The sequence below is a fragment of the Hemibagrus wyckioides genome, linkage group LG16, assembly GCF_019097595.1.
Source record: "Hemibagrus wyckioides isolate EC202008001 linkage group LG16, SWU_Hwy_1.0, whole genome shotgun sequence".
NCBI lineage: Eukaryota > Metazoa > Chordata > Actinopteri > Siluriformes > Bagridae > Hemibagrus > Hemibagrus wyckioides.
Window position 1 is genome coordinate 6,255,184 of NC_080725.1, and position 72,089 is coordinate 6,327,272.

General features: G+C 36.1%; 2 protein-coding genes across 2 annotated transcripts; both read right to left on the reverse strand.

Annotated features, from left to right (window-relative positions):
- Window positions 1-7,792: 7,792 nt before the first annotated feature.
- On the reverse strand, window positions 7,793-39,743 carry postna (periostin, osteoblast specific factor a). The gene is made up of 23 exons (XM_058411873.1): window positions 39,564-39,743; window positions 39,021-39,119; window positions 30,336-30,400; window positions 28,503-28,660; window positions 28,189-28,353; window positions 27,362-27,508; window positions 25,850-25,994; window positions 23,425-23,637; window positions 23,026-23,160; window positions 22,238-22,386; window positions 21,798-21,934; window positions 20,628-20,758; window positions 20,401-20,531; window positions 17,382-17,484; window positions 16,193-16,260; window positions 16,005-16,050; window positions 15,670-15,702; window positions 13,417-13,668; window positions 11,964-12,014; window positions 10,405-10,461; window positions 10,203-10,289; window positions 10,057-10,098; window positions 7,793-8,713 (listed from the first exon to the last, which is right to left on the reverse strand). Exons 1-23 carry the CDS (start codon window positions 39,701-39,703, stop codon window positions 8,658-8,660), a joined length of 2,610 nt encoding a protein of 869 aa, XP_058267856.1. The 5' UTR covers window positions 39,704-39,743; the 3' UTR covers window positions 7,793-8,657.
- A 5,281-nt stretch (window positions 39,744-45,024) lies between these two features.
- trpc4a (transient receptor potential cation channel, subfamily C, member 4a) lies at window positions 45,025-64,152 on the reverse strand. The gene is made up of 11 exons (XM_058412795.1): window positions 63,691-64,152; window positions 60,161-60,564; window positions 58,377-58,898; window positions 53,496-53,832; window positions 53,159-53,298; window positions 52,745-53,067; window positions 52,465-52,660; window positions 49,077-49,271; window positions 48,805-48,846; window positions 48,442-48,531; window positions 45,025-48,370 (listed from the first exon to the last, which is right to left on the reverse strand). Exons 2-11 carry the CDS (start codon window positions 60,536-60,538, stop codon window positions 47,753-47,755), a joined length of 2,841 nt encoding a protein of 946 aa, XP_058268778.1. The 5' UTR covers window positions 60,539-60,564; window positions 63,691-64,152; the 3' UTR covers window positions 45,025-47,752.
- Between the last annotated feature and the right edge of the window lie 7,937 nt (window positions 64,153-72,089).

A 72,089-nucleotide genomic window follows, 5' to 3' on the forward strand; every position in this document is an offset into this window, starting at 1 on the left:
CTTGACTACATGTTAATTGAAGCAAAGCTTATCTTCAGCTTTTAAGTTTTTACAACTTCATGCCACCATTAAGGCAGCATGTGAAGTTTTGTTTCTATGTTTAACTTGAAATGTTTTACAGCAGGGGTCCTCGCGAGCTACCAGTAGCTAGTGAACCACTTCTGCATAGCTCACCTAAACTACAACACACACACACTGCTCAGACATATCATACAGTTTAATCCAGCAGATCTTCTGGTGTTCCAAACAATCAGACATATCATACAGTTTAATCCAGCAGATCTTCTGGTGTTCCAAACAATCAAACAAAAAACCCTCTGAAAAAAACAACCAATACATGATACTCTAATTTTCATTTAAATTGGTTAATATTTTTTATTAGACACAAATCTTCTGTTGCTCAATTGAACTGGATGTATGATTAATAATAATTTTATATTAGTCTGCTAAACAATAGAGAATTGTTTTCAAACACAAAACCAGTTGCTTGTGAACAAGAAGCCGACACAATATCCACTGTCCCTATGCTGAAAATGATTACTTTTATCAAAGCGATAAAACCTACAAAAGATAAATAAGCTCATACTACTACTGGCCAAAAATGTGTCATATTACCTCTATCAAGTTCGGGTATAAACAGAGATTATTGTTCCTAGTATTTAAAAAGTATTTACACATTCATTTACACAATCATGCACATTTTTGGACATCTTTTAGTCACGTGTTCAACACAGTGGTGTGAACTCTACAATCAGGCCATGTTATCTTTGTAGCAACATGGCCAATTGAACAGTTGAAAAACATTTTAATCTAGCTTTCACACTACACTCCAGAGCAGTTCATCAGGTAAACAGGCAGCATGTCTTGAAGCATAAGACACATGAGACTATTGTTCTTGGAACATTAAGTGCTCAAGAAACAAGCCCTATGTGCAGCCATTAATATCAATATCATCTCAAATGTGTTGAACAAGTTCCATTTCATGTCTTGAGCAATGAACAAAATGAATTGCAATAAGCTTTCTCATGAAACAACTGTATATTCCATTTAATATCAAGTGGATGAAAGTAGAACTCCTGAAGCCTCCTAAAATGTACATTTGATATGAGATAATAAAATGAATTGAAGCACTAGCTACAGTGCAAAAGCTGTAGTTGTTTAGACATGCAGAAGTTCTTCAAGTGGAAAGTTGTTTAACTGTCTGCATAAAGAAAACATAACCACAGTGGTGCTTTATGGATGATGATGCTATGTCTTGTTTCTGTTGTATTGCATATGTAAATGTTTTTCAAAGAAGGTGTATTGGCAAGGGTTTGAATGGAGACAGGGGACTGAAAAGAGTGAATGTGTTCCCACACTGGCTAAATCTTTTGGAAATAACTAGCATCGCTTACAGCAGCATGAAATCAGCTGCTTTTTATTAACATGTATAAAGCTGAATTGGTTAACTGAAGCTGGAATTCCTGTCACATTTAATTATTTTCTTTCTGAAAGAGCCAAAAAGCATACAACATGTAAGGAAACAAGGAAAGAATTGTTATTAAAAGATACTTATACAGAATTTCATAGTGCTTAATATTGTGTTTTTATTTGTTTGTCTGTTCAAAAAAAAAAAAAATTTTTATTCTCATGCCTAGATGGCATGGTATAAGTGCTTAGCATAAGTAGTTAGCACGTTCGCCTCACACCTCCAGCGTCCTGGGGTCGAGTCTTGCTCCCGCTCACTGTGTGTGGAGTTTGCGTGTTCTCCCCGTGCTTGGTGGGTTTCCTCCAGGTGCTCCGGTTTCCTCCCACAGTCCAAAGACATGCTACTAGGCTGATTGGAGTCTCTAAATTGTTTGTAGTGTGTTATTGCATGAGTGTGTGTGTGCCCTGCGATGGGTTGGCACTCCATCCAGGGTGTATCCTGCCTTGATGCCTGATGACGCCTGAGATAGAGCGGATAAGCGGTACAGACAATGAAATAACATGAAATGAAATGAATACTCATGCCTGTCTTTTATTTGTTATATATTATTATTTTTTATTTGTATATTATTATTATTATTATTATTATTATTATTATTATTATTATTATCATTTTATTTGTTGTTTGTTTTGTATTGTTTTTTGGTTGTTGTTTGTTTTGACAGTAACTACATGCATATGTGAAGACATCTTGGCAGAATCATCTTCCTGTGTGATTCTGTTCTTTCCTATGCTTTTAACACATGTTCCAGCTCAGAGCATGCCATACACGATATTAAGGGAAGCAGCGTCACATATTCCTACACTGAAAGACATAAGCAGTTTGCAGTGTAACAAACATAGCTTAATGGCCAATTGCACTGACAAAATGATTTTTGGTAAATGCTTTGAAAAGATTTGCATCACTTGATCCAGCCAGGTTCAACATTTTTGAGTGCACGTACCAGATGCTGTGCTTTGTTTGAAATGGCAACCTACTCACTAGTTTCCCCACATTGGAAAGCCAGGAGCATTATTTAGAACACAGTTATTGGGACAAAGGTCACATAATGTTGCATAAACACACACACATACACACACACACACACAGAGAGAGAGAGAGAGAGAGAGAGAGAGAGACAATTAGCTAAATTACTACCTTAACTAAACCCTAGAAACACTAAAGTAACTGGGCTAACAATAAGCCAAACATATGTGACTATAAAATTGCTTAAATAAATGAGTCTAAACCCTTAAATAAAGTTGAAGGTGCATGTGAATCAAACCAAACAAAACAGTGCACTGATGGCCTCTTGGGTACATGTTTATGCACAACTTATTGTGGTGCCTTGATGGATTAAAACTAAGAAAAACATTTTTCAGCTGTTTTGATGAAATATTTTCAGGTAATATTTTCTCCAGCTGCATTTCAATGAAATTGCAAAAGTAAGCACTTTTTTTTTCTGCTGCAATGAATGCCAAATTACATGTACTGATAAAAGTCTTTAGAGTCCACTATGATGGACTTCAATACACTATGCATTGCCAATACTACACATTTCAAAATAAAAGCAAATTCATTTATTTATATATTTGGCTTCTGTAACTGCTTTATATTCTGGTCAGGGCTAATGTTGATCCCAAGCCCTTTCTGTGATCACTGGGCATAAGGAATATGTACACCAGGATAGGCCAGGACCCAGTCCATCACTATTCCACCCACACATTCTCATGCTTAATTACTCTGGGGGCATTTTAGAGTATCCAGTCAGCCTATCAACATTTCTTTGGTTGGAAGGACACCAGAGAACATAGAGGAAAGTCATATTGACATAGGGAGAACATATGAAAGTTCATGCAGACCATAAACCAAATCAGGACCGAACTGAGATACTGTTTTGAGGACTGATGGTATTATGGTGGTTAAAGTGTTGGCCTATTGATTGGAAGGTTGTGAGTTCAAATCCCAGGTCCACTAAACTGCCATTGCTGGGCCCCTGAGCAATGCCCTTAACCCTTAGTTGCTTAGCTGTATATAAAGGAAATGAAATAAAAATGTAAGGCGCTCTGGATAAGGGTGACTGCCAAATGCTAGAAATGTAAATGCTTTGCTCTAACACTCACTTATATTCAGGGCTTAGAAAGTATAATCATTCACATTTTCAGATGTTTTTTTCGAGGATGAGTTTTTATACTTATTAAATTTGCTTTCCAACATCTCTCAGTAAGCTAATTGTATTATATCACACATATATTCATATATTCAATATAGCTATGTATGTTATTGCTGGGAAATAGATATATAATGAATAGATAACTTGTGTGTAAACATTAGTGATTAGTACAAGAATGACTGCTTGCCATAAACAGTCCTGACTTCTAGCACTTTAAATATTTGCCTCCATCACTCCATTACAGACTGCACACAATGGAACAGACATCAGCGTGTGCATTTTGAGTCATTCAATGACATGATTTATTTGCTGTGTGATTGTAAGTTTAGATTCGCTTATAACCCAGCAAATAAGCTAATGTTTTGCCAAGACTGTCAAGCTCTGATTAATTAAGATCTCAAATACAATGCAAGCAGATAAATTGTGTGTGCTGAGATTGTTTGTATTGCAGGTGATTTATAAAAGAAAATTTGTGTGAATATGTCCATAGTTGTTACAGAAAACTATGTATGTAAATGAGTTTTTTGATAAATGTTCTTGCTTGCTGTGGCATGTTCAGTATTCAGAGAGACTCCCAGAATAGTCACGCTGGAAGTCATGTATTAAAGGTGGTGAAACACAGCTGTTTAAATTACAATATGATTGTAAAATTAAACAACATATATGTAGGAAAAATAAAAAAATTATTTATATATAATACAAGTAGGCTATTCTTTAAGAGAATGGGTGGTTTAGATCATTTTTCCCTTGAATTTCCTGCTTATGCAGACTTCTTTACCCAAACACTCTTTTTTAAAGCCAGGTTTTCTTGGGCAATTTCTTAGAGAAATATTTTTACATTAAATCATGTGACAAAACATCATGCAAACCTTCAGCTGTCTAGTTTCAGTACTTCTGTACCCATTCAAGCCTCAGATTACTGTTCTTGGCTGATCGGAGTGGAACCCAATGTGCTGGTCTTCTGCCATTGTAGCCTATCCACTGCAAGGTTCGATATAGTGTGTTCTGAGATGTGGTTCTGCTCACCATGGGTGAAAAGAGTGGTTATTTGATTTATGTAGTCTTTCTGTGACCTCAAACCAGTGTAGCCATTCTCCCCTGACCACTTGCATAAACAAGGTGTTTAACTGCTACTGGAGTTTTTGGATTTTGCACCACTCTTTGTAAAATTAAAAGACAGTAGGGTGTGAAATTCCCAGCTTCTAAAATACACAATATACAAAATATGCCCAAATCAGTAAACTCAGTATATAAAGTCAATATACTCAACAAACATGCCATGGTCAAAGTCCCCTATATCAGGATATGTTTTGTGCTGCTGGCACATGATTGGCTGATAATTGCGTAGATATGTTTGTAAAGGTGAGTCAAAAGAAAACCTTAAAAGTATGACAAATTAGCAACTGGGAGAATTTTTTTCCAGACTCTCAGAAGCTGGGAAGCTGAAACGCTTGCACTGAATGAAATGAATATAAACAAAATATGGCCAAAGGTTTGTCTGGTTTACATGACAAATAAATTACAAATGTAATGGCTGATGGCACGAAAGAGCCTCCCAGATGTCTTGAGTCATGTGGCTGGGCTTGATGAATCTGTGGCTGAACATGCTCCAAGACTCTAATCAGCATGGAAAGGGTGAGAAGGATTATCTGTTATAGTTTTTAGCTTCCCTCTTATCCTCTCTGTCACAGCTTCCCCACTATTTCACCACAGTTCCCTTTGGTGAATCCAGTGTGTTCTGTGTATAAATGACGATGAGACAGTTTTTGTAATTTTCATAAACTCCACAAAGGACTTGAAATGAAGCTATCATGAAATGATTGATTTGTAGACTTTCATTTTTAATTCAACTTTAAAACTAACACACTGCCCGATTAAGTATTCACACCCTAATTATTATTTTACTCTTTGTCATATTGCAACTGCATAATTAATAAATATCCACCCTCCTTTCTTTCAGCAGCTGAAATTACGATGAAATAGGGGTACATCTGTGTTAAATTCAAACCAAACTGTTTATTGAATCCCACTGATTTTGGAAGGTGTCATGGTTAAAACTGCTGTCATGAAGACCTGGGACCTCCCTCTGAGATGAAGCTTGAGGGAAGAAAAGCTGGAGAAGGTTATTAAAACATATGCAAAGCTTTGAACAGTCCTTACAGCACTGTGCAATCCATTATATTAAATTTGAAAAAAATGGCACAGACCAGACACTACCAAGACTGAGTGCCTGGGAAAGAAGGACAATTATTAGAGAAGTGTCCAAGAATCTAACTACAATGCAAGCATTTCAGAGCTCACTGGCTGAAATAGGAAAACCTGTTTAGTCCTCTGTAGTATCAGCTCTTTGGGAGAATGGCCAGAAGGAACCCACTTCTGAGAAATGCTAACAAGACTAGGAGTTTGCTAGAAAGTATGTGACAAAATCTTAGACCTTTTGAAAAAAGATTTTGAGCCATTTGATCTAAAGGCACAACACAAACATAATACCATTAATGTTATCAGAGACAGTTATCAGGGACAGTTAAATACAATAATTTGCTTGTATTTGTTTCCATCAATCTCTGTGGTTGCTTTTCAGGAGGAGGAGCTGAAAATCATGTTGCAATCAAGGGAAAAATTGATGGAAACAAATACAAGCAAATTATTGAGGTGAACCTTTTTTAGTCAGCCAGATATCTTTATCTAAAGTGAAACTTTCATCCTAACAGAGACAATGACCAATAATGCAGGGTAAAAACTATAAATAGAAGTTTTTTGCTGAGTCAAAGACCAGACTTAAATCCTAATGGAAATCTTTAACCTTTTTGCCTATCCCAGCTCATTTTGGGGTTAGAGTGCAGATTCAGTGCCCCTAGAGCAGAAAGGGTTAAGGGCCTTGCTGAATTGCTCAGCAGTGGCAGCTTGGCAGTGCCGGGGCTTCAACCCTGATCTTCCAAACAACAACCCAGAGCCTTAACCACTTGAGCTACCACTGCCCTTGCAAACAATTAAATTATGTAAATAATTAATTTACGTTTATATATGCAGAGAAACAGGAGCAGAAATCCCATTCTGATATGCTTAAATATACATAATATCTACAACAGCAAAAAGAGAAAAAAGGTGAATATTTTATAGTGGTACTGTACTGTATATACTATATATGTACTTTACTGAGGGTAGGTTGCGAAAGGGAAATCTGCTGTTAATAATATACCATGCTTTTTCCACACTGTCATTATTAATGTGTGTATTTTATTTTTATTATCAAACCAAAAATATGAATAATAGTCACTTTCCTGGACGTAGTTTCAGAGATGATCAGTGTAATTTATGAAACATATTGCTCATTCTTGCTAAGCAGCAGCTTTTTCCAACACAGTGTAACTCATGTTGGGACAGAGGAGGAATAGACATCTCAGATGGCTACTCAAACACAGAAAACATGTTCCGTTCAAACAAAAGCCAAAACTTTCCGGAAAAATAAGTCTGGAAGAAGTTGCTGCATATGGGACATAATTAGAAATCTGCACTTATTTACTGAAATCTGAAACTTTCAAGACATTTAAGAACTAAATTCCTTTGACCACGCCTGAGATTTACTGAGAGATGGAGAGATGACACTGGATCGCAGAATAAATGCAATAAGTGTGGCCAAGGGAAACTAACTGATACTAACAAATTGCTCTTGTTCTGATTTGGTTGACCTTGTGCTGGATCTGGAATTAGCAACTTCTGAAACTGTCCGTCTGTGATAATAATAAGCAGAGGGAAATCAAATTCCAACATTTGCTCCTTGACCTTAAGGGAACTGCGTTTCCTTTGGCCAACTCTAATCACATCCATATTCATGTTATGTCCAAGGATGCTGGAGATTCTTTGCATATAAAAAGATCTATTTTAGAGCATGACTGACTAACAAACACACACACGCACACACGCACACACACACACACACACACACTGTTATTGACCCAGAAAAAACACCTTCTCACAGAAACAGTACTTGAGCTGATTTACAAAATGTAATTAGACCTTTTTTTAATTTCACAACAAAAAAAAGCTTATAAACATACTTGCTGGTGATAACTTGTGATTAAACTGAAGAGTTGTAATAAACCTGACAATATATATACAGTAGAACAGAATGAAAACATGAAAATGTGGTTGTTAATATAATAAAACAATCCTCATATTTCAGTTTTATTAAGCAATTTATCAAACAGGGGTAATAGGTATTTTGGATGGGGGGAAGGTAGGGTACAATTGAAGGTCAGAAGGGAAGAATGTCACCGAGAATAAACAGTGCACATAAATGATACACAGACTATTTATGTAGGGCAACATATGAAAAAGAAAATGACTGAACTGAATCAAAAGTCACACAAAAGCAACAATTGTGACAGCATACAATTGAACAGAATGCACGAAACATGAAAATAGGCAGCGCTTTGCTTAAATGTAAAATCCTACATTCATAAATTGGAATGCAGTACCACAAAATAGCAACCATGCACAGGTGAGACCTCATGTCTTACATGACCAATCCCTACCTACTCTCGAATATATATAAAAAATATTGTTTAAAATTCCTCTTCTTATTACCAGCACCATTTGAATTATCTGCAGTAGAGGAGACATGAACTGTGTTAATCAAGGTTATTAGCACATCCGTTTTCAGCAGATGAACTCTAAACACTAGTGTTGTTCACATGTAAAGGAAATTGCTCATGAGTTACCCTGACACCAGTTTATGTCATGTTTAATCACTTAGTATAATAGAAATTATCTAACAGAAACCTAAATGAACAATTTAACTAAAAATTATAGAAGCCATAGTGTGTGTGTGTGTGTGTGTGTTTCAGCCAACATTAGAGCCTGAGGCACAACCATTCAGCTCTATGCTTGTCATTTATTCTTATCTTTTATAATATTGTCACTTTTACTTAATGAATGAGAAATAAATGCATCAGACTAAAATGCAAATTAGATACCAATTCTGGGGCCTTAATTTAAGAGGATGGAATAAGTAGATTGCCAGGTGTCATTATCGGCTCACTCTTTGGGCATGGATGGATGTCTTGCAGGCCTTGTGCGTCTCCTTATTCCTGCTGCATAGCAAAATGTAAATATTTAAGTAGTGAATATTGTAAGCCATTTGTTTGATTTGCATTAAAATCATCACAGTTTCATTTGTTGTAGAAAACATTAAAATTTTGTCTAATTATATTTCTCAAAAATGATAGTTCCTCATTAGTATAAATGAAAAGTTATTTTGCTATCTGCATTAATGTATAGAACAAACTATTTTTTTAAGGTGTTTGTAGACTCCTTAACAGTTACTTTGTTAAAGCACCTTTTGCCTGTAAAGCACTTAAACTTTTTTGATAAGAGCTCATCTTTGTTTTATCAATTTCATTCTACTCCTACTGATCTAGATCTATGACATTGTATGGAACGCTCCAGTGCACAGCCTTCTTCAAATAATTCCACATGTTTTTGATAAGATTCAGATCTGGGCTCTTCCAAAAATTTGATCTTCTTTTTCTTCTGAAACCATTCCTTCATTGACTTGGACTTGTGCTTTGGGTTGTCATCAAGCTTGAAGGTGAAATATTTCTTCTCATTCTAATGGAGGCCTGCAGGTTTTTTGCCAAAATAACCTCATATTTGGAGTTATCTATGATTCTCTCTATCTTGACCAGAAGAAGAGCAGCAGCTTCTTAGTATTAAGCATGCCACCACCATGCTTCACTTGACTGTATAGTGTTCCTTGATTGAAGTCTTCTTTTTTGCACCAATCACATCTTCCCAAAATGTTTTATATTAGTTTCATCAGAATAATATTGCTGTATGTCTCTTGGAGGCTCCTTGATAATTTTTCATCTTGTCTGTTTGTCTATCTTGGAGGGATGTCCTGTTCTTGGTCATTTCACAGTCTTGACCCATTTCCCCCACTCACCTTCACATTGTTGCATAGTATATCAAATGCTTTGGAAATTCTTTTGTACTTCTCTTCTGATGGCTAACCTTCCACAATGAACTCATGTTCATACATTGTAAGCTCTCTGATGACCAAATGCTTCAGCAGTCAGATAAAATCAAGAGGACATTGAGAAATTACTGCAGAAACAGCTGATCTTAATGTCGGCTTCATCGGAATCATTTCACTAATGAAAGGTGCAAGACAATTACTTCTAAACATGAGTTTGCCTGTAATCGATTAATTCTGAGCACAGTCCAAGGTCACATGATAAAAGGGTGTGCACACTTGTTATTGTAAGTTTTTTTTAATTTTCCTTCCTTCACAAAAATGATTCTTTAAAAAATTATCTAATGATCTAATCTAATTTTTTACAAAAACCTGTTATTTTAACTGAAGTGTGTAGACATTTTATATGCACTGTAAGTATAAAATATATATTTTAAATAATCCATTTAGAGCTTTTCTTACCTGGTGCTCTTCGGAAAGCTGCTCTTCTCTGAGAGCCACCCTCTGAAAAGAAAAACAAAAACAAAAACATAGTTTCCTTTATCCTTAACATATGGATGGATAACATAATATCCATCTATCATAAATTAGAAACTTAAGTCTCTAACGTTGGATAATTCTGGTGATTCTCCCTGATTCCTCCTTCATGAGATCTGGGTTGTGCTGGATAGAAGTGATCTTTGAGTAGTCCGGTCCTGTAACACAGAAATAGAATAGAAATTACACATCTCTAACAGCCATCAGAAATCCCAAGAGATACTGGTGTTGAATCCATTTATTTAAGTACATTTTATTCATCTGAAATCTCACCTTCAATAACATGAGGATCTGGCCTAATCACTTTGGTAACAGTGGTGATTCCTCCACCTGAAAAAAAAGACTTTAAGTATTTACTGCCAGTAGACACAAACCACAGGAATAAGTGTGACATCTTATTGTTAAGGCTGAATTTATTTCTGTATTCTTTCTGTTACTGATCAAAATCACAGCTATCATTGTGCCTCAGATTTAGTGTGAACATATGCAAAAACATGCAGACTTGATAAAAGATGTAAACTGATTTACTGAAATGTTCTACTCAGAATAAAATCTCTCAAATGAACAAAATAGCTTGCCTTTTCTTTTTTTTGTATTTGTGAAAATGCAGGGTTTTTTTTTAAAAAATTTTCAACTTAACAGTGCAAAATAGAAATCACCTGCAACATGCATGCTGACGCATAACTGATCAATGCAAATCATGGTCTATGTGTAATAAACAGCTGAGAATGATTGCAATAAGGAGCTAATTCATGCACACACACACACGCACACACCAAAAATGTGTGGACATCTGAGCGTCACATCCATATGCGCTTTCTGAACATTCCATTCCAGTTCACTCTTCTTTTTCTTCTGTTAAGTTTTTCCACTAGATTTTTGAGTGTGCTTGCATGTGTTTATTTAGTCACAAGAGTGACATTACTGATGTTTGGGTTGGGCACTGATGTTTAGTGAGGAGGCCTTAGGTGCAGTTGCTGTTCCAATTCATCCCAAAGGTGTTCAGTGAGGTTGGGGTCAGGGCTCTGTGTAAGAGACAAAAGTTCTTCCACTCCAACCGTGCCAATCCACGTCCATGGACGTTACTTTGTGCACTGGTGTATTATTATGAATAACAAATCTGGGCCCCTTAGTTCTAGAGAAGGGGAAATGTAATGATACAGCATATACAAATGCTCCAAATATGTTTCTAAATTTATGACAACAGTTTGCTGAAGGCCCACACATGAGTGTGATGTCTACATCAGGTGTCTACATACCTTTGGCCATTCAGTGTAAATATTGCACAAAAAGCACATACTCCTTTGAGGAATACTATGTGTGTCAGTTTGGGGAAAGACAAGGAATAATGAAATCAAGTGAAAGCATCCATTATACATGTTAATAGAAAACACATGTAGCTGGAGCGCAAAAGCACCAAAGCACGGAAGTCGGCATTTGTATTGGAAACTGTTTTATACACAGGGGAATGTCATGACAAAAAAAAAAAACGGCCCAATTTGCCAGAAAAAAAAATCTGAGGGCCAAATGTCATTTTAGCATATAGAGATTATCATGAACAAAAGAAAATGCATTTAGTATCTCTCACTGTGAGATTAAATAACCACAAATCCAAGACTTAGATATATTTAATCATTCCATGCTTATAATCATGTTAGCTTCTGAGCAGATAATTTTTGTTTGTTCAGTTATGTTTTTTAATACTGTGCTTGTTTTCTCCCCAAGTAAGCTAATTTAGCCCACTGCACTGACTGCATTATGCAGTTAGAATGTGTAACTTTTAATGATGCTGAAAAACAAAATATTCCATAAGACAATGTAGAGTCACAAACCTTCACCAAAAAGCTTCTTAATATCACCTTCAGCATCAATTTTCCCACCAGCTAAAACAAACAAACAAACAAATACATGATATAAAGCTGCCAAAGCCTCTAAACTATGAACTTTGATATAAGTAAACAAGTAAAAATAGAGTAGAAAGTAAAAGGACATCATTTCATGACTGTGACTGCCCATAAAAAAACTTATAAAAAGGCCCTGCTATGCCACATTCATCCTAAGCACCTAAGTATAGTACTCGTTTATTTCTTGCTAACTGCTTGCAGTAACAAGGGGTCCATAGAGATGAAGAGAAAATAATGATACAATTGAATTGGGACATTTATATTTGTTCAGTGGTTAAATTTATACTGAACTATTGGTCTACTATTGGTCAAACATTTTAATATCAAGGCAGAATAACAAGTTTATTGTTCTGCAAGTTGTCAAGTGAGAGGATGTACAAGTCAAAGCTCAAAGTCTTTGAAGAAACATTTCCCACCAGCAGTTACAAAGCTTTACCCAAACTGCAGCTTATTGCCAACAGCAACATGAATACTGACTATTCATTTTTCTGCTTATAATGCACTGTGTTCACAGCAGGGAGTGAAGCAAACATCAGACATCACTTCCAAGCCTTTTCTGAAGAAAAAAAGGTAAGGCCCTTTGTTGAATGGTAATAACAAGAACAGAAATGGAAGGGGTGGAAAGGGAACTGTGTGAATGGAAGAAACTTGATGGTTCCCCATTGGAGTTTTCAGATATCTCAGCACTGGAGCATCCTGATAATTTGACTGTGACACAGGAGTCTGTCCCAATATTAGACCCAATTCATTATATAATCGCCGAATGTACAAATTTCTGTAAAGAGCTTGCATCAAGAACACACTGATGCTGCAACCTGATCGGAGAAAAAGTGTATAGAGCACTAGCAAAGAGATTTATATCTCTTATAGAAGCACTCAACCTGGCTAGGCCTAAAAGATGATAAAATGCTGCAGCTAAAATTCATGCTAAATATATATAGATTTTTCTGGCTCATGTACCATTGCCAGAGAGCAAGATCTGCTTTTAGATAATATTCAATAAAGTATGATATCACTGCTCTTTCTTATTGTCTAGAGGAATAAGCTCTTCACGTGCATTAAAAATCCCAGTGATGACTTTGATTTGTAGCCTCCACTAATCCCAAAGGAATCTGCTCTGGGGTTCCAGGATGTTAGGAAGTACAGGATTCCTTAAGGCACCGTAATTCTATAAATAAGAATGTGATGCAACAGCGTCTTTTTATAAACTAAAAGGATAGGGTATTTACTATCTGTACTCAGCAAGAAAAGTTTTACATCATTATTTCTGAAGGAAAACACTCAAACAATGATTACATATGTACCCATCTGTTTTGGCTGGAATATTAAGCTACTAAAAAAACAGTTGGTCATGATAAGCAGTGATATTTAGAAAACTTACTTCCAATGATCCTTGTAACCTTTTTAACTGATGGATTCCCTTCAATGACTCTTCTAACTGTGGTGACTTTTGGTTCTGCCTCAAATACCATTTCCTTCACCACAGGACTGGTCTCAGTCATCTTAGTGAGCTTGTATCCAGTGATCACATGATCTCCCTCCACAAACTCTGTGTCCACTTTTGGGTCAGATTCAATTATTCGGGTGACTTGCTTAATAATGGGCTTAGTTTCAATAACCTGGATTTTAGGGCCTAGAACAAAAGGCAGAGATTTAAGACAGATTATTTCATTATAATTATGATCTCATTTATGCAAATTTTACCAGTGTGCTTTTAACAGTGTAACTTGTATAAATACACTGAAGCTGAGTTCCTCACAGTGTGTTTTGACACACACAACCTAAAACGCAAAATTACTGGCACTGAACTCCCTCAAGTCTAACAGATCTATGTATTCAGATGCAGGATAAAAGCCCAGTCTATAATTTTGATCTCCTCTCATCTAGCTCATGCCCTTTTTTCCCCTCCACAAAACTCTCTCCATCGCAGTGCAACAACATGAGTAACCTAAGGCTGGCCTTCCCTACTTCACTGCATTGAACCTCTCAATCTTATGTGTTGTGTCTAAGCATTCTTATTTCATATGTGGAGCATTGCATATGAAGCATTGCATATAATATGCTCTTCAGAAACTTCCAAAATCATACTCTATATTTAATGTACTTGACAATATACCTACTTAAGCTATAAAAGTTATACATTTAAATAGGTCTTGGTAGTTCCTCCTTTTTTCCCTTTTTTTCTTTTCTTTTCTTTTCTTTTCTTTTTTATTTTTTTACAGATTCTATATCATTTTAATAGAACTGGAAAAAATGTTTTGCGGTCTTGTCTAGTGAGTTTAAGAACCAACCATTGTCACCACTACTGTCTTTAATGCGATCATGAGCACACTTTTTGGTCTTGGTAAATTCACTAATGACAGCTTGTAATGGACTAAAAACAGCTGCTGTTTTGTCAGCAGTGTGGAACATTGTCAATGAGGATTTGAGTTAAGGAATGTCTACATGCTGGCTGGGAGTATTTCCTTCTCTTATTTTATCAAGCGTTTTACCAACACAACATGTGTTTTTGAATAAAAGAGGAACCCTATTCATCTTTTTATTGTTTCCAGCTCATGACTGTAGGGTGATAATAAGTGGACTAAAACCATGTTCTTGAGGTTTGCCAGGTGCCGCATCTGAGTTATATTTGTGAATAAACTTTTTAATTTGTGAGCCATGTTCCTAAATAAATCTTTTTTTTCTTCTTTTTTTTAAATGTCCCTAGGGGACAGGATTAGTGCCATATTCAGAGAAGCACATACTTTCCTGTCCTCATTACATCACCAAAAGTGTAAAGAGATTTGATTTGCTGAGTGGTTTTCTGAGCAGGTGACAAAAAGAATGGCAGCCAAATATAAAGTTCTTTCCAGTCCAGTACAGCAGCCTTGAGTTCTTCTGTTTCTAGCCCTTTGTATTATATTAATCCTATCACCATCACAGTTTTGCCAAAGCTCATATGCCTACTGTTCATCGTCTAAATATCTTTGATTCACCCACACACATAGTAATTGTCAGGAGCTACTGGAACAGTTACTTGCCAGTTTTCTTAGTTTGGTTAATAAAGCAGCGCTTTTATTTTATCCAGCATGTGGGTCCGATTTTCATTATGTGGGAGACCTGGGTTTGATCCCCGCTTCTCCTGACGTTACAGTAATGCATAATAATGTATTTGTAACTGAGTGTGAATACAGATCTCATCTGTAGATGGAGTATTTATTTTTAATTTGTTTGTTTGTTGTATTGTTTCAGCCTCAGATTAGTTGTGTGCCACAGCATACCACAGGAAAATGGACAAAAAAAAATTCTTTACTTAAGGTAGAATTTTAAAGAAAGAAATTGCAGAAGTTCATGGGGATTTCCCCCTTCCAAGGGAAACAAGTTAGCAGTGATGTGCATTTCTTATTTGCAGTATCTATCTGCAATCCAATATATTTTATATGTGGAACCTGGCAATGGACCAAAGATCAAACTCATTAACATAATATGAAGCGGACATGCAGTAATTATTTTTTATGTCAGTGGTCTGTTCCAGTAGCCAAACCTAAAGATTGCAATACTGAGCTTCAGAATAAAATCATATTCCTATTTACACCCCTGACCCCCCCCCAAAGATCAATAATACATGTATTGTATTCATGATGCTGTGCATTACCTGTCTCAATAACATGAGTAGTGATAAACCTCTCTGAAAAAAGAAATAATGGTTAATACACATGAATATATAAACATGTCAGTTGTAATAATCTCAAGGCATAAAACTTAGATTAGCATTTAATGGAGCCTGACTGGTTCCAGAGACCTATTTACAATCAGAGTAGACTTCTAGAATATTACTAATTTATGGTGACTATATATTGTGGATACATGGTTTTTTGAAATTGATATGCAAGCTCTTTATTGCAGTACTGCAGTATGGCAGCTGAAGAGCTTCATTAACACCTTTCTGCACAAAATCATGTGGTCATGCTGATATGAGAAAGAACTCACTAATGAAGGTGACTGGAATCTCCTTCAAGCTGTATCCATTAATAAACTAAAGAGCAACAGACAGACAAGTCAAATAAACATATGGGGTAAATGTGGGGAAATGAATGACAGTGGGAATTTGTGCTGTAATTCATAATTCCTGCATAGAGGATGTTACAGTATTAAATTCAGCTGCTGTATAATGGTACCTTTATCCTGATGTACTTTATAAGCTTCCTCAGCACATAAAGCAGATCTTCACGCCCTACTGGCAGATCTGGCAAGAAAAGAAATCTTTCTCAGTTTATTTTATCCTTACGTTTGGCAGTGATTAGAGAGGTTGCAAAATACATGACAGTAATTGGCAAACATTCTGTACTTGGCAGAAGACAGCTGTAGATTCGATACCCTGCACAAAAATTCAATGCCTGCCAACCATTGTATTGTTTTACAAAATACAGGAATACATGCTGAGCTGGGTAAGTATTTCAGCCTGTTGTGTCTGTATGAAAATAGTGCAAAAGTTAGAGGCCTGTATTTTTTTTTACTTTTGCAATAAAACTCATTATAATGTAATACTTTGCTTATTAATAATATGTGTAGTTAGTGGCCATCTTGCATTACAGTCTGCATTGCGAAAAAGAATCAGAAATTGTCAGGTTATAACTAAACCCAGCATTAGTATTAAGATATCGACACCGCAGTGCATTAATAAACCTATAATATTATCTGGGTTTGCAGGTGGGAATGTGCTCAGGCCTGTGTCCAACGAGTACTCTCAAATGATGTGTTACTCATGTTGATTACAACAAGTGATTAGACAAGTAAATGTGCCTTCTTCTAGTAGAAGTCATTTGATGTTTGCTATGGCTGCCTCCTGGGTGGCACTAAGAGTGATCTCTGTTTTGAAGGAAACCAAAGGAGGTAGAATGGAAGGTTAAGTATGTAACCATAGTTCCATGAATGAATGTCAGGCTACTGGGTTATTTGGGTTGACAAGAATGTCCAGACAATTAGCATAACATTACCTCAGGAAATGTTTATGGGGCTCAGATGTGCAGTCATAATCATGAGGTGTTGCTTTTCAGCCAGTTAGCAAACAAAACAGGATTACTCCACTTTTACTCAGGCATTGAACCAAAGTTGCATACTTTAACCTTTCTTTTATGATAATTTCCTGTTTTTGTTCTATCTTTCTTGATGCATGTCTTCCTTTGAGAGAAGGAACACATTCATCAAGACTGACTGAAAGTGGAATTTTTTGCTGTAAAATTATTGTACTAACTCCACATTTACAGAGTTTTAATTTGATGGCATTTTTATACCCTATGCACTTGAATAAGGGCACCTGCCAGCTGCTGTAAATGTAAATAGAAACGTAAATGCATGTTCACTTACCTGCAGGATAGAGCAAGTTCTTCACAATGTGAATCACTCCATTGGAGGCCATGAGGTCATTACTGTTTACAGTAACTGAGTTCACACTAATGGAGTTATTGACCTGAAAAGAAAGAATACATTAATTACATTTAATATGCTGTAACTATAGTGTATTAAATGCAATTCATTATATAATTGCATATAACTATATGCACACCCATTAAAAGCCTTCCAGTACAAAGGTGGTAATGATTTAGATGATAAATATTAGCTATAAACAGTGGACCTATCTTTGGGAGTAAGGATCAGATTTTCTATTATTTTTATTGTAGATTAATCAATAGAATTAAGGCCAATGTACTAAAAAGGACATTAAGAGGTTATATTGCAATGGAACATTCTTTAGAAACCCAGGCTTGTGTTTAATTTTGTTAATTACAAGAAACAGTCATACATATATTATTATTATTCTTTACAACACATAAGACATATTGGGCCAGTTTCTAGAACAATATTCCCTGTGTTTCTATATTTGTGAGACATGAAAAAAAGCCATTGTTCTCTGTAGAAAGGCAAGAGGATCTTATAGGAAATGATGTATACTGGGTGTTTTAGTGATGATAGCTTATCTTCAGGAAGACAGATATTTATCAGTATTGAAAGACTGACCCTGAACACACTCACACATGCACATGCGCACACACACACACACACACACATACACCCAAGCTATTATATAAAAACTAAGGTCCTGAATATAGTAAGTAGTCAATACATATTGATATAAAACCACATATTCCAACAAATAGAACTTGATTTCAGCAGATTCATCTGAACTATTAAATTTAGTGACAGGAATCCCTGGCTTGCTAACAACTAGCTGTAAAAGGAGGATTAAATTGCAGTCACACAAACCCAATCACTGTGTTTCAGCACATTACAGACATCTGCCCAAACTAGAAACAATAGTTTTTTTTTTATTCCCTTTGGATTTTCCGTATTGTAAATGAAGACATACTCTTGTAAATAAAAAGAATACTCTTTTTCTGAAGTGTACAGGATAATGTGAATGGGGAATGTACTTAAATGCCCTTATTAAGAGAAGGACAGCAGTATCATATAAGTTTGATTCAAAGCGTTGTCTAGTTGTTTCTGTGTAGCAATGAAACCCCAATGCGTGTCAAGGCTTTCATTATTTAGACTAACAGTATATTATATATACTATATATTAAATACTATATACTTTGGGGTCCATTAAGTTAAAATACTTGTATTTTGCATTCATTTTTAATTTAAAACAACAATTTTCATGACAAATTTTCACTTGAGTGAAAAGCATAATTCCAAATGTATTTATTTATAAAGCAAATATTTACATGAATATCAGAGTTTCTTTTTGTACGTCAACTTTTTTGCAGTGTGCACTCAAGCTGAAAATATTAATCTAAAAGATAATAAATCTTTTCAAAGAAAAAAATCTTTTCAAAGTGGATTCAGACTTTTGGACCTCAAAAGCCTATGCACCTCTGGCTACAAAAATGCAAACATAGACTTCTAATTCCAGTTCAAGTTCGAGTAAACTCAAGTTCACCCCATAACTGACTGTACACACTGGGATCAATCACCATTCAACACTATATAAACATGGACTCAGCATATAGACTGTGCATATATTATTTATTCAGCTCTGTTTCTCAAAGCCTTCATTCATGTTTGGTTGAAATAAAATACTACTGGGTACTACTAGGTAAATGTATATGCAATTATAATGTTTAAAATGTTATTGTTGATTAGAAATTTATTATCATTTATAATAATACAGTGATAGCCACATATTACACCAATTCTTGTACCTGATATATAAACAGGATATAGAATTACCAGGATCATTTTTGCATTATAAATAATTGACAAATAGTGCTATTTATCCCCCCCCCAAAAAAGTCATTGTTTCCTAGGCGCAAGCTAGTAAACATATCACACATCCCTCACACAAGCACTTATTAGATTATAGATCTTCAGACTTCTAATTACACAAATGCCTCTCAGCAACCTGGATTTGGCAAAATCTTGCTCCAGCATTATGCCTGTCACAATACTAAGCATGTGATCAGAGCCCATTTTATCCCTGACATCTGCTTTGTGAATTGTTTACCTCTTTCCCCAATCCTGTATTTGCTTGTTTGCCAAAAACCTGACCTCTTTCCTGTTCATAGTTTTGGGTATTGCCTAGTACTTTGAGTTTGTATGTTTTGGTTGTTTTTAATAAAAGCACTTGTATTTGTCTATTTGCCTTCATAAGTCAGCATCTGCTGCAAGAGGAAAGCAAGAAAAAATAATCATTAATCATTATTATTAATTATATTATATTATTAATAATAATTTCTGTATAACTCTGCTTATTACTGCTTATGAGTAACATGTGGTCCAAAATTAGCTAAGCTCTTAAAAACTTTTATTTTTGGCCAAATTTGCAAATATGTTATTGATGAGTAACCAATGTTCCGAATTGCAAAATGATATAAATATATATTTTAAACTATTGACATCTTTTTAATTTTCATTATATGAATACTATCATTAAAAATAGCATATTAAGAACTGTTCATCTTTTCGACACCTGTAGTTTCATTGTACCAGCTGTTTAAAGGTACCCCCTCTTTTTAGCTAAAATGTTCAGCATCATTAAAATAATAATGTACATATATTGTATTAATTAGAAGCTTACTTTAAATTAAATAAATTTGAATCAGTTTAACTATGTACAACACAATGATACAAAGCATTAAAATTTAAGAAGGTCTTAGTATTGGTATAATTGATTTGATGATATGTTTCTTGTTGAAAAATAATCAATTTCCCTGCAAAAAAATTACTACTCATTGTGCATTTATTAAAAGTTTTGTGTATTCAAACTCAATTTAATTGTTACATATTATAGCCTGCTGGCCGATCAGCGGTTTGTATGGGAATCAATGAGTTGTGTATGAAATATGGATGTGTTTTGTGAAGCAAACCCAGATATGAATCCACGCACAGAAAGCACTTGCAGATTGTTGCCCTGGATGGTCTTGAGCAGGTTAGTCACTCCACCTTCAATTCCTCCATTAATGAAGATGCCACTGCTGAAATGGTAGAGTAGGATTGTCCTCAAAACATTCAAGTCACCTAAACAGAAGTGCAGAAAATTGTTAGTAATTTAGGTTCCTGTGGTGGTTCCTCCAACAATTTAAACACCTCTGTATGAAGTAGAAGCAGGTTTACTGGTGAGAAGTTTCATGTCATCCTCTGTTAAGTCCCTGAAGGCATCATCAGTTGGGGCAAAAATTGTATATGATCCCTCTTGCTTTAGCATCTCGGTCAGTTCTGCTGTCTCCATCAACTTCAGGAATATTCTATAATATTCCAGGCAAATATTTTCTTAAAGATTTTTATGCATTTGAAAATTTTGGAAAAAGACAACAAGACAAAAAATTATGTAGCCATTTTGCTACTTAATGAATCCAGTATGGTCCCACTTTATATTAAGTGTCTCTAATAACACTGTTGCATGTAAACTAAAGAAGCAACTTTAATGGCACTCTAACCCAGGACATATGAAAGGACCACCAAATAGTGCAAACAACTAACTAAACAAACACAGTCATACAGATGCCCTGATTTAGATGTTTGCCTGGAAATGCTATTCTAGCAACTGCTAAAGTTTCTTACTCTTATGAAGTTTACTTTCTGACATATTTAAAAGGCCAGAATTGTAAATATTAAATATTCTTATTGCTGTGTGGATTGGGCTTATATTGCTTCCTTATGATCCATTTAGTTGGCACAAATGGTTTCCTAATGACTTGTTGTTGTTACTAATGACCTAATGTTTGAACCCTTTGTTTGAAGGTTCACTAATTATTAAAGGACTAGTACTGATTGTGTTTGGAATCATGCCCTGCCATTAAAACAGTGAAAATATGTGTGGTCTAGATTACATGTGTTACTTCTCTCCAAACCCCACCCCATCCTCCAGAACACAACAATAATCCTTAGCTCGCATTGCTTGCAAAAAATTATGTCATATTTAGTTATGTCTTATAGGTTTTATTCATATCACATGTAAATACATGTTTATCAATTTCAGGTTTAGCCAGCAATGACTTGTACTCCCTCAGGAAATTAATACTATTGTTAGACCTGAGTTTATCCGGTTTGCTTTTAGTGTGCTTTAGTCTTGTAGCATTTCCAATATTTGAATTCCACTGCCATGGCAGAACCAGCAGTTGGCCTGCTCCAGAGTACAGACTACCACTGAAACTGCCACCTGTCATTCCTCTCATTCAGCACACATAACTCATACCAACCATACTTGGCTTATACCACTTTTTTCAGTAATTATGTGTTACTAATTTTTCTCAAAATATGTAAGGTTAATCGGTATAAACTCACGTGAAACGGCCATCAGCCTTCAGCAACTCAAACATGGACTTCTCTGGCAATCGGATTAATGACCGGATTAAATGAAGAGCACCGTTGCTTCCCTCTTTACTGCCACGGATCATGCAGGCATTCTCAATACACACAGCCTAGTACACACAAACGTAAAGTATCAATCATAGATGCTCTGGGCATTACTAATGAAGTGACAGCTGAGGTTTCACAACTGACAAGATGCTGGCAGGCACAATAGATCATTTTCCACGAAGAGGAAAGGAACAGAAGGAAGGAAGGCAGCTCTCTGCAAAAGATTTACATAGAGATTAACTATGAAACACCAGTTTTTTTCAACCCTGCCAGCCAGCATCCACTGTCCTTTACTGTTTGTAATCATGCCAACTGTTTGTTTTTTCTTTCATATTCTTTAACACACATTTACTCAGAGAACTAACCGTGCGGTAAATAAAGACTCTAAGCAGCTTCCCTCCAATGGTCTCCAACAGTTGACCATTATAAAGATCATTCAGGGTGATCCTGAACTTCAGAATGTGGTTTTCAAGAATAATCCTTAGCAGATGTTGGTCCAAAGCCATTATTTCATCTAAAACAGATAAAGATCATAAGAAGACTGCATTAACTAGTGTCACTACTCATTATTAGTTGTTATGTACAGTTAGAGTCCAAGGTCTGAGCTCATTACCAGACTGTTCTTATTTTCAAATTATATTTCACAATCAAATAACAGATATGTAATAATCAATTGTGCTTAAAAAAAAACAACAAAAAAACAACAGCAGTTCATTCTGCTAGATTCAGCTCTCAGTGCCTGCAAAGTTTTCCCTGTATGTAAAACAAATACAATAAAATATTATAAATATTTTGTATTTATATATAATTAGTATTGTATTTGTAGTAATAGTATAGTATTGTAATAATGGATGACAAAGGAAAAACAAGTCACACCACAAGCCATCAGAATGCAGCTTAAATATGCATAAAACACTGGAATTGTATGGGAGCAATAAAGATCATGATTCTAAAACTTTCATGGGTATTTAATTAGGTTGAGATCTGGTGACTGTGAAAGCCTTTTGAAAAATATGTCAATTCTTTAAAAGGTCCCCTTTGTTTTGGACTTTTAAACCTGTCTGATTTTCACATTATATCAGAAAATATGACATTATCTTTCTGTCTTTTTTTTTTTTTTAGATGTCTGTTGCTGTGGGTGTGGTGAACTCACTGGTGAAGACACTGTCCAGAGGGGCGAGAAGTGTGTACTCAGTCTCAGCTTTCATGGCTTCAGACAAACCCATCTCAGACACCATGCCACTAAACCTTCGCTGGGAATTACCAACCAGTTCTATCACCTGCTTAGCTGGAGAAAGAAAGAAACACCACTTCAGAAAGAAAGAAACACCACTTCATCAGCCGGACTTCATCAAACTATATCTGTAGCATATGGTATGAAGTCATTGTTTCTTTACAATTAGATCATATTGAATTACACCATTTCACCATTAGAGGATAAATATGACTTCCATGTTATTTTTGTATTGGAAAGACTAAATAAAGCTGGCTTTGGTGGTGATAGATAGGCTGACATTAAGACCTTTATTGAGATAAGAGGTGGAACACTAGCCTGAGTCAGGTATGAGGACTTGATCAATGAGGTGAATAACTCCATTGCTGGTAATGATGTCCTTCTTCAGTACCATTTTAATGCCATTGATGGTGAGGCTGTCGCCATTGCAGCCAATCTCAATTGTACTGCCCTCCAGTGTCTCATATAGAATGCCAGCCATGATGGCTTCTGAGCACTGGACTGAACTCAGAAGGTGATACTTTAGAAAGGCTAGAAAAAAATATACACATAATGAAGTGACAGCACATAAAGGGATTTCTACTACTGCAATCAACTCAGATGACCATATATCTAAGCAGACTATGGTGGCAAAATCCAGCTGGCATCCTCAGAGGAGCAGAGAAAGGAAGTAATTGGAGAATGCATGGAAAAATATTCTCATTCTTGAGTTAAAATGGTTTTGAATCATACGTCATTCACATGTTAGATAATTTCCTAGGAAGCTCTGCAAAAAGCACAAAGCCCAGTGTAATCCTGTGAACACCCACTCTGTCCTTCCTGTACTGACATTGTCTGATCATTGCCAGAAACTACTGTATGCACATTATCAATTTCCCAGGAACTCAGACTGCTCTGCTAATTCTCAATGTCTGTTAAGGCACTCTCTCTCTCTCTCTCTCTCTGTGTATGTGTGTGTGTCAATATGTGTGTGCAAGACAGCATGTGTAGGTGAAAAGTCCTATCTTATATTTTTGTATGCTTGAATTTCTCCATATACACACCTACCTGCAGTATTTAAGAAACCTGATACCTGCTTGATATATTACCCAGAACAGTGCTGTCTAAAAAGGAGGTCTAGTATTGTGTTTCATTCTTTTCCCGGCTGCTGAAGTGTTCAGCTCTCATCTCTCCTGATGACTAAGTGTCTAGTTGGTTTAGCCAGGAATCAGACAAAGGCTCTAGCTCTGAAATAATGACACTATCTGCTTCACCATTTCCCTCACCACTAATTCCTATCTCTTTAACAGGCAAGTGAACTTTTAAAAATTGTTCAACATTTAAACACATTCCCATCAACTTTTGTGGCACTATATATGGGTTAATGAAAACACATAAATAATTTTAATAAATACAGGGATTAAAACTCTAAGTATGTCAACTAAGTATGTCTATTTCATTACAAGCCGAGAAACCTATCAGCCTATATCTTTTTTCAGGAGTGGAGGATATGGGCAAAATGACCTATTATGAAATTTGTTATCCTTTTCACAATACACAATACATACAATGTGATTTTACTTTTATAACAGAAAGCTAATGACATTTTTATTTCATGTCCACACAAGTAAATAAATAAATTAAGTAAGATTATAATGCTGAAATGGAAGTCAAATAAAGACAATGTGGATGTGGTAGCTTAAGTGGTTAAGGTGCTAGACTACTGATCAGATGCTTGTGAGTTCCAATCCCAGCTCCAGCAAGCTGCCACTGCTGGGCCCTTAACCCTCAATTGCTCAGTTGTATAAAATAAGATAAATTGTAAGTTGCTCTAGATAAGGGTCTGTAAAATGAGAAAAATGAAAAAATAACTTCTCAAAATGTTTCTGCTGTAAGTTTATGTTTTAAGTGGAAAAATCTACTCATAACTACAAATCATTTACTTTTTAAAATTAATCATCATTCATCCTTGGAACCACTCCTGCTAAATCTGGCAAGGCAGCGGAATTCATTTAGAAGAGACTACAGGGAACAATTCACATACAGTAGACAGAAGAAGCAATTTTGCAGAGCCAAATTTGCCTAGCAGCATGTCTTTGGACAATGGGAACAGAAATTGAAGAACCCGGTAGAAACCCATGTGAATATACTTGGTTCACAAACTCAGTAGTCACAAACTCACAAACACAGACAGTAACCTGAGAACCCTGGAGTTGTGAGAGAGCAGTGCTGCCTACTGTGCCCCGCTTTTAAAAATCAAACAATTAAATAATTACATCCTCCTTATTTTCACATGCCTACTTCTTTCACACTTCTACTTTTACATTGTTTTGGATTTACACTTTCTGGATATTTGATAAAGCAATCTACAAAAAAAAAAAAAAAAGTCACTGTGTATCAGGCTACAGCACTCTTTAAGCATTTCCTGCCAGGAACAGAGAATGGGATCAGAATGTCTTGACTTTGGAAGACAGAGAGACTGTGGTTAGAGCTGCTGTTTGTCCACTGTCTGAAAATCTAACATGGCTTTCAGTGGTCTGCATTCATGTCATTCAAAACAGGAGACGCAAATCTTCAGAGCCTGTCAAGTGTCTTTATTTGCTGTACATACCTCAATAGTGATGGAGTGTCTAAAATCCACAGTGTTATGTTAAACTTTAGGAAACCCTGATTCAATCCTAGACAGACCTTTTATTATAAGTGTATTATTACTGATAACAACCAGGGGTTAATGTCTGTATTTGTCAGTATGCCAAGATCTTACCCTGAAGCACAGTATTGTCATTTAGGATCCTTTGAAGAACTCTTTCGTCCATTTGTTCAAAAGCCTTGTTGGTTGGAGCAAAGAGAGTATAGTGTCCAGGTTTTCTGAGTTTTTCCAATAAGCTTGATTCCACGTTAAAACTTTCCTACATAGACAGCAGAGCATCATATTAGTATTATGTGCTAAGCAGTACTATAATTATTAATTTTTCAACTTCACTACATCTTTAATCACACTTTGGATTATTACAGGTAATGCTGAAATTTTACAGGTAGGTACAATGAAACAGGTGGTCAGCCAAGGGGACGTAATTCAGCAGATGTTAAGAGGTGACATGAGCAAAGAACTGGCACCTACCAGTGGGACCTAGGTATACTCTTATACTGTCTGGAGAAGTCTGGAGAAAAGTGGTCTTTATCAAAAAATTCCAGCAAAAAAGCCACACTTCAGACATGGAAACAAGGCTAAGTGACTCAACTATGCACAATTACACAGGAAATGGGTGCAAAAGACTGACAGCAGGAGCACTGGAGTGATGAGTCAAAATTTTAAATATTTGGCCGGAGCAGGAGGCAGGTTGTCTGCCGAAGGGCTGGAGTGCGGCACAATAATGAATGTCTGTAGGCAACAGTGAAGCACGATGGAGGTTCCCTGCAAGTTTGGGGCTGCATTTCTACAAATGGAGTTGGAGATGATCCATCATACAATACCATCAGAGAGGCGCCTGACTGGCCCTAAATTTATTTTGCATCAGTACAACGACCCCAATTACACAGCTAATGTTATTAAGAACTATGCTGAACTATGTGCAGCATAGAGAAGAACAAGGAATTCTGGAAGTAATGGTTTTTCAGAGCCCTTGAAGAAACAGAAGGATTTGAGGTAGCCCACATCCACAGAAGATCTGTAGACAGTTCTCTAAGATGTTTGGAACAACCAACCTGCCGAGTTCCTTCAAAAACTGTGTGCAAGTTTACCTAGGAGAATTGATACTCTTTTGTAGCAAAGGCTGGTCACACAAAATATTAATTTGATTTGGATTTCTCTTGTGTTTATATACTTTCCATTTTGTTAAATTGATAAAAAATAAACTAGCAACATTTCTATTTTTGAAAGCATTCTTACTTTACAGCATTTTTGAAAGCATTCTTACTTTACAGCATTTTTTTAGTGCCTAAAACTTTTGCATAGTACTGTATCTATATACGAGCAAACATTTGCAAACATTTTTGCAAACAAAAAATGTTTTCTTTAGCTTTGGCATTGTTTGTCATTTTATGTTTGCACCCACAATTACATTTATAATATTTTATAATTCCATAAATTGTAAAATAAATTGTAAAATTTGTTATGAAACCATAGTTTTGATTAACAAAATGTACCCCGATTTTACATTTACATTTAATTTAAGTATAAATTCTCCTCCCAAAACGTAATCACTTAGAAGGGAACATAAAAAAACATATAGAAAATAAACACATATATAATGATAAATTAAGCTACATCACATACACTCAATAAGCTGAGTTCCTCATTGCTTTGAATGACGTCGCTGATGCTGTTTCCCACTGCACTGATGACACGGTCAATAACATGTACAACCCCATTTGTGGCCACCTGGTTGGCATGAATGATCCTGGCACAGTTAACTGTGACAACCTGCAGAACACAAAAACAATCAGACAACATATGTTGATGTCGCATCCTGACCAAAAAAGCTTTTGAATCTGTTTTTTTTTTTAACAAAAAAATAAATAATTTTATTTCTAACAAAAATGCACAAATAAAAAGAAAAAAAAAGAGAAAAAATAAATAAATAAACTATATACACTGCTATCATCTACATTATATTTTTATGCTGCTGTTTAAGGTTTTCCCAAACATCAAATTATAAATTTCTATATATTATATAGAACTATTATAAATTGTTACTGCATTATAAGCACTATAAGTAAAAGGTTAATTCTGCACACTGAACTCTACTGTTACTACATGTAACTCGTCTTCATTTTAAATACATCACTTTCAATTCTTTAATGTTTGCACATAATTGCACATAATGTTACTACATGAAGCATGTAAAATATTGCACATCGTGATCTATTCCCTCTACTTATTTTTTATTATTTCTATTCATTTCTTTTTTTAAGCCCAGTTTCATAACTGTAAGTTATTTATATGCAAAGACTTATGAGCAGTGGCTGGGTTTTATATATATAATAACTGTGTATGTGGCAAATAGCATAAAATCTCAAATTCTCAAAATCAGTTTCTATCCTGTCACCAAACAAATCAAAACCCAAATGTGCTATCTGCAGGGTGTTTATATTGATACATACTCCATTAGAATAGTGGTTGATATACAGTCCCTGCTTGTTGTACATCGACTGCAGGGTCATGTCATTCTTCAGGTCTTTGGTAAGGAAACGCTTGCTGACCATATGGTAGTGCAAAGCATTGTACAACTCTGTCCGTGCATTGTTCACAAGGGCATTTCTAGCAGTCTGTGTAATATAAAAGAAATCACAGAAAATTTCTATTAGCAATATTGACATTAACAGAGTAAAAACAAACTAAAATATAGTTGACTGAAAGATGAAAGTAAATGATTGTTGGCCAAAGACAATTATACAAAATAAAAATTAGATCTTACAACATCTAATTTTTCCCAGGCTTCATCAGTAGGAGCAAACATGGTATAGACACCAGCTCCTTCAATCTCCTCTCGGATCTTGGACCGGAGGGCATACTGCTGTGTGATATCCAGTTTCAGCAGACTCAGCGTGCCATAGATGCTGTCAATCGGGACAGCTGGAGAGCAAGGTAAAATGTCAGAAGGAGAAAGCAATTGAATTTACTACATTACATTTACAGTTTTTGTTCTACAACAATTGTTATAACTGGCTTAGTTTTACTCATGCAACCAACTTGACCACAAAATGTTCTGAATCTCTCATTGTGGAATTTGGTAAAACTAGAGAAAAGATTCTTCACGTTTTGACCTTTGCTAGGTTTTCCTAATGTTATGCGTAAATGCCATAATTACACACTTTAATCGCACCAAATATTGTGTAGATCTATAGCAGAAATATTCCAGCTACAGTGTGAACATCATGGTTAATATTAGGTCAACCTCTTATCTCTACATGTCTTTGTACAGGTCTTTGTGTGTGTGTGTGTGTGTGGGCGGTGTGTGTGTGTGTGTGTCCTTGCCATTTACTTTATGCTGTGTCTAATTATATTCTTTTGAACATATTGCATATACCAGTGATTCAGTGTTTAGATGAGGTTTCAGCCATTCTTCACTCAATATTTAAAAATCTACATAGAATCATTGGGACAGCATTTTTAAAGTAAGCAGAGTTTAGCTAGAACTTGGATAGAGGTTAGAGCTACTGTACCTACATGTTTCACTTATGAAACGTATGACAATGCACATGTAGATAAACAACAGACTGTAACACATCACTAGTATTTATTTAGATGAAATGACTTCAATTAAATATTATAAATATTCTGTTTGCACAGAAACGTCTTGATGGTGTTTTGTACATCCTGCATATTTGTTTATAACATTATCATTCTCACCTGGGTTGTTGATTCCCTTTAATTACTCTACTATTTCTCCACTGCAATAATCTGATATTAAATTCTAAGATCAGCTCTGCAGAAATATTACATTTTAACAGGTATTTAACTAGAACAATCTTCCCCAAAAGTCACCAATGTGTCCAAATAAACATTTATTCATTCATTTGTCTTCAGTAACTGTTTTATCTTGGTCAGTGTTGTGGTGAACTGGGAACCCTGGAGCAATGGGATACATCCAAATCCAGTGCAGGAAGCCATGCACACACATTTACACCTAGGAGCAATTTAAAGTGGTCAGTCCATGAGAAAGCATGTTTTGGGAAGTGGAAGAAACCCAAAAAACCAAGAGGAAACCCACACATACACAAGAAGAACATGTGAAACTCCACATATAAAAACAAACAGGATAAACTAGGCCTGGGCAAAAATGATTCACCCTGTATAATGAAAATAAACAGGATTTAGGGAAATATTCACATGCATAGAATATATTATGTATATTATGCAATAATACATAATATTGGTTGCATTTTGTTATTACTTAAATATTGTTGCATTGTTGAAAGTCAGTAAGAATAATTTATATAAAAAAAATTTATTCTAACTTCCATAGTGTTTGTTGCAGAGTTTGCAGTTTGGGCAAAATCTTTGCATTCCCATCTTTCCCATTGTGAATGTATATATAGGTAATAAGCAACTAGATTTAATAATAACCCCAGAATAAGCCTAAGCCCAAAGTTCCTGCCACAACACAACCCATAATTTTAACAAGATCTTGTAAATATGACATTCTTCCCAGTTTAATCAAAAAGGAACAGTGGTGCATAAAGAGAAGTATGTTGATGCAGTACTGATAAATAATTCCTGGAATTTTTCCTTGTCAGGCAATACAAACCTGCAGGGCAACCGAGCATCCCCTCCAGCCTCATATAACCAGGACAGCATTCATATAAAAGTTCCCTGCAAAATAAAAGCCACAAAGAATGTCACTAAGCTTTAGCTTTACAGTCTTAAAGACAATTCTAAAACAATTTCAATGGACCAATCCATGATAAAACCAAACCATTATGAATTCATTTAATGACTAATTCCACAGATTGGTCAGTGTGTCTATGAATTAGGGAAGAAAAGACAAGTTTTGTATTAAATATTATCATTTTTGTGCCAAAAATTGGAAGCTTCTTTAAATAACAAATGCAGATTGATTAACCACATGTGAGTATCTATTAACAAATATGTATAGACTAAATATAGACATTAATTTAATGAAATAAAATACCAAGCAAGAAACATGAATACTCAATAAGTAGAAATATTGCAACAAATAATAATAGAATTGAATATAATATTTAGCTGATTCTGCAGTCAGGAAAGCTCAATGTTAAGAAAAAGAAATCTGAAGGATATCGTTATTGCTGTATTGCTGTAATGTGATACTGTAAAGCTGAGTGTATAATGTAAAATAAGATTCTTTGTCATGCATGGACTGTGAGCATGTAGATGGTGATTGGCATTTCCAGTAGGGAGAGTACTTTACTGGTAGGTATTTCACATTCAGATCATGGTGATATCAATGAAGAGATGTCAGAAAGACAATGGAATGGAAATGAAAAGAGAAAAAGTGAAGAGAAGTCTTTTGCCATTGTCATAGCCATGATGGAAGAACCCACAAGAACTTGAGACTGAACCCATTGATTTAGCATACAAAAGGAAAAACAGTGGACCAAGTACTGACCCCTGAGAGACTCTGGTATTGAGGCTATAAGGAAATTTATATTTATCCAAACTGCATGTTAGAAACAAACCTGCAGGCGTGATGAGAACTATGAGAACTGAGAAACAGCATAATAGTTCAACGAGGAAAGGCATAATTTGTGAAGCCTCAGTGACTGTATGGGGGCAATCTATTTAGAATTCATGACGTTATGACCAAGCATTAGTTAGATTTTAGTAAAATATGTAGCCAGATGTTCAGGTATTTCACATTCCAAGTTCTTAGATAGAAATGGAAGGCGTGAAATAGGTCTGCAATTAGCAACATGAATAGAGTTGAGTGTAAATTTCTGGCCAGTGAGTCAGAAATGATGACCACCTGCATATTATGGTATTGATCCTCCATGTGCCACCAGAATAGCTCAGACCCCCTGGAGAATGGACTCCGGGTTGGAGGTGTTCCCAAAGATGCTCTGTCTGAATGATGGCAATTGTATTTTCATGATGAAGGAGGCCATTGCCATTGAATTCCACTGCCATAAAGGGGTTTAGAGTTTACGGGTTTGGGTAACGTGATAAATTAATATGAACATGATGCCTTATTACTTCCTGGTCCAGTTCCACAGGTAAACAGTGCAAATTTACCTGTACATGAGACTCATTGGATCATGTGACCTTCTTCAATTGCTTCAAGCCCCAATTCCAATAAGATTTGGTTGTCCAATGAGATTTGAGCCCTGGTTGTCCTTGTGCATCAACCCACACTTTGAGAGCTATTATCTAAAGTGCAATTTAAAATGCCATATCTCAAAGTTGTCCATACAACATTATTGATTAATATGCTAAATTGTAATCATATATTTTGTATATAAACAAAATTAAATGTATAGATTTTAGAGCACTGATTTATGGTTGACTAAGCTAGCTAGCGGCCATTATATACCAGCAAACAGCAGTCATTCAGGATTATTTTTATTATGGGGTTACTGGCTAAACTTACCAAGCTACTTTGAGTGTTAGCTAAGGTAATATCAACAATAGCAAAATACTATGATATTTGAAATATGACTATGAAACAGAGCATGGCTTGAGGTGTTTAGCTACAGGTGTTTATTGGAAATAAGTGAAGCTTATCCAAAACTCACCACATTTCATCAACAACAGCCTTTTAATTGATATCAAATAACAAACATTTATTGTAAAATGAAGATGGCCAAAATGTACTGGAAGTTTTGATTAGTCTTCCATGTACCAATGGGAATGGGCAAATGGGCAGGGTTCAAACCCATACTGAAGCCAGCCACTAGAGGGCCTCAGAGACATCTTGTTTCACCTTTAAACCTCATTTGAACCACTGAAAATCTGATTCAGTAAATAAAGTCTAAATTAAGTCTTTTATTATTACTAATTGTTTTGTTAGTTATTTTGTTAGTACTTACTGACAACACAAAACACAATAAGGGTAACAAAAAAGTGTGGAGTTGTGAACAATTGATTTTAAAGCACTTTAGCCTAGGTGTTTGGAGACATTTGAAAACTGTACATCATTGTACTTGTCTTAATTGTATTTTATTTTCTCTTACTTTTATGATACATTCTCTTGCTATGGAGTAATTGCACAACATGTGTGATGTAGCTTCTTTCCATACAAATCCTTTGTTCTAATAGCGTAATTTATCAGAGATATAATAATAATAATAATAAAAAAAAACAGTAAAGAGGGGAAGGTATTCATGATGGAATCTAATTAGATCTACACAGATGTTATTTGGACAGTAGATGTACTGTATACCATAGTACAATGTGCAAGTAATCCACTGACCACAAAATGGCACAAAATCTATTGTTATCAAATTATTTTATTATTTTTTCTGTCCCCTTTCTTTATTTTTTTGGGGGGTAGGTTAAAGGGGTTGATTTAAATGCTACTAAAATGTCAGCACTGACAGCAATATAAGAAAATAAAATCTAGCCACCTTAAAGATAAATTATTAACAATTCCATTTATACTAAATGGAAAAAAAGTCTATCCAGTAATTGCACTAAATATTGCCTCAGTTATATACACTGTCAAAAGAACATTAACATGGAACCTGGCAATTGTCTTCGCATTTTGAGTAGATTATTTTTCAATTTCTCCACATAAAGTATATACCAAATAAATGGAACGAACAATGCCCCAATGATAATTTCTGGCTTTACACTGATCAAAAGCTTTGGCTTTTCTGATAGGCCTTTAAACGATATTTAACTTAAGTAGGCGAAAGAAATTATAAAACTACATTTTTGCAAACAAACAAACAAACACATCATAGCAGTATGATTCTTTACATCTGCATATATGCTAGCAATATGGCTAAGCCCCGCTGTATATTTATTTATCTGACAGATGGTTTATTCAAAGTCACATATACAACGAACAGCAACATAGTCATGCAGTTATGAGCTTATGGCCTTTCTCAGTGTTAGAGCTTGGTGGTTGACCTCCTGCTCACTGATGTAGTACCTTAATTACTGAAAACCTTAAGTAATTTCACCTGCATACACTGGCAATCATGGACAATGAACATACTGTGTTGTAGAAAGAATCTGTATGCAAGCTTGTGGACTACACTGGAAGAGTATAAAAGAATCAGTCATGTGTATGAAAACAGGCAGGGTGTTTTGGCAATACTATGCTTTTGCAAATCTGTGATCAACAATATTATGATACTGTAGTTAATCAAAGCAAGTAGCAAATTATTACATGAGCCATGTGGACATAGAGAATGTTAGTAGAATGTAGAAATAATGACGCTGTAAGTAGCAGATATCTTATCATGAATACAGTAGGTGTCAATTTTTTTGGATTTTATACAAACTCTAACAGCTGCCCTTCCGTTATTCACACTCAACTAATGCCTGCTTTCCACTTCCTCGCATTAAGGAGATTAGCATGTGAACTGGAAGGACAAATGAGGAACACACACGATGTGGCAAGTTTCCATCAAATCTAAGCCACCCAACTACATCTATCTGTCATTCTGGCTCTGCTTTGTCTCTCTTTTTTCTCACTCTTTTCCTGGAATCCCAGAATCACAGCCATCACAACCCTCCTCCACGGTTAGACAGTACTCCCTGTCTCTAAGGCAATGAGCAACTAAAACTTTTCTTGCATGTATATCAGCAACCTGACTGACAAAAATACCAGAGAGCATGGTGATGGGCACTGTGTGTGATCATAACAATCTCTCAAATGTACTCCTAAAAAAACTTTCATATGTTCCTTTTCTTGTTAGGGATTCAAGTATACAACCTGGCATAGGGCCTGTGACTAGATTGAGTGGGAGAAACGTAGAGTAAATCTATCTGAAACTGTCTGATAAGGGCTAATGAGGAGGTTTTTATAGACAAAGAAATACAGAAAGAACCATGCACCTCCTGATACAACAGCCTGGGTGGATCATTAGTGTATAGATTTGTCTCAACAAACACTATGATCAAAGACAGTGTTGGCTTTATGCAACATTTCAGGGTTGAACACAACTAAGGAGAAGGTCTGAAAATAGATAAGAATGGCTTTGGAAAATTCTAAAACATCTGCATATTGTAAACATTGCTGACATCTGCTCATTTTGCAGTTATCCAATAGGCCACTCATGTGGTAGCAGCACACTACATAAAATCATGCCAAAACAGGTCATAAGCTTCATTTAAAGTTCACATCAAACATCAGAATGTGGGGAAAAGGGTGATCTCTGTGACTTTAAAATGGGCCAGTTTGATTATTTCAGAAAATGCTGAATTTCACACACAACATTCTTAAGAGATTTTGCACAAAATGGTGTAATACATAAAACACTGTGTGATTAACATATTCACCAAAACTGGACAGCTGAAAACCAAAGGATTTTAGGTTAGGGTCAGACTTTACCCTTGTTATCTTCGGATTTCTGTTTTTGGCTGAGAGAAGTGGAACCCACTGTGGTCTTCTGTTTTTGTAGCCCATCCAACATATGGTTTGATGGTTTGTGCATGATTAGATGCTTCTCTGCCCACTCGCTTATCAACAAGACATTTCCACCCAAGTGTTGTTACTCAATGTTTTTGTTTTCTGCACCATTCATACTCTAGAGACTGATGTGTGATAAAATCCCAGGAGATCAGCAGCTTATGAAATACTAAAACCAGCCCAACATTCATGACATGTTCAAGGTCTCAGTGATCAGACTTGTCTTCCATTCCGATGTTCGATTTAAACATTAACGGACATTGTTCATCTGTATCTACAGGTTTTTTGTGTTGCTGTCACATGATGTAAGCATTGTATATATTATATGAGCACTATTATCTGTATCTGTACAATATTAGTGCTCATATTTTTTTGTATGTGTGTGCTTTACAAACCCAGATGCAGATGTGGACACACACTAGCAAAAATGCAAATAGCTTAAAGATGTGGTTAGTTTGTACATAGCTGGGGCCCCAGTATTTGAACAGGGTCCAGTATGATGCAAGTAAACTATGAAGGGCTCTTCTGACTACAGCTCATGTTCTCAACCCTCTAGACAGTTAAGAACCAAAAAAGATGAATGATTACAGAAAAAGTGAAAAGACTTTTTTTTAGACTAAACACCTTACATTCATTACCTATAAATTGTTATCATTTACTTATCCTCATTTGCTTATAGGATAAAAATGAAAGGAATGTGTATTCATTAAACGGAAGTTACTGAAATTTTCGAAGACCAAAAAATTTAACTGTTTAAAGAAAGTGAAGTGTTCAGACAACAGTGGTTCCATCATATTTACGTTAACTGACTAAGCTTTGAAAGAAAAGATGTTTAAATCATAGAAATTAAATCATGGCTCAATACTCTAAAAGAATGGCCTTGTGCAAGCTTGCCACATGTCAACACTGTAAATTTGAGCACATGAAACATGCTGCTGTCATCTGATGAATAGATCCCTTGGACCTTTCTTGGCCAAGAGAAATAAATGTGCAATCATCTCCAAGGAGGCTTAATTTAACTGTCAGAACCAAGTGCCTGGTTATCAAAAACTATTGCTGTATACTTTTAGTGGCCAACTTTCAGGAGTGGTTTATAATGAATTTTATGGGATGCAGGATTGTGGCATCACAGTTCCAGGATGGGCCCAAATGACCTCTGGTTTACTTCCTCCTTCCAAAAACATGCCTGGTGGTTGATTGGTTTCCTGAATTTGCCCTTGATTTGAATATGTTTGTGCATGATACCTTGAGAGGGACCAGAAAAAAGTGCTTAGTGAAGATGGCTGAATTAATTAATGATTATTTATTTTGATTTATTGATTTATATATTGGTTTATGTATCTTTATGTATTAAGATCAGGCAATGCAACACAATGTATCAGATGTAGGTGAATGCTATTTATTTAATTATATATATATATATATATATATATATATATATATATATATATATATATATATATATATATATATATGTATATATATATATATATATATATATATATATATATATATATATATATATATATATATATATATATGTGTGTGTGTGTGTGTGTACAGTATATACTTTCAGACACTTATAAATTATGTAGAATCTGTGCAAAGTGCAATGTATTGATTATTGATTATCATCCAATGGTGGGCCGTCAGGGCCAGCAAGGCTTTCTTTGCTGGCCTAAACAGCAGTGATCTGAATCACTGACTTGCATTTTAATATATTTAATATATTTTTCCATGAATGTGTATTAAATTATTCCCAATAGTCTATTCTCTACATTTCATAGCTTTTCTCTCGGTTGCGCTGCTTCCAGTAGTGTATATTTATAATAAGAGTATTTATCCAATCATATTTCAGCCAGTGGCTGACATCATGTGTTGCATGAGTGAAAGAGTGAAAGAAATCACTCTGTGAAGTTCTCGTCACCCAGTGACGAAAGTGAAGTTGGCATCACTGGGGCCATCTAGCAGGCATACGATTACGTCAGGAATTTCCCGTCCTTTGATTGGATAATTGGAGTAGTCAGAGGCAGCGAACCGCACAAACTAAATAAAATGTATATATTTTAACTCACAATGGCTGGCAGAGGAGAAGAAATCGATTTGGTCACAGATATCCTTACAAATGCATTTTCAAGGTGGACTGTAATAAAATTGACTATTCCTTGCGAGGTGTGAAATACTGTACTGTAGCCTAATTTCTTTTTTACTTTGCTATTTAATGGTTGATTAGTATCTATTGCTGTAGCGTCATAAGAATTGTATAGTGGTGGATTAATTCAGGAAAGACACTGGTGAAGGCCTAGGCGTGAAATGCATTGCCTGCCACTGTTATCATCATGTGATTTCACACAGAATATGTGTCTGTATACATTTAGGTGATGTGTGTTGGATGGCAGGGGGGAAAAACATACTCATGTGAACTTCCAAAATTAATATCAAAACTCAAAATGATGAGCACAAACATGCAGAGGGAGTTTGTTATACCAGTCTACACCTTTGCCATGTTTTTTTAATGTTAAGGTCATGTCCTGGGCTCCTACCATGAGAAAATAATACAATTAATAATGAGCTAACTATAAATAAAAGGACCTGCCATGACAATGCAGCTACATCTCACAACCATACACATACGCTCCAATTAGCAATGTGGAGTTTATTGTTGTTGTTTTTTTTAAACCTTTCTGGCTGATTTTCCACTGAATATTAACTGTCTTGTTTTATTTACAATGTTAGACTTCACTTGTAAATGGTGTAGCAGAGTAATAGCCTATGAAGCATAGATCAGGGCTAGCTAAGTCTACAATTACTTGCTAGTTAGTTTAGATGCATACTGCATATGTATTTAGCAATAAAATACCACTGCCATCCAGTATATTAAATAGATTTGTAACCTGAATTTTGATTCAGCACTTGGTTAAATTTAATTGTTTCAAATGTCTTTGTATTAAGAGAGTTACTGCACAGAGGCAATGTATTCCCTCATAATACAGTTTTTATAAAGCAGTAGTACAACCTGCACTATCCATTTGGAATATTTATAATAATATAATATGATAAATGCCAAGCTAATCATAAAATGGCATGGTTTGTTATGTTCTACTTGAATCATACATTTCTAGTTTAGCACAGTTTGAATAAGGCATCAAATCAGGACCAAATTTAGCGAGACTCTGGTTCCATATCAAATCTACGGATTTAACAGTTCCCCATGATGGGCCAAAATGAAAAATCCTTTACAGTGCTAGCCTATTTTTCTAACAGGATACTACAAGATGACTTGATTGAAGATAAATACATTTGTACTGTTAGCCCTACAGCAATTATAAGCCCCAATATTTTACTTCACTAGTCCCATTTTCTGTTGAATATTAAAAAGTGAAAATAAGTGTTCTAATGCTAAATCATTATTTTAGTTGTCAAACAATATTTCATGTTCCTATAGAGAATGTAGATAGCTGTTCTGAGGCCAGTTTTGTAGCTATTTTAGATGACTAGTATTAGCTAGTCTTAGATCAGTATGGCAGAAAAACCCATTCCCGGAATCAAAGAGGAAATCCAACTCGACTCCACCCTCAAAGACAAAGACAGAAATGCTGATATTTATATGCACCAGAACCTCCATCCACCTCTTACATGGAACCTCTAGCACAGCTAAGAAATGCACACAGGTGAACAAATAACACAAATTTCCCTGGCTCTGGGTAAGCACCTGTTTTCAGCTTGGTTTCATCTGGATATAACTTACCTATCATCCCCACACTGTCACCATTTTTCATCATTCCCTAACACACACACACACACACACACACACACACACCACCACCACTACCACCAGTGTACAAGAACACCAAAATATCTATCTGATGCACTTACGTTGGCCTTCCACAGATGGTTTTTTGGTACCAGTTCCTGCATGTGCTGAAATACGTCTTTTTTGTCCCAATTACCTGCTGAAGGGCACACACATAGGGCCTGTCGAGAATGGAAGAAGCAGAGTTAAACATAAAAGTGAAGAAAAAAAAGAGAAAGCCTAGCAGACTGGGATTCAGTACTGAAAAATACTTCTGTCCTGAAGTAGCCAATTTCACTGCAGTTAGGACAGTTAATTGTGTGACAAAATTGCTTGAAAGAGCAATCAAGATGTTGAAAAGCCAGGAGTAATTATGTCAATTTAGTATGTGATTTTTATTTTCTAACATCCTTCTTTAAACCTGGTAAAATTTATTTTTACAGAAATAAACTTTTATTTATTTTTTTTTTTTAAATAGTTTCAAAATGAAATTATAGGTCTTACACTAATAAAGAAAATAAAGATACACAAGTGAATATGGCAAATGTGCAAAACTGTCTTTTTGAGCTATGCTATTGCATTTCTCAAACAAGAAAAAAAAATACAATATAAAAACATTCTTTTACCCCTGCTTCTTGGCCCTGATGCGGCTGTGAAACACAATCTTGTCATAGGCAGATGAGTCCACTTTGTCCAGGTAGCAAAGCACCAGCAGAACAAATGTTGCCACAAGCAAAAGCTTCATCCTGGCTTTTGTCCCACACATCAGCACCACTGACAAACCAGGAGAAATGGGAGCAGACTATAGCAAGGCAGTTTTATACCACCCCTCCCCTCACTAAGCCTCATACAGTGGGAATGAACATAGAGTTCATAGGAATATCAACCTGTCCCATGTAACTACATCCTCCATGGGAGCCCTGAGCCCCTAACTCATCTTACTGTCATTTGACCCAAGTGAACGATAAATGACCTAAATGATTTGATACTGAAAGTTTTAACACTAATATTTACATTATTTTAATGTTAATCATTATACACATAGTAACCCTCTGCCTGCTAGACTAAAAAAAATTGCTTTGCAGAATTTTCAGTGCTTTACATTTGCAAAGTCTGTGTAAGTGCACACTGGAGAGCTAAACAGTTTAAGCCTTACCAGAAAGTGGAAAATACATCTGAAGTACAATTATGAGCATTTAAAGAGGCTTACTGTATTGTAGCCCTTACTACTGGGCTTCTGTTAAGTATCAGTGGAACAAGTTTAATCCCGTTAAAGGATTGTAAATGTTACGAAAGTTAGGAAGCAGGGTTACACTTCACTTTCTCATTTAAGGTTAGAGTGATGTTAATGAAAGACACAACAGAAGGCAAGATAATATGGAAGACAACTCAGTGTAATAAACTTGAGTTGCTTTCCATTCTAATGAACACTTTTTCTTCTAATGTTAAACTTAAACTGTGTGTGTCACTACCTCTAGTGGTGGAGGCATAGCATCACAGCACCACCACAGTATTTAAATAAACTTTTGAGCAACACCCTTGACCATCAAGGCTCTGGATAAGGGTGTCTGCCAAATGCTGTAAATCCAAATAAAATATAGTTATACGAACAAAATAAATTACACAATTATCTGAACTAGATCAATATTCCATTCAAAGTTTGGCTCATGTCTATCTATCTATCTATCTATCTATCTATCTATCTATCTATCTATCTATCTATCTATCTATCTATCTATATTTTGGATAAGTATCTGATTTTAATGCACATGTGGATGCAGTATGAAGAACCTTTGTCACTTGCTGTTGTTTATTTTCTTTTATGATTTTGCTCCACTGCTTTCCTCCCTTAAAATGCATCATTTATCATATGATGACCACTATATGGCCAAATTACACTGTTCAGGAATCTGATTATTTGGCTGAGCATGTTTCAGATGTTTCCTAAAAAATCACGAAATCAAATGTAACACAACCCAGATTAGAAGGATTAGCCAACAAACATACAATTATGAGCCAACAGTCCTGAACAGATGGTGTGGAACTAAACATTTGAATGATAAACATAGAAACCCATATCAACCTTAAACTTCAGGGTGCTTTTGGATCATTCTTGGAGGGTTTGTTCGTTGCCTCAGCCTTTATGACTCATTACCGCTCTTTTGTGTAATGCAACGTTAGCAAAAAAATGATTGTAGCCTCTTGAGACTATGTTGTTGCTTGCTTTGAATTTCTCATAACATTTGTTAACTAAAACTGAGCAATATGTTAGAATGGAAAAGTTTAGATTTGTGGGCTTGTGTTGCATATTTACAGCGTGATCAAGCTGGGAGAGTCTTGCAGTGTCAATTAAAAATGTGGCATCATGGATTTGTTAATTAATACCCTGCACTGGTATGACTGATGACCCTTGTTGCATGTATACGATTTTATGTATTCTTCGGAAGTAAATGACATCTTTCATGAATTTTCTCTAGCTTTCCTAGTTCTTAACACAACTGTCATCAAACAGAATAAATGTTGGATCCTTTAATGCATGTATAGATTTTATTCTGGCTTATTTGTAAGTCATCTTGGCTGAAAACGACCTAAATAAATCAACTGCAGTAACAAGTTACCACACTGAACTGAACTGTCTATTTTAATATTAATGTATAATTTTGTTAAAACAGAAATATGTGCACTTGCAGTGAGAGAAATGTTTTATTTCAATGCACTGAGTTAGTCAACTTTGTATTTGAAGGAAGCCAAGAATAAGAGAATAAGAAAAAAGAAGCCTCTTAGTATGAGACTGAGCCAGATTTAGCTCTTGCCAAGAAAACAAAACACCACGTCTTAGACAAAAGAATTAAGAGTCATTAGTGATTAACACCATATCTAGAATATATTTTTTTCAGACCTTTTTATTTTGGAGTGAGATTCTTTATTCATTAAATTCTTCACAATTCAGGAATTTTTCCAGGGACATTCTTTCTAAGAACAAGAAGTCAATTCTTATTTTAAAATACTGTGATGAAACAGTTCTACTTTTTTGCATTTCTTCCAGAAGGTGGTTTCCTTTGTAATGACCATGACTCCAGATGTGTATCCTATAAAAAGACTGTGCTACATGACACTTGTCAATTCTTGTTTATTTTTTTATTATTAAATCATTCGCCAGTGTTCAGAGTTGCTGTACACCTTGGCTGATGATAATTATAATGTTTAATGATTATTATTCTAGCCACATTTGTCAGCATCCCTATAACACAGGCATGGCAAAATCTTTAGTTTCATTAAGCTATACATTTATAAATTTGTAAGTTGTTGTAAATTGTTTATCTTTGTCAATCCCAAATTGTTTATTTCATGGCAAGATGCTGAAGAATGAAGCAGTAAACAACAGTAGACACGGCTAAATAAAATGTCACCTTCTGACATAACTCAAATTATGACATTAATAATTTTACATATTAAAGAATAGTACTAAATATGGTGCAGAATACTGTGTGCAGCTTACCATTAGAGACATTTGTAAACACTTTCAGAAACTGCAACAGCACACAGGTAGATTTACACAGGATGTGACATGTGTCAGGTTCATACTGCCACACTAACCTAGAACTCTAAAATGGTTTGAGTCAGATCAGGATGTCGGCATGCTTCAAGGGCACAAATTGTCAAGAGCTAAGAAGCATCTTGGATTTGTATCTGAAAATACATATGGTTGGTTTTATTTCACCATTAACCAACACTAAACACAGGGGTCATTACCTAAAGAGACTGTGTGGCTAATATGGCTTAAATGTAGGTTCTACTGTTAAAATAATGAAGATGTATGAGCATGGTGTGCAAGAGCACTTTCTGATTAAAGAGCAAACAATCCATCATGTAGTAATGGATCTAAAACCCTAAATGTCGTCTTAAAACTAGTATATTGTCATGTTTTGCAAGCATCGAACAAACATGACATAAATCTCAAAGTATGGTGTTTCCAAATTTCACTTGCAATGGAATAGACATTAGTTTGTGGAAGTCAAATTCAGATTTTACTTGTCACATACAACATGTATTGAAATACTACAAAAAAAAAGGCTTAGGTGAGGAGCCAGACAAATGTCTTGATCTCACAGAAGAAAGCATTAGTTAGTGCTAAAAAGAGTTGCTTGGCTTCACCTTTGATGACACAAGGCTCGATTTGAATGCCACATAAGCCTTTTTCTTTCAGAGTGTGTCTTGATGAAGGAAGCAGTTATGAAATTGTGAGTGACTATGCATCATTGAAATGCAGCCAATCTGTCTGGCTGGGATGTTACTATTTACAGCTCCAGCACTGGACTAGGAATGTTAAGCTACAGACCATTTCTGTGATGGCTGAATGCTCAGTGCCTTTCAGTTTCATCAAAAAGGCAGGTGTCAGAAGTATGGTCTGCCCACCCTGAGTGCTTTTTCTCCCTGCAGAGAAGGAATTTGTAATAACTACAGGGTAATAAAGACTAGTGTGGACTGCCAAGCACCACAGTGGCACAAAATTAGAAGTGATGTTGAGGCTGGGCAAGCAAGCTCTGAAAGTGGACAGATGCACATCGTCTGTCTTAAGAACTGTCTGCCTATTGGGCTTATGCAGTCAGAAAAAAAAACATGTGCTAGTTCACTGTCTAGTTCAGTTAATGTGAAACACCTATAGAAGGGAAGAAGTTGTTGTGTTTGCAATCTTACAGACAGTTCAGGACAGAGATGCTTTGGGCAAGAATGCATTAGTGCTTGACTGACAAACCCACAGTCATATGGTTTTCTACCACCACCACTGTTGTGAATGATACTGCTGCATGTCTGTTTATGTAACTAGTGTGTTAATAGCCTTGTTCTAGATGAACAGGTCATGAGTTTTGTGACAAAACTGCAAAAAATGAGTCATAAAATTCAGTGTTTGACTAACTGATATGTACAGAACATTATAACCATGCATGATTAAAATCTTTAATTCTAATGCAGCACACTTAAACGTCATTCATTTTTTTGAGTGACATTTGTTTGTTTTCAAAATCATTAACTTCTGTACAAGAGCCCCTACTTACACACTTTCTTAAACAAATACTTCCAAAAGCATTCAAACTTCTTTTTTAAAATGATCAACTCCCCCCTTACCACAGGATATGAAATCACTGATTAGCCGTTATCAGCCCACTGATTAAAAATCTCCAGAACACTCCTTTATCTTTAGACTCTTGGAAAAGGTTGTAGCACAGCCAGTTAGTCATATTTACACAGGAATAAAATTCATAATATCTTTGATCTCCTGGGACGTCACTGTTTAATGTAGTATAGGACCTACTACATAGCTTTCTGATTATGTAGTATCATTGGCTGACCTTTTACATCCATCATTTGCAGAAAGACATTGCTGTGATTATTGACTACTTTCTCTTATTTAAAGCTCATAATATTACCAGGATAGCCTTTTTCAGAAACAGTAAGTTTGAAAACATCAGCCCTATCAGGCAGTGGCACCCAGTAAAAGTTAATATTGATTATAAAATACTACTAATGGTCTATGAAGCACTAAATGGTCTTGCACCGCATTACCTGAGTGATCTTACCTGATTATGTTTCACCACACCCGATACATTCATAAGGTGCAGGCTCTTTATTAGAACCTAGAACAGTTTGCGTGCAGAGACTTTTCCTATAAAGCCCATCTAGCAGTCTGGTCAGTACTGGTCAATCTTTCAGTCTAGGTTGAAACTTATTTGCTTAGTCAAACTATTAGCACTTTAATGCTTTCTCCCAGGTTTGTTATCAATGAAGTGGAGGAATGTTTTATGTACTAAGGTGCCCTAAGGTCTGTGCTACTTTCTGGCTCTCTAGAAATGTCCACTATTATGCATTCAAAGCTATACTTGCCAGAGACTCTTACACTCTAATTACCAATGTATATCCTTTAAAACCATTATAGGACAAGAGCACACAATAATTTTCTAATAATAAACCTTTAATGACCTGATGGGTCTCCATTTTTGTATAGAGACACCGCATAGAGGCAGAGTAGGTTCTACAATCTCATTAATAATAATAATAATAATAATAATAATAATAATAATAATAATATGCAATGTAATTAGTTTATTTATTTTTGTTTTTTATATTCAGCACACAGCACTGGCCCTTCAAACAAACATGTATGCACTGTTCATTATGCTCACATGGTAGACTTACAGACAGCTCAGTTTCAAAATGTCAATCAGTACCTTTTGTTTATGAAAATGTGATGCAGTTATTCAGTTTGAAATGTATAGCATGATTTCAAAGAATTATACAGAGTATACATGACAGATATGTGTAATATGACAAGCTCAACATAACTGTGATATAAAGGCTACATGATACTGAAGTAGGACATACATACCACATATAAATGTGGCTGCTTAGCCAATAACATGATATATCTACTGAATACAGAAATTCCCAATATTCTTATTCGTCCATCCCTCAGGAACATCATGAGCGTCCTGCTATGAGAACCCGCTATAGGGTGAATTAAATATTTGCATAGTAATAGTATACTACAGTAGGCTGCATGAAGACAAAAAATCTCTCAGCTAATGACAAAGGGTCGTATTCAGAGTTGGTCCGAAAATTAATTTCAAAACTGAAGTCAGTATTTCCAATAGAAAAGATCTCCACACTCAGAACGATCTACCACCAGTCACGGTAAGCGCTTGACTTTTTCAACCCAAACAAATCAATTCTTGAGTTTTTCAACCCAATCAGATCAATTCTTGACTTTTTTAATCCAATCAGATCAATCAGTTCACCTGCCTCCAAAGTTGGCAGATTGTTAGTAACACTTTTTTGGATAGTCATTTATACAAACACACCAGCTACAGACATTTAATCAGATGATTCCCAACAACATACCAGATGATGTTTAAGTAACCTTTTACTACATTCCAAAATTTTTTAATTTCAGTAGGGTACATTAACTGTATTTGCAATCTATATTAGTAAATTTAATTTGATTTACAGTATAGATTTCAACCAAATTATTTGGCTGCCTGTTGATAAAAAATAGAACTTTGTCTAACAAATTAAATTATTTTGCAATATACTATTTGCATGAGAAGGTAAAGGAAGTGTGAGGGTGAGAATCCAATACAATATTCTAAGAAGAAAAAAGGATTCAGGCCTGATGGAATTTTTGTTTTTTTTGTTTCTAACCAGGTGAAGCATTGATTTTTGTTCTTTAATTTAGAGGGAAGCTTGTGGATGGTAGACGATAGTCATTGGAATTACTCTTGTAACCCTTGTGATTATACTGAAACCATTTTTCTTAAGTTTTTGTAAGTGATTTAAGACTCAAACACTAACAGTTCATAACAAACTTTTTTGAAAGGCTAGAAAACAAAGTACACAAATTAGATAGCAAAATACACAGAGAACACAGACTAGAAACTTCATCATGCTGTGAAATTACAGCAGAGCAACCCTTCAAACATCGCTTCAACCAAACTGTGTCTAGCTATCTGATGTTGGGTGATTAATTCTTTCGGTAAATTACAGGCTGTTTATTATTACTCAGAATAAGCACAGTTACACCATGCTCCATCACTGTTGCTTGGTCAATAAAAAGATCATTTCTTGTTGAGAGGTTTTAATATTTCATGTGGTACTCAGTAACTATAACAGCGATAACATTGATGTATGCAACAAATGTATTTAAATATTGTGAATACTTGGGCTAAATCCAAACTGCATATTATGCTACACATACAATACAGCATGACATTACACCACAAGTGTTATTACTATTTGTGTGACTCCTATTCATGTGTGCACCCCCAAGTGTAAGATTAATGTGCACAATGGAAGATTAGTACAGCACAATCTGGTATGACTCCATAACATAGAGAAAATTCCAAAATCTCATATCTTGTAGATTTTTAAGTAGTTATTTTTCCCATCATGCCATATATCTTTCAGTCCTCACGCGAAGTGCTGTCTCTGATTAAGACTAAGTCTATCTATGTATCTATGTAATGAATTTTAAAATATCATAGGGTATCATCTAATTATTTTTATACTGCTATAATTATTATAATTTAACCCTTCATAATCATGCTTAATTCAACTCTGAATACAGCCCAAAGTTATCATCAGCTGGTAAATCAAACAGTGCAATTCCTTTTCATGGAGACATAGCTATTGCTTTTTCTTATGGGAAACTTCAGGGTGGTGAGCAGGCATTGGTCAGCTTCAGGCAGCCATCCTGAAAACTTCTGAAGATGTTTTATTTTGCCCTATAGGCTTATTCCTGTGGCATTGGTAATTAAGCAGATTTTACTCGACCCACAACTCTATTAAGAAATGCCTCACCAGGACAGTTGCTTCTGACATAGTTTCGATTACTACATTTTCAATTTTATTTTATTGTGAAGTGCAATTAAGCTAGTACAATATTGATGATAAATGCTTGCTAAGATATGTATAGCAAGGTATTAAACAATAGACCTTCTGGACAGAAATATTAATGGACAGAATTAATTGGCAACATATCCTCTTGTAGCCATAGCTTCCCTAGAATCCCTAGAATATTCCCAAATATTAGAGTCATTCCTGAGTCTAACAGAAATCCTCAGCAGGGCATGTCCATGTGCTATATTGGTTATTCAGGCAACTTGTATATGGAACATGGTTAAAACATTTTAAGGGTTTACTGTTAATGTTCTCAGTGAAGAATAGAAATCTGTAACAGTTCAGACAAGTTGATTCCTAAGGAAGCTACTACAGTTTGGCATAACTGGTGTCTGATTGTCCCGCACATAGTGGTTGTATGCTACTATAATCTGCTGATTTCTTCATCATTTTCAGTATTCTCATCATTTACATCTGCAGCACATATATATGGTACGTCCGAAATTCTGTTTCCTTCCTCCGTCACTTTCTGCACTTCCTTTGTCTCATTACTGCTTTCATCATTGTCATTTTCATTGGACTTGTTCATTATCAGTGACTCAGAGGTTTTGTCATTCTTGTTATTCTCCACCAGTTCCTCTGCATCTGACTCTCCAACCTCTTCACACACAGAATAAATCCTGCCAGGATCGTTTGTCCCCCTATGGCGAATTTGGTGATACAATCCAGAGAAATCACTTGTTGTCCTGTTGCACGAAGTAATTTCTGATGGTGTAGGAATGGACCCATTAGCAAGGCAGTGTTCTGTATTCTTCGTATTTGCTTTTGAATTTTGTTGAAGAATAGAGGCTGTGACACTGAAAAGTTTTAGCTTGGTCTTCAGTTGTTCTCCAGTAGGAGCTGTTGAACACTTCATAGAATGGTCAGAATAGGCCGAGTTTGAGGCCCCTGTACTTCCCTTAGAACTCTGTAGTCCTGGTTTATTTCCTTTCATCATTCCTAACACTTCATATCGGAAACTAGAAATGTCCTGTTTTAGCTCCTGTAAAACATGAGACATGATTATTTGAATGTTACTGTACCATGTTGCTGCTATTAAAAAGACTTAGTTACCTTGAAGTTCTCCTCTGTTAGGCCTTCCTCTGTCTTGGCATCTCTGATCATTGCAGCCACATACCGCTTCACCAAGTTTCGCAGCACCTCCTGAATGAATGCCAAGCAAGAAAAGATAAGGTTTAGAGCCATCAATAAGAGATCAGTCTATATGACGTTAGACTCATCCACCTGGTCTAACAGAACATTAAAAGCATCTGTAGTACCAAGATTAGGGAGAGGAGTGGGAAAAGCACAAGGTGATATATGACATAAGAGATGAAAGGGGAATGCATTCACAACAGTAAGTCGTCTGAGGATTTGATATATAGCACAAAGGCAGGCAGGAATAATAGGTATTAGCTTCGAAAAAGTCATCATTACCTGATACTGGTGATTGATGTGGACATTCTTTGCAGCTCTCCTCTGTGGGAGGATGGAAATGGCTTGACTATTGACTTAACCACACTTTCACAGCCTCTGGTTTGCTCTGTTTTAAAGCAATGAGGCTCCCAGCATTTATGTTAGTACTGAAGAATCATGCTTCAAATGTTTCAACACTTTATTTACTACAATAAAACTGCTATGATTAAGAATATAACTTGATATAGATTATAAATTTAGCAAAATAGAAGAGATAAAATATTAAGTCTTACACTAATTGACCCAAAAGTCTCAGTTCTCTCTGCTCTTGTCCTCTTGCATATGTGCTTCTTGATCCACTTAATCAGGTACCATGCAGACTTAGGGCTGGGGATTATGTTAAATGGAGGAGGCAAAGTGCCTCCTTCTTCAAAGTAGCTCATCCACAGCTTAGTTCGAGCAAACTTCCACTCGATATCAGCATGATCCTATGAAATAGAAAAAAATGAAAGAGAAAGAGGGAAACACAGGACAAATAAATATTCAGCATATCAAACTAAGCACACTTCAGTACTGCAATAATTTCAGTGTATGTTATCTAACCATATAATTAATTTTAATATAGTTATATAACCATATTTAATATATAGAGCACTCATTTTTTTTTCTTTTCTAGTTGAAACACAGCTTATGTTTAAATAGCATATTTTGGAGCCTGTTGACTACACCTAAGCTAATTACTGTCATATTAGGACATACTTAGTGGTAACATTGCACTGTACATGTATCCAATGTGTAGATAATCACAGATTATGAAGTGCTACTGGTGCCAATAATTTTAAGACTAGTGTTTTTTTTTTAGAAAAAATGCACTATTTAAAAAAGCAAATCAAATGTTAAACATATTTAACCTTCGAATTGTCTTCCCATTGACCATTCAAGTTTTGTCCTCCCAGGTCAATATTGACCTAGTCAGTTTTAACTTAACTTCATTTAAACTTCTTACCACAAAATGCACACTTCTTTTTGTCATTTATGGTTAAAATGCCTTATTTATTTGAAATATAACCATATTTCTGATATAAAAGCATTGGAAAACAGGTCAAATTAAATTAATTTTTTTGATTTGATTAAATAAAACCATATACCCTTACATTTCTGAGGTAAAAATATAATAATGATACATTATTGTTGCTAATAATTCTTGACGGCTGTCTCTATAAACTGGTTGATAAAGAAGATTGCAAGGCAGCAGGTCCACAAAGGCAGCTGGTATTCAAAGAGTTGAATGACCAATGATTTTACAGAGTGGACAAGGGGACATGGGTTAGAAGTTGTAATGATAGCATCCTTGGAGAAAACAAGAGTGAACAGGAGAAGACAGGAGTGATGGATTTCTTGTTGCATGTTTTAGGTCTTAGTCTTAAACAACCTTGCAAATATGCAATGACTGATAACCTAAATACAAGAAAAAATGCAAAGTTAGAGGTAAAAGAGTACCAGGACCACCTCTAAGTGGCCAGCAGTCTTGCCAAGAACCAGGTGTGGAATAACTGGTCAAATATAGATCTTCAACAACAACAAAAAAATTACAGGCATCATGCCTTAGAAACTGGAACCCTTTCCTTGAGCAGATTGATGAAATCCATCCACTGTTTCTAGACCCCAGTGACTATACATGAGTGGGTTCCAACATGAGTGGGTTCCAGCTGCTTTATTATTGAGCTACAGTAGGAACCTTGCACACTCTCTCTCAAGGTTTGAAAGATATCAAAGATATATCTCACACCACATAATTACCATCCATTTCTACATCATTTGGATACCCATAGGGAAAGATTAGAAAGATTTATAAAAATCAAAGAGAGGAAAATTTTGAATGATTCTTGAAGTAATAGGATACATTAGATCAGGCTATGTGGAGAATATAAACTGTTGAATGAGTTTAGATATTTCTGAGGTCGACCTGAGGAAACAAGCTCAGTATAAACCAGCATAAATTCAACTTTCATAAAAGTGTCTGACTGTTATAAATGTAGTCCAATATTTTGAAAACTTGGCTGAAGTGAAAAGGACTCTCTGTTACTCTCGAGAGGTCCGTGCTTGCCATAAGAAAACTATTTCCATTGCTGAAAATAGGAAGGATGAAACTAAGGTAAAGAATAGAAACAAGTTGTCATAGGCTATTTAGAAGATGTTATATTTAAGCAGAATTAAAGAAGGAAGCACCCAGATAAATGGTTTGGAATTGAGAGCTTAGAGTTAAGGGAGTTCAAACTGTTGAGGTAACATTTTGGCTGTATTGCTGAAACTTCATTAAACTTGTCAGTTGCACACATAATTTATTGTCACATATTTATTGTTTTTGTTGGTAAAACCCTATGATTCACTCTTCCCAACACAAATAAAAATGTTTTCATGTGTCTGACTAAGACCCTCTTAAATGTTTTACTGTAACCTTTCAGTGCCAAAAGTTTCTTTTGTATTTTGCTTTACACTAATAATTTAGAACATAACACCTTCAGTGGCAGACCACCAAATTTTCAGACTACAAGATTTTCATATTTCAGGTTACTTTTTATTGTCAAATAAAAAGTAATACTTGTTTGTATATCTGTTGCCAAAGTTTCCCTTTAGTCTCCAGTTCAAGGGGTGAAATTCTGCTCATGTGATTGATTTGGCCAGTCTAAAATCTTCTAGTTTCTGTTGTTTTCCTTGGCCAACCTGTTCGATGTCTGGTTGTAAGCACACCAGGGATTTCTTTCTTTTTCAGAACATTCTGTCTGAACCCGGCTTAATAACAAACCGGGAATATATAAATACTGTTCTGTATTTGTATAATACTCAATTAATCTCATATATACAGCAGAAATCAGGACAGACATCTATTTTTGCAGCAGACATGTTTATGTGGAAGAAAGAAATGGTTCACACTGTTTATTTTATGGGCTTTTTAAAAAATATTTTTCTTGTTGTTGTTCTTCTTGTTCTTGTTCTTGTTCTTCTTCTTATTATTATTATTGTTGATATGTTATATGATATTGTTGAGTGTCTGTTGATAGAAAGCCTGAGGCCCCTAGTTCCAGAGGAATCAGAATAAATGTAATGTATCTACACTCATTTACAGATACAAAATGAGAAATGAGAAGCAGCAACTTTAAAGCCAGTGGTGATCTTATTCTTCCTGAGTAATAACTGCAGAAAGTTTAGATGACGCTATGTATGTAATGACACATCACAGGCAAGGTTCACTGTTCTGTATTGGATAAAAATAAGTACCCTGATTGTACTGATATGGGGGTGACATAAATAGTGCACATCTGCAAAATTAGGTTGTAAGAAATTTTTGAAACCATTGCTTCTGGAAAAATGATCTGGCCTTGTGACTGCTCTAAAAGAATATCTCACTGGGTGGTAATGTTAGTGCAGTTTGAACTAAAGTGGGTTTGAAAATCTCACACTGACAGCAGTTTTTTATTGTTACAACCCCTGCTGTGTAGCTTCAACCATGTCGATACGGAGGCATTTGTTTCTGACCATGGAAACAGGAACACATTTGGCCTACACCCAAAAACATTAGACACATGCAGTGTTATAACAATAAATAACATGAAATTATGTTTATGTCTGCAGGAATATAGACCTGTGTGTCTGACAGGAAAAAGAAAAGATAAGACTCACAGCAATATGTTGATATGAGTTGTTCATCATGGCAATTAACATGTTGAGAAGCACTACCAAGGAAATGATATTATAAGTTCCAAACATGGTTGCTCCAACAAACTCGGTGAATTGGTGTTTGGGGTCAACGTTAGTCACATGTAGACTGATGAGGCCAAATATGGACCAGAACAAAGACTGGAGGGTTTCAAATAACCTGGAAAAACACAAAGAAATTCAATAAAACAGAGGCTGTTTCCATACAAGAATGGAGATTAAAAAGTCATCTGCAATGACTCACGTGGAGAATGCGTTATTCTGGTGTACACAACGAATACCCTTGCAGTTCCCTGTCTTGTTTGAAGCATCGGTCTCATAATAAAAATATAGTTGGTTGAGACCATTTGCGAAGGCCAAAAGCACCAGGCAGTAGATGAAGAGGAATTTAAGGATATCCAGGAGCATGCGGCCCAGAGAAATTTGCAGAGGACCCAGGTGGGAGTTAGCTGTGAAGAGCGAGATCAAGCGCAGAGAACTGAAGATGTTGGCTATGGCGAATAGCGCCTCTGCCACCAGGGTAGGATGCGACATCTCCCAATCCTTCCGAGGTTTAAAGTCACTATACTGGAGAGAAAAGAAAGACAGCAATAATCTATTGGTGGACATATATAGTGGTGACTTGTATAGCACAAAAGTCAGTTCATTATTATCTTACCTTTATATAAGCTACAATCTTTAGAGAGATAGTGGCTAAATAGAGAGAATTCATGACAAAATCCATGAGGTTCCACCAGTCATGGACATAATCTTGAAAGCCTCCATCCCACATCTGTTTGATCTCAGCCCAGATAAACCCTATAAACAATGCAATTAAAAATGTATAGCAATTCTGCAGCTCACAAGACATCACACCCATTTTTTGTGATCAACACTTGATCTGTATTTCTTCCCACTCATGTTAACAGCTTTGCCCATTGTGCTACTCTGTGCCAGAAGTCTGCATTTTGTTTTGTATTCTCTAGATATATTTACTAAAGTATGCTATGAGTTACCAAGCACCCAAGGCAGTATCATCCATTCCACAGTGGTGGGAGCTGGACCCTGCCGATCCGACTCAGTGGTGACCACATGCTGGGATGCCAGAAGAAGGAGGAAGAGGAAGGTCAGGTAGGAGGCTGTGTGGCAGATGAACTTGATGAAGGGTTTGCGAATAAAAAGACCATAGTGAGTCTTGGGAGCTATCAGATAGAAGATGGAGAATAGAGGAAAGAGGAGGCCGATGAAAATGCATGTGACAAATTTGCCAGCCCAGTGGCGTCTCCTCCAGCCCGGAAACTCATCATACCAGCGGGATGCCAAGAGCTGCTGGCAGTTTGGCTGTGCTACAAACTAAGCAATCACAAGAGAAAAAAAAAAAATCATTACTAATAGTATTGTATTGATTATAGATATAAAAGAATTGGATATCATTTAGCATTCTTATGGAAAAAATGAAAAACACATTGCAAAAAATTGCAATCTAAAATATACTAGTTTATCACTTTTTACCCTGAAGATTAATCTTCAGACCATTAAACCTCTTGTAGTTTGTGTCAGTTATAAGAGCAAAGCTCAGTAATCCATGCAATATGGGTAATGAAAACCAAATGACATTTCAAAAGCACATTTCAAGAAATAAAAGACTCATAGTGACTCCAGCTTGATAATTCTGTTTTTAATCAGATGGCATGAAATTCAAATTGCAGGATCGCTTTTTTTTTTGCAGTCATCTGTACAGCACATGAGGCAATACTGATATGACTAACCACATCCTGACAGGTCATCATTCACTGCTCAAACACTGCTCTTGGATAGATAGAACAGGTACTTGTGCTTTAAATTGTGTTTGAATAGGACCCAATATAAGAATTTTAAAGCACATAAGCCCTCTCCACTTAAATGTAAACACTATTTGAAAAAAGTCACGGTGGTTGCACTCTGCAGCTTTCACTGTCTTAATGTAAAAATTACAGATTGCACTGTTAGCTGTTTGTTGGATGTAAAATCGGAGCTTTGAATGATGTAATGGAATTCTTGAGCTCGAATTCGTGTTAGTCGTCCGCCCCTAGGGTCGAGTAGATTCTGGAAGAATACTGCTTATTATTACTACTGGCAAGAGTGTCTGTGACAGATTGCAGAAAAGCAAAACTTGGATGTTGTGCCATGTACATGTTGGTCTTATTATCTTGCTGCGGTACTTCCCCTTACATGTAAATGACTGAATATTTTATTTGAATGATGCCAAATAAAACCTAACCATAACCTTGATCTTGCTGACTAAGAGAAATTATTTTGAGACTTCAACACATTTTCAAAACAATAAAAAAAAAATTTCTTTTAGGTGGCTGGTTAGAAAATGCTTACTTTTCGCGCGCACACACACACACACACACACACACACACACACACACACAAAGACACTACATTCTACATTTACATTCACATGTTACATTCACAACTTCGAATAACTTTGACAGGACCACAGAATTGTTAGGTGAGCAACAGTATAGTATAGTAAATGAAAGTAAATATCACTTAATATGTGGTTGTGTGTCCCTTGCATGCAATAACTGAAACTGAAAAGTATGTGATACTTTTCCAGCCTTGTACCACAGCTCCTTTCAGTTGTTTTTTGTTTTGGGGGTTATTTCCTTGTATTATTATTATTATTATTATTATTATTATTATAAATTGCAGTATTAGTAAGCCAGCGGCAGGATCCCGTGGCACTGCTGGCCTAAACAGCAGTGATCTGAATCACTGACTTGCATGTTAATTTATTTAATATATTTTTCCATGAATGTGTATTAAATTATTCCCAGTAGTCTATTTTCTACATTTCATAGCTTTTCTCTCGTTTGCGCTGTGTCCAGTAGTGTATATTTATGATAAGAGTATTTATCCAATCATATTTCAGCAAGTGGCTGACATCATGTGTTCACAGAGTGAAAATCTGCCCTAAGGCCTTCAGCCCGTAGCTTAAAATAAGTGGCAATGGAATTGTTACCTTAACCAATCAGATTTCGAGTTGGCATTACTGGGGTCATCTAGCAGGCATATGATTATGTCAGCAATTTCCTGTCCTTTGATTGGATAATTGGAGTAGTCAGAGGCAGCGACCCACCCATATACAGTGTTTCTATATTCATTGTGTCTCATTTTGGATGCTGCGTCCTCTGGAGATTGCAGTTTGCTGCATACGGAATGTCGGCATCAAGAATGTCTTTATTGAGAAAAGTAACCGTAATAAAATTGACTATTCCTTGTGAGGTGTGAAATACTGTAGCCTAATTTCTTTTTTACTTTTCTATTTAACGGTTGATTAGTATCTATTGCCGTGGTGTCCAGGGGCGATTCTAGAATTTTTATTTAAGGAGGGATCAGCGCCCAATGAGGGTATAATAATAAAAAATAAATAAATAAATGAAATAAAATAAAGGTTTGACTAACAAGGTAGGATGGTTAACTTATTGCAGCATTCCACTGTATTGCATAGATGTGTATAACATTTGAGTACTGAAGATGCCAAATACTTCCTGATCACACACACACACACACACACTTGTCCTCTGATCCTCGCTCTGCGACGCTGCGGTCTGTGGATTGAAGAATGCGCTGAAAGACGGGGAGGAGCCGAAGTCTGACGCCGTTTTCATAGGAAATTTAAAGGGGACTGAGGCGATCACCAATCTGTGTACAGTTTATGGAGAATCGCAGAATTTTAGGAGGGCTGAGTAGAAAATGGCCTAGCGGTGGGTGGCATCATAATGATGGTATAGAGGTGGATTAATTCAGGAAGGACACCAGTGAAGGCCTAGGTCCGCCACTGAGTTTGTATACATATATATATATATAATTCAAAAAATTCAAATAATCTAACAGGACTTAGCTCTGTTCAGGGGTGTCTCAAAGGAGATTTTCATTCAGGTGGCACTGACTGCTGAAAAGAATTTGAGTTTACTGAATGAACAGTGCAATACTAAAGTAAGATTTAATTTGCTAAAATATTAAATTACACAAGGATTGAGGATTAATATAGACACTTTGTTAAATCTGTCATTGCCGCATTTCTATAAAATTTTAAGGGAAGCTAGGCTTCCTGTGTAGTCTAAACACAATTGCCTGTGGCACGCACATGCACACACACACACACACAAAGAGAAAGAGAGAGAGAGAAAGAGAGAGAGAGAGAGAGAGAGAGAGAGACAGAGAGAGAGAGAGATTCTCCACTTAAATTGTGTCGGTGAAGATGATAATCTCCAGCTTAACTTGTCTCAGGTGAGCGTTCAGCTGCCAGCTTTTGCTTGCCAATGGCTGCCTGAACAAGTAAATACTTATGCTTATTCCAGGGGGGTCTTTGATAGGGATCTCCTGTAATCGTTGTTCCCATGGTAACAGAGATTGTGCGCTGATCTTGCGACAGCTTCGTTGTTCTGCCGCATCTGATATTAGCACAGCTCTGCACGCCTGACTGCTCTGATAGGACTCTAAGTTAATGCTAATCTTATAAGCCTCAGTGATTATGATGAGCATTTTTACAATTGTTTTTAACAAAAGGCAGTGAACCAAGTTTATTAGGTTAGGCTGTATAGATAATTATGGGGTAAGCATAATTGTCATATTTGTAGACGTATCCTCAATGCCAGGTATAATTTATTCACTGAAAATTCTTAGTAGCTGTGAGTTTTAAACTGGGTTTAGTGTGTGTGTGTGTGTGTGTTGATTTAGCAGAGTGGCTAAATATCCTTATCTTTAACATAAATTTGGTTAAGCACTTATCCCAAATGTGATACACAAACTCACAGCAAAAGCGAAAGAATAATCACAGCAACAGAAGGAAAAATAAGTGTTGTTGAAATAGTTCAATTGAATGAGCAGATCTGGTATTTGGTTCATGTCATATTTAATCTGTGAGTGCTCCCTGGAAAATATTTTGATTTAGCACACATTTCTTTTGACTATGTCTAAGGTTATTACCAAAGGTCGTTATGCTACATCCAAAGGTTGCAGTGTGTGTCTTGTGCAGAAGGGGGTGATATAGATTCACATAAAATAGCAGCATGGCCTCGTGTTTTACAGACCTTGAGAAGAATTCAGTGATGCCTGTTAGTTGTATCATTAGAAATGCCATTCAACGGGACTAAAATATAACAGTTGAAAGAATGGTGTAGTAAGTAATGTACAAAGAAATGAGCAGTAGATTATGCTGTAGACTCAACAACCCAAAATGAACACTATAAGCAGCCAAGTTAAGAGCTCCTGTTCTACTTTGCAGTGGATGTCTTGCCGACCTTGTCCATATCTTTTGATTTTACAGCAATTTGGCTGCTCAAGGACATGTGTTACAGTGATTTTGCCATGGTTAAGGGTGTTCTTAGATATAATGTGAAGCAGAGTGCTTAAATCCCCCTTACCTCTAATAAAAATCACTGCATGTCCCTGAGTGGCCAAATTGCTCTAAAATCAAGGGATGGACAGAGTCAGTAAGGCATTCATTGCTGAGCAGTGGACAGAACAGGGGGTTTTATCTGCTGAGTTACAATCTTTGAATGAGGCTCCATTACCAATAACCAATATTGACTTCAATTACCATTATATATCATCTTCATTTTATCTAATACCAGCAGGTAATATTTATGGAAGATGCACAAAACCTTAGAAATGTACACCTAACTCGTGCAAATAAGAAGTAAAGAGGAAGTGGAAAAGACTAAAATAGCGTTTTTGTTAAATAGAAACAGCCACTGTTTCGTGTTATATAGTCACATTAATTAGTCTAAACAAAAGATTTTTCAAAATGTATTTCATGTCTCTTTTACGACACTAAGGTTTTAGATCTAGATATAGTATACACTGCACTTTCAGCAAAACAAAGTAAAAAAGGGTTATCTCACCTCCTTCTGATGGTACTTGATAGCTAGTTTGAGCCTGGCAAGATCACTGTTGTTGCCCTCATCCTCCAGCAGATTTATATCATCTCTGTAATTGAGGATGAGCTCTAGCTCTCGGGAGCTGCGTGTCTGGTCCAGCAGATCCTTGGCAAATTGTTTGCACTGGTGCGACAATTCCTCATACTCAGCCTTGAACTCGTTCTCCACCTTGCTGAGCTCCTGAAGCTCCCAGCTGAGACGGAACGCTGTGAGGAACGGATCCTCACTGGACAGAGCGATCAGCGATGGGCTGGACAGTGCACGGTAGATGTTAAGACGGGAGCGTGAGTGACGCAAGCTATCCACATCTGAGCCGGATACACACTCCACACAGTTGCAGCGCACCTCATGAGGCTGGGGCACCGAGACGCCCTTCTGCACCAGAAGCTTGATGATCTCATAGTTGTTGGTGTGAGCAGCCAGAATAATGGGTGTTATGTCAGGGGTGAAGTCAGAAAACTGTTTGTCCAGCAGAATAGGAGGGACCTTAGAGAAACAAATAAAATAGGGTAATTCATCTTTTAAAATTTTTATTGAACAAATACTGAACATAATTCTTCAACTTGAAGATAACACATTAAAGTAAAACAGTTATATATGAATTGCGTAATAACTAGTGAACATGATGTTTATTATTTTAAAAGAGTATGAATCATTATGCTTTTTTAAATCATAAGATATTGTTTTTGCAAAACCACCTTTGATTTAGTGTAATAGGAGTTAATCTGCAACAAAATTGTCACAATAATATAAAAAATGATGAAACAGAATAATGGTATTGCATCTTTATTCCAAACAGCAACCTTCATTATTAGGAAGTGAAGGCACCACATCACTGGTGAGAAACCCTGCTGTGTTTAATTGCCTGAGATTTTACATCCGGAGGTGTCAGAAACGGATTGCATGTGTGAAGCTGGGGTGTCAGGCTGTTTGTCAGAGCTATTTCAGTATTTACCTTGCCAAGCCATCTTCAATCAGACAACAAGAAGACAACCTAAATCTAGTAGTGTAGCAATCCACAAATTTATTGCAGAGCTGGATGAAGCCACAGGCAAAATTAGTGGAATGTAAAACTTGGATAATGGATAATCTGTATTTTAGTGTCACTGCACTCATGATTCAAGTTCTTTTTACAAATGCATGACAAATATGTTGCTGAAGAAATATATAATTCCTGTCAGCTCAAAAGAAGTGGAGCAAACAATATGCTCACCTCCAGCCACAGAAAGATAGATTTGATGCATTTGCCGGCAGGCAGCTTCTTAATATGAAAAATATGTTCTGCACTGCAACGATAGTGGATAGCACGGTTATCAATTTAGGCAACCTTTCAGGGACATTGGGTTTTATTGCTTATCCTATTTATGTAAAGGGCTAGCACTGGCTAAATGTCAGCATAGAGCTATGAAAAACATTAAATTACAAGAATGAGGAAGAAGAAGAGGAGGAATTCTCTTGGATTTTTCTGGTATCAAGCTCCATAATTCTAGGAATACAGCTGAAGCAAGTTAAAACAGGGTGTCTCATAACATTCAAATTTACACCATGTTCCTTTCAGATTATTAAAACTTTGTTTAGGAGATAACGTGGAACACTGTGAGAATACGAGAAACAAAGAGGATCTTCAAGTGGAATGAAGGAACAGAAGTTTCCTGATAATGAGGCAGTCCTTCAAGAGACGTCACACACCTTAACAGACCTCATTCAGATAAAACAGACATCATTTTGCCTGGATCTGTAGCTCCTACCTGCATGCCCCCACTGGGCTTCTTGTGGTTGAGCAGTAGCTCCACAGCACCCACCACCTCTTTGCGTATGGCATGGAGCAGAGCATCACCCACATATACATTAAAACTGAGCAGAAGTTCGATGATCTCCAAGTTCTCATTCTCAATGGCGATAAGCAGGGCTGTGCGGCCAAGTGGGTCGATGCAGTTGATGTTGATTCTGAAGTAGATCTCAGCCTCGTCCAGGGCTTGCTTTACACTGCCATAGTCACCCTTCTCTACAGCATTCAGGTAGGCCTTCTCTAGGGGAGACAGTTCTGACTCAGCCCGCACGATCCGCAGTGGGATGCGGTCTCGATATGAGGAGTTATCAGTACGACGGTAATACAGCTGGGACATCGCTGCTAGGCCATGTTACACCGAGGCTGTATAAAAAGAAAGCAAGATTATATGGAAAGGTTTTGAGATGTTACGAAAAAAAGAGAAGAGACAAGGCATATTAAACCTGACAATCTGTACAATTACATGCAATTTGCACAGTCAGTCCGCTCCGTTTTGTCTAATTATGCTGTTGAGTTTACCCTGATTCTGCTGCTTTTGTCTGTGTAGTGTGCGGTGTGTACTATGCTTTTATTGTATTGTGCTGCACTTATCGCTCGACTAAAGCTGTAGTTTTTAGTCATGACTCACTACACTTGTTGCACTGTTTGCACTTTGTCTTAACAATTGCATACTAATGTATCACTGTACATGGGGAGTAGACAGTAAAAACTGACTTGAGAAGCAAATGCACGAGGACAACTGAATGGATTGTGGGCATTGAGCGGTTGGGATAGTACATTAAAGACGAAACAGCTTTTAGTGTTGTCATTAGCTCTACACATGATCCCATTATGGTTCACTCTCAGGCTTCAATAACAGTCTAATTCTCAAAAGAAGCACTTTGTGTTTGTGGTTTTGTTTCTTTTTCTTTCTTTTTTTTTGTGGAGCTTGATTCATAGCTATACATTGCTTTAGTTACTATAGGCAATAATACACACATGGGTTATTGAGTTATTAATTGCTTAGGTAATCAGGTAAATATAAGAATAAAAATAATTATATAATTATGTTTTATTTTTATTCGCCGCCCCCTTTTAGCTTATTTCTTAATGAGCATGTTTATTCATTTGCCCTACATTCCTCATCTTCCATTTTCCTCACTGCTTACTGGGAGGACTGGCATGGTTGTAGCACTTTTCATTTCACACTCAATTACACAAGTCCAACATGTCTGCAGCCAGAAACTCAATGATGTTTGACTGTGAATGGTTTGTGTGCAATTTACCAAAATCCTAAACACATGACAGATATTCAATTGTCAAGCGGTGTGAATCATTACAACTGTAATGAGAAATAACTGAGATAATTGCATCAATCATAAATATCTGCAATATCTGCAATTATAAACATCTGCAATAAATATCAGTCCAAAATCTACCACAAGTGTTCACTTGGGTTAAAAATTGGTGAATGTAAAGGTTATTGAATATTGCATCACTTTCATTCCCATCAAATCTAGCACTAAGCTCTTGTGGCCTTTAGTATGGCACATCCTAGCAGATAGAATTCTCAATATAGAAATATTTCATTATAGGATAAAGGTGATCAGTCAGAAAAACATTGTTTTCATTTGCGGTGACCTTTCTCTCTAAGGAGACCAAATACCTTCCAAAGTATAACAGAGATGTTGTTTTTGCGTTTTAGTTTGTTACCTTTCATATATTCAAAACCTGCACTACTGTATATGGCCAAAGGTATGTGGAGCTGCCAATCACAGCCATTTGTGGGCATTTCCCAAAGTATTGCCACAAATTTGGAAGCACATAGTTCTCTTGAATGTCTTTGTATTCTGTAGCATCAAGATTTCCAAAGGGGCCAAAAACTATTCCAGCATGACAATGCCCCTGTGCACAAAGCAAGATCAGTAAAGCTATGGTTTGCCAAGACTGGCATGGAAGAACTTGAGTGGTCTGCACAAAGCTCTGACTTCAACCCTACTAAACACCTTTTGGATGAATTTGTATGCTGACTACATGCTCAGCCTCCTTGCTTGACATTATCTGATCTGCCTGATCTCACTAATGCTGTTGTGGTTGAATGAGCAAATCGCCACAGAAACACTTTAATATTTAGTGGAAAGTCTTTCTAGAAGAGTGGAGATCGTTATAACAGTAAAAGGGAACTAAATATGGAATGTATACATACTTTTGACCATATTAGTTTAGAAATTGTTTTAAACTATGTTTAAATTTATTTGTATTTTAAGTTTTCGTAAACTTTCTGGGTGCTAACTTTGAAATAACAATTTGACACGAGCATTGTGCCTTAGGTTCTGTGTCTTAAATGGATTTTATATAATGTGAATGACTGCTATTAGAATTTAATTAGCCCAGTGTATGCTGATTATGAACAAGACCAGTGTCATTTAGATTTTCTCTGGTCCTTACACTATCTCTATATAAGACAGATACGGTCGTCAGTAAAGATGACACATAATATGACATTAGAACTCTAAGTGGGGTACATCATTTGGCTGTCACGCATACTGTCTTTGAAAAACAAGCTGATTGTAAAGGAATTATGCATATTCTGTATTAATGGATGCACTGCACTTATCAGACTGTCCAGCACTTATTATGCACAATGTTGTATCAGATGCCATCTGGGCATTTAAGGCCTATTACTTAAGGAGTGAATTAAATGAGACTTGTTATAAGAGGAAATGGGAGAAAAGAGCAATAATTAAATACATAAATAAACCAATAAATGTTAAGCAGAGTAAGTTTATATACAGCTTAAGGTCACCCTATAATTCAACACTGCAATGAATTAATGAAAGTTGATTAGTGACATTTTTGATTTCCCTCTAAACAAGATCAAAATTGTGGACTTGCAGCTATAGGCTATTTAAACTGGTGCAGCTGCTTCCCCAGAACACTGCAGACATGTACATGCCACATGCATGAAAACCTAAAACAAGAATGCATGAAAATTCCTAAAATAAGACAGCATATCAACACATCACCTTACACCTTTGATATATAGTCAGGGTATAAAGCAAAAAATCATTGTGTGGTTTGGACCATACGCTGTTTGAAACTCTTCCAGAGTTATCTCGCAACTGATCTACTGATCCAGAGAATGGGGAACATAAAAAAGACACCTAAATATCTTGTAGCTTTTGTTAAAAAAAATCAGTTGTGATACATTTCAACCATGATTTCCTGTGCTTCCCTCTGACGACAACAGACTCACTCCGGGTTTGAGGGGAGACACGAGCCCGTACGCACTGCACTGCGCTTTAGCCTAATGGAGACTTGGTAGTATTTTTTACGGTACCGTGATTCCTGTCGTACACGAAAACGAAGGAAAGACTTTATATTATTATTGTTTTTTGAATATTAACTTAATGGCGAAATACGCGATTCTATGTGATTTTATTCCACTTCCTTTCTCTTAAAAATACAAAAGAAGAAAAAATGGGAAACGTTAACAACACGGATGCTCACCTGTAGGTTTTCGGTTCTTGAGAAAAATCCCGGCGCGTATGAACTCATCAGCAAAGACACACAACAGGTGCTTATAAGTGAAGCTGCGATGAGAAACCGATCATCTGGGTTTGGGGGAAAAAAGGATGAAATGTGGAGAAAGCGATGTACTTTCCAGTCCTAATATCGGAGAAGCGATGCGCCGTCACACCATTTTCATTCAGTGATTACTGTGATTACTGTGCGACAATCCTACCATCCTCTCATGTCCGTCAGTTCAGTCGATTTATATAAGTAATCGCAATTTTTAGAAACTGCAAAAGAACGATCTCAAAAATGTTGCTCGAAAACACGTAGGGTTGTTAGCATGGATATCCAATCAGTTTTACTGGTGGTCTGTGTGCGTAAACTTCAGTTGAGCTCCAGTTTAGTGCGTCTCTACTCAGCTTGGAGTGAGACGCAGAGCTCTGCTAAGGCTGAGATGCTCTCTCTCTCTCTCTCTCTCTCTCTCACTCTTACTCACTCACACTCTCTCTCTCTCCATTGCTTTCTCTCTCTCTCTCTCTCTCTCTCTCTCTCTCTCTCTTCCATACTCTGATACTAGTCTGTACGGATATTAAAATATCCTCACCATCTATACCATCTATCAATATAGGTGACATTTAGTGCATGGAATCCCTTACTGTCAGATCATCATTGCATTAAAGATTGGGCCTCATGCATCTTCGTTCCAAAGCAATGCTTGATGAAACGTACACAGCCCAAACGGTGCTTACTCCCACACTCGGGGTAACAGAAGTGCATCTGTGACCTGGTTTTCTCTCATTTACAGCATAGACTACAGCAGTCTCTCCATCTCCCCAGTTTCAGTCACAGCAGTGGGGTCTAAAATTAAAGTAACTTGCAGTGAAAGCTTCCTGAGCAAACTAGCAGCTGAGGCAGTTACTGATATATCTTGAGTATACATGTTTGCTGCCAGTGATACAGTTAATCTGCAGCTTACAATATTTGCCATGGTGTAGACACTTGTGTTGAAGAGTGGGGCTGATCTCGCTTTCCTCCAACAGCAGCACTATGACAATAAACGTTCTGGCATTTACAGTACGCATCAGCAGGCCAAGGGCAAAACAGGAGGCTCTAAAATGGGCACATCTTCAGGTTCAAACTATACAAAAAAAAATGGTAATTTTTATTGTACAAATAATGGGTACATGGTGTTGATGCAAGTACAGGGTAAAATTATTAAATGATCTCAAGAGGCAGGGAGGGAAAGCAAGTAGTGTCAATTACATCATGCACTCAAGAGTCCTCTATTAGCACAATGCAATAAACCCATTTATTAGAGTGTAATGGAATAAGAATGAAGGAAGTGATGCAGGAAATACTAAAAAGGACCTTTGGGATAGCTATAGGAAGATCCATTTCTAGTAATACTTTTTGGCTTTAACATCAATCATCCTTAGTTTGTTTTCCTTTGTGAACTGTAATAAAAATGACTTTTACTCTATGTTTCTGCACCCTCTGAAGATTCAGTATTCTAATTTCCAACAGGATGATACAATCTCCAACAGATGTTGATGCTTTCCTATAACCCCCATGTGGCAGCAGGGTGTCCTCTGCAAGAATGATCTGATGTGTTGGTGCCATAAATGGACATGAATATAAATACACATATTTATGCATGACTTCATATACACACATGGCTAATCAGAGCCTAATAAAATATATTCTAACTCATCCCAACAATTTATCCATAGACTGGAATCCTCTACTGAATTATTCTAAAACAGACAGAATGTTAGCATTGGTCTGATAGGCATGGCACAGTGAATTACAGGAGGGTGGCTGGGGGAATTGTGCATGCATGAAGTAAAATGAACACAGTGAAGAGGTTCCCTAAGGCCACCATGTATACTAAATCCCCATTACTATCAGCACAGAGTCAGGGTAATTAAAATTGATCAGCTCTTATCCTTGGGAAAAGAAACGATCTGAATTTAGCTCACTGTAGTGCGAAGCACTTTTTATATTAATAGTAAATTAATAAAGGAAACTGAAAGGAGAGAATATGAGAAATGGAAGATGACACCCAGCGATCAAGGAGCTGAATATTTAACATGGATAGAATGGGGTACGTATCAATGTAGATTGTTTAGATGTTTCATCCCTGACATCCAGTGATTTTGGATCTTCACTGAACAGTGACTACATGTATCAGATTAAAGAGAGAAAGGCAAGGAGGGACAGATGCACGAGTTCAAGCAAGATCTTGAAATTCTTGACCACACAAAGTACATAATATGTAAATATGTAATCCAACTTATCCTACTGTTGTATGAGATCAAGTTATATCAGGAAGTCAGGAAAATGATAAATTTACATGATGTAAAACCAACAGCGTGTGCATTTCATATACTGAAGATGACTATATGGACAATTTGTGGCCATCTGTTAATCTTCACATCCATATATGTGCCTTTGCCACAACATTGAAAGCATACACTTTTCTAGAATGTATTTGTATACTTTAACATTAAGATTTCTCTTAACATTAACCAAGAGGCCCAAGCCTGTTCCAGCATGCCAATGCCCCTGAACATAAAGCAAGATCTGCTAAAGCTGATGTGGAAGAACTCTGGTTGTCCTGACCTTAACTCCACTGAACACCTTTGGGATGAACTAGACCACTGACTCACTCCTCAGTCAACTTCAGTGACTGACCTCACTAATGCATTTGTGGCTGAATAGGCAATCCCCAGAGCCACACTCCAAAATCGACTGGAAAGCCTTCTCATAAGATGGGAAGCTGTTACAGCAGCAAAGGTGGGACCAACTCCATATTAATGGCCATGGTTAAGGAAGTTTGTGTTAAATCCTTAGGCACAAACAAAATATATTTTTAATAAAATTGATCAAATTAACTGTATAATTGTCCCAACTGTGCTTTGAAATGTGACCTGAACATTGAGCTCAGTCCCTCAAGCTATTTCGTGGTATATACTATACAGTATATAAACATATAGGCAGTTATGAAAATAGAAGTGTTAATAGTTAATTTTAAACAATTAAAAAATGGGAAGTAAATGAACAGATGAGAAACACAATATTTGGTGTGACCCTTCCATTGCCTGCAAAACAGCATCAATTCTTCTAGGTAAATTTGCACTCAGTTTTTGAAGGAACTCAGCAGGTAGGTTGTTCCAAAAAAAACCCCAAATCTTCTGTGGTTGTAGTCTGCCTCAAATCCACGGCGTCTACAGTCATCAACATTTCCCGTTTCTTTGCACTTTTTCAAAATAGCTTGAACAGCACATCTTAAAGCCCCAGTTTGCTTTGAAATTGTTGCCAGGGAGAGACCTTGCTGATGCAGTATAACTATCTTGTGTCTTGTTGCTGTGTTCAGTCTTGCCATGGTGTATGACCTGCGACATGAAAGTGTCTTCCACAACCTCACCTTCGTAACAGAGTCTTTCTGTTCCTCACCCAGTTTTAAAGCCTCCTACACATCTGTTTCTGTTTCAGTGAATGACTGTGTTTCAACATTCATATGAAACTGATGATCATTAGCACCTGCTTGGTCTATTTGGTTAATCATACACCTGACTCTGATCTGACTTTGTGCAAGTGTAATAATTGATGCTTTATTGAAACCAAGGGATAATCTTACCAAATATTGATATGATTTAGATTTCTCTACTGTTCACTCACTTTTGCAAATTGATAAAAAGTATTGAAATATATAATTTTGAAAACATTACAGCATTTCTTCACACTTGCCTAAAACCTTTGCATGGTACTGTACGTGTAATGTAAACTGGTTGATGAAGCTAGTTGATCACTTGCCTAAATTTCCACTTTCTTCTGCTTTCTTCCCCAGAATCATATTGGATGCATTCATTAGCCATTAGCCAGAGCCTCTTGTACAAATTAGTGCAGGAGATAGATTCTCTCTGGCTTTCTTACTAAACTCCACCCATAAAGAGGCAAAGCAAATGTTTTTCTAATTACTGTTTGAAGAAGCAGTAGATTGCTGGCTAAGGGATAAGTTCTTTTTCATAGCCAGCCATGACTGGAACTAACAGCTTCTCAAATACAATTTCTAATTAATTAAAGTAGATCTAACATTAGGTGAGAAGTGGGGTCTGTGGGATCTAAACATCAATGGAAGCATGCATCTCCAAATCTACATCATTTTTTCATTTAATAGTTTCCAACCCTGTGTATACCCTTGCCTGCATATTTAGTTGTTCTCTTTTCTGTAGCACTGATGATCCAACACATAGCTTATTGTGTTACATTATCTTACTATGTGGGAATATCTTGTAAATGAAGTCACAAGTATAATTCAGTGCCCTGGGGACTCCATACTTTAGATTATAGAATCTTATTTTAATCTAACTTGTGAAAACTGAATTTCTGCATTTGTGATGCAGATTGATGGGAAAACATCAGTAAATAAACCACAGTGTAAGCAAATCAGGCCAAGTTCAGACTACTTTATATTCTGTCACTCTATATATGATTAAATATCAACCATTATATTGTATAGGATTAGGTATTTCAGTATTTTAAGGAAAGATCACAGTCTCGATCATTAAGATGTATTACAATGTTAGTTTTATTGTTACTCTTCTAAATTACTTTGAGTCTAATATAGCATTAGAAATAGAATTGTGTGAAATTTCCAATTTAACGGAAGGTTTGGCAACTTAAAGGGGAGAAAATGCAAGCAATGTGGACCACAAATATCCAGTCATCAGGACAGGACATCAGTGACTATCATCATTAAGACAAGGAGGAAACTGCAACTGCCTGTCAATTCAGATCAGTCTCCTATCTTGCAATTGAATGCAACAGTCACCTATCTAGAAAGGCATTCTAGCCTTTGGTGTTGAAGGAGAATGGCTGTATTTAGTTGAATTTAAGTTTCAGTACAGTTTTTTTAAATTTATAAAAATAACTTACTATACTTTTAAATAAAAATCTACAGAAATAATGGGCTTTTGAGGATAGAAATTATGTTGGGTTTTGGCCAGGTTAACTTCAGGTAAACTATTGTTATTTGGATGAACATCAATATGGCCTGGAATATTAATGGAGATCACATAACTGTCAAATATTCTTTTAAGTAATCCCTTTATCCTCGAGTTTGACATGCAAATATTCATTGGCTTCTGAAACCCACATTTCATGGTCTTTCGGTAAATGAAGAAGATTATGGGAATGAAAAATCTAATTGCAGCATCAATGTTCAGGCAATAATAGTATATTGCTGTGCAGATTAAAGGTTCATTTAACAATATACTGCAACTCATTAGTCTTACTCATCGTCAAGATAGTGAAGCTGCCAATATCATAACCATAATATAGCACTGAATGGTTAGGCTCTGTTCCTAGATCTCAGATTTATTAAAAGTATGCATTGTCCAACAAATATATACAGAGTAAATAATTATTTGAGCTTTAAATAGGCTAAATAATTACAGTTAATACTATTTATGCCCTCTACCAGCAGCTCTCTTATGTCAGTTTTATTTCATGGTTTCTATACTCCCTACAAATGGACTGTTTAAATTTTCATGGGTTATTATACTGTAAACTAACTTCACCTACCTTTATTTCTAAGGACATCATTGTGCACAATTTCCCATTTGCATTACAAAATTGACTTTTTATTTCTAAGACTAACATCTCTTTCTAATGGTGAGTTTTCCTGGACAAAGAATGGGAGTCAGAGATGGTAAATGACAAATTCCACCTCCGCTTGTGCTCACCTTAGCTTGATACAAATTAAATTAGTGAGTAGAACGTAGAAGATTAGCAGCTATTTATTTGAATGTAAGTCCTGTCAAACCTTGTTACTGTGCAGTGCCAGTCTTGCATCTTCAAAAATTCGGTTCTAGTTGTAAAAGGATCTGAATATTTCACTCCTATATCTGTAGCTTTTAATAACCTGAATTCTTCTCTCTTGTTAGCTATTTTAGGGATACCAGCTGGTCCTTCCACCTGCAAGCCTCGGGACCTGGGCCCTATCACATTTTTTCTTATTGCTAGGTTGAAAGACCTAGCATTTTCTCAGTTAAATTTAGACTGAGATGATCTGCCAGTTTGTTTTATCAGTGCTGGCAAAACCTTTCAGAACAGCTGTCTATGTGGGAGCTTCATCTACTTGTAGGCATCAGTGATACCAACTTACCTTTAATTGGTGCTCAAACAGTTCAATTCTTAGAGTTATTTTTTTCTCTTTTTTTTTATTTTTTAGCCATTTTCACTTTTTTCCCCCAGACCATGTGAAGCTTGTTTTGCAGATAGTTGTAGAGAGATATACTGTAGGAATGCCATTTACCTGTATTTTATTATTTCAATTATTTTAATTTATTTATTTTCATTCAACTATTTCAATTATTTTATTCCATTAAACATAATTTTAAGGCAATAACATCTGTGGGCTATGGTAGTGACCTTAAACCATACAAACAAAAACATACATGCATACATAAAGTACCTACTATGTACGTTATATATGCCAAGATCCAATGATTAAACCAAATGTAGGAGCCTGTGACTGATGCATATGCCACTTATATCAAAAGCAAAATAATTTTGTTATTAATGTATTTATTAAAACATATTTACATAATAGACATAAGGAAGTTTATACTCCAATTGTGTAGCCACTGGTTTTTACTACTACTTATATAATAATAATAATAATAATAATAATAATAATAATAATAAAACAATCATCAGTAGATAAAAGCCAGGAACCAGTGTCACAGATCTATAGATATAGCATAAATCATTCCAATTCAATAAATATTTAGATTTGAATTATGCGTATTACAGCTTTTTAATTTTTTTATACTTTGGTTTTTCATTTGTGTCATGATTTATAAACCACCTTGAGTTGCAGCTTAAAAATAATGAAAGACACTACATACACAAAGTTATCAATAATAATAATAATAATAATAATAATAATAATAATACATCTTCAATAAAATACAGTGGATTATCTCAGATACAATGCAAGAATACTTGGGGTATTAGCTTCACTTGGGCCATTTATGAGGCACCATTCCATCTGACTTCATGGTTCTTGGTGTACCAGACAAACTGAAATTGAGAGAACATGCAAAGCTCCACACAGAAACATGGAAACTCAGTAACATGGCAGGCCAATTGATAAATCTAGTAAAACAATCAATTCCAGATTCATACTTCCAAGCTTCAAGTCTAACAAAGAAGCTATAACAGTGCACAGTCACAGCTCTGCACCCCATCTTGACATTTTCCCTGAATTAGGTAATGGGAGTGGGTTGACCACACACTGTCATTTGAGCAGTGAAGGTCTGAAATACCAGACTAAAGGGACAGAATAAATGAGCAAACATCATAGACAGTGAGGTAAGAAGGTGCTAGAAAAAATAACCTGTCTAAGCCTTCTGTTGCCTAGGTTTCAGATCTACGGAGACATTGTGACGAGCATGATTACAGTGTTAATAAATGGCTGGAAGACCAGGGGGAGGGGAAGTGGTGGAGGCGTCTGGATCGTACATAGTATGACAGGTGTCATCTAACTGAGACCAACCTACTCCAGGTTTTTTAATCTAGAGCTAGCTAGAATCTGTGGTGACTCACTGTGAAATATCAAACAGGGGCTCCCACACCCAAAGACCCAGCAGAGGTGAATATAGTAGAACATCAAATGACATTATGAAATATGAAATATTTATTATCCAGCCATCTATATACTCATATTCAGAAAAATAAAATACAGGGTTGTGGTGCAATGTACATGACCATACAGTTGCTATAACCATATAACATAAGTATAAATCGATCTTTATGTCACCTTTCCTTATTCATCAATTATGTATATTCAGTAACCACTTTATTCTTTATGCAGGGTCACATTTGATCTTATCACAAGGATCTTATCACAAGAGATCTGAAATTACAATAATTTAGAAATGTTCTACAATGTTCTGTGACATCTCCTGTTGCAACCTGCTGATGTTATGAAATTCCCAGTGGTATTGCAGTTACTCCAAGCTCCAGAATTTGTCAAGACAGACATTATGCGTCAGAACATTTTAATTAATCAGCAGGTCTAGGAGGGTAAGTGACATACGCTGACTGTGAAATGCCAGTCAAGTCATACTAAGATAATTTTGGATGAGATCGTTTTTCTAATAGGATGAACCAAAAGCTTATTAGAGGCTGATAGTAACACTGTGAAGCACACTGGCTGTGGGATCTTTTTCATGAGGTGTGAACAAAATGAGGTGTCAGAGTCATCTGCTGTAGTTGTTTTATCATTTTTTTGACGTGTCACACAACTAAAAGAAGGGAAAGGGTGTTTCAAAGCAAACTGATCACATAAAAAGCAGTGGCATGTTATCACATTTTCTTTTTTA

What these genes read in the sequence shown, in the direction of transcription:
- postna (XM_058411873.1), bottom strand. Translation starts at nt 39,703, where the DNA reads ATGTGTGGGACAAAAGCCAGGATGAAGCTTTTGCTTGTGGCAACATTT. An exon ending in GATGCTCGGTTGCCCTGCAG is followed by an intron (nt 28,661 to 30,335) that starts GTTTGTATTGCC and finishes CTTGCTCTCCAG; the next exon opens with CTGTCCCGATTGACAGCATC. An exon ending in ACAATCTGCAAGTGCTTTCT is followed by an intron (nt 17,485 to 20,400) that starts GTGCGTGGATTC and finishes CTTTCTTTTCAG; the next exon opens with GTCAATAACTCCATTAGTGT.
- trpc4a (XM_058412795.1), bottom strand. Translation starts at nt 60,538, where the DNA reads ATGTCCCAGCTGTATTACCGTCGTACTGATAACTCCTCATATCGAGAC. An exon ending in TCAAGTACCATCAGAAGGAG is followed by an intron (nt 53,833 to 58,376) that starts GTGAGATAACCC and finishes GTGATTGCTTAG; the next exon opens with TTTGTAGCACAGCCAAACTG. An exon ending in TAACAGAGGAGAACTTCAAG is followed by an intron (nt 48,371 to 48,441) that starts GTAACTAAGTCT and finishes CATGTTTTACAG; the next exon opens with GAGCTAAAACAGGACATTTC.